This window comes from Schistocerca nitens, chromosome 1 (assembly GCF_023898315.1).
Source record: "Schistocerca nitens isolate TAMUIC-IGC-003100 chromosome 1, iqSchNite1.1, whole genome shotgun sequence".
Lineage (NCBI taxonomy): Eukaryota > Metazoa > Arthropoda > Insecta > Orthoptera > Acrididae > Schistocerca > Schistocerca nitens.
The window spans coordinates 427,825,695-427,886,642 of NC_064614.1; the positions used below are offsets into that span (position 1 = coordinate 427,825,695).

At 39.7% G+C, this 60,948-nt stretch overlaps 1 protein-coding gene across 1 annotated transcript; it reads right to left on the minus strand.

Annotated features, from left to right (window-relative positions):
* Positions 1–41,332: 41,332 nt before the first annotated feature.
* Positions 41,333–45,895, minus strand: LOC126250746 (charged multivesicular body protein 6-A). The gene is made up of 2 exons (XM_049951585.1): positions 44,977–45,895; positions 41,333–43,808 (listed from the first exon to the last, which is right to left on the minus strand). Exon 1 carries the CDS (start codon positions 45,613–45,615, stop codon positions 44,986–44,988), a length of 630 nt encoding a protein of 209 aa, XP_049807542.1. The 5' UTR covers positions 45,616–45,895; the 3' UTR covers positions 41,333–43,808; positions 44,977–44,985.
* Positions 45,896–60,948: the final 15,053 nt, after the last annotated feature.

Genomic DNA, 60,948 nt, shown 5'->3' on the forward strand with positions numbered 1-60,948 from the left:
TAGTATAGGGTCGTCAATTTCGCACACTAAAAAAGTCCACTCGAGTTTGCAGTTTGCGGAGAGTGAGACGACTTGTGAAGTTGAACCCAAGCATTGTAGTTTTGTTGAATTCATGGCTTGCAGTGAAGTATGATGAGGGCAGGTGTTCGATGACGCTAAGGACGTGGGCAGCAGTGAAACATCAGCGCCTGTATCCACTAGGAAAAGGTATCCCGACGAAATGTCTTTAATGTAAAGTTGTCCACAATTATCCGGTCATTTATGGACAGAATGTAGCACTGAGGGGTGCCTGTCATGTTGTGCGCAGGAGGCATTTGGGAAGCAGCAGGGTGCTCTGTAGTTCCGTGCTCCCTCACCAAACTGTGTGTGGAAGTAAAAGTATGGGTGGTGCAGTTGCATTTCCTGCAGAACGATCCTTGCCAGTGGTGGTGGCTGAGGTTCGGTGGCCGCAGCAGGTTCGGTTGCACGAGGGGGCGTGACTATGGGTGGAGCCGGTGATGTCCCAGTAGCTTGTTTACTGCTTTCCGGAGTGGAACGGTCGGCACAGTATGGCCCCGGCCACGTCCGGCTGCAGGGCGATGGGCCTGAACCAGAGACTTGTCAGGTAGGCAGTGGATGGCGAAATAGAGCAGTGATGCATCATGTAGCTTGTCAGCAATTGTCACCGTTTGCTCGACACGTTCGGGAGGCCTCTGAGCCAGAGCAAAGCAGATGAGAGGAGAGTTTTTTCTGACCAGATGGCGAGGAGAGCTGTGTCAGAGAGCAGATCGGCGCTGACCAGGGCGCGTAGCCGTCTACAGAGCTGGGATGGTTTGTCTTTGCCTAGTTGCTCGACATGGAGCACTTGCCCTATTGCTGCCTCAGTTGAGCGTGCAAGCAGACGTAGAACTGTTTCTTTGGCTAGAGTGTACCAGGTAGATGAGTCTCAGGTGTCGACCAGGTCAGCAATCAAGACCTCCTGGTCGTGCAGGTGGGAGATGAGGCACAGAAACCTGGTTGACTCGTCAAGTTTGTAATGGTTGAACACTTCGTCCATAATTTTGAACCAGGTTGCTGCTCTGTCGGGATTAAATGGCGGCAGCATCAGTAAGGGTTGTAGAATGTTCGGAAGAACAGGTTGAGTTGAGTTTATCGGAGCACTGCCTGAATCAAGCTGGTGTTGCTGTAGTATTCCAGGAGAGTGTGCCTCCAGGCAGTGTGGCGATGACAGCTGGTCGGGTGGCAGTGTGAAGGTGACGTGTTGTGGTTGAGCGCCATACGTCGCGATGTGGAAGGCCGAGCCGGGTGAGACACCGTAATGTGTCGATTGCGGTTGTGGAAGCTGAACACGTTGCAGTTGTGTTCAGATTGATGTGTTGCAGAAGACCGACGCGGCTGAGGCACCGGGATGTGAAAGAACAGTAGAGGAAGCTCTACTGGTGCCAGTTGTCCAGAAGCACAGTGTGGAAAATGATGTCGAACGTCAGATGGAATGCGTGAATGTTCACTGTTCGTAGTCACTCCACTCTAACAGTGTGCGGATAAGGTGAATGTCGTGGCACAGAACACTGAGGCATAGCAGTGGGACAGAGATGGAGGTCAGGCACAGATAACAAGTTATTGTTCCTGTTGCAGGCCTAGGTATCAAAGCAGGAAGGCATGTGCTGATGCTTAACCGAGGCAGGCGTGAGCGTGGTCGGATGCTGAGCAGGTTGACCTGTGAACAAAGCAGTTCCGGCCACGCGGCAGGAACCCACGTGGTACTGCACGGATTGCGGCGTGACAAATCTTGTCCTGGCGGTGGTAGGTTGTCCAACAAAGCATTTGCAGAAATCGGCATTGGTCCCGCACTGCACGGAGATCCGTAAGAGGTAATTGCACCGTCGATGAGGGAGGGCGCATGTGTTGGAACAAAGGTGTCAGATAGCCGGAGTCATGCACACTCCTAACCTCACTTATTGTTGCAGGCTCGAAAACGTCTGGCGAAATCGGTGTAATCGTCGAGTGAGAGGCATCGTGTTGCAGTCCTGGTGGGTGTACATAGCCCACAACACAATGCATGTCGATCACAAAATTCAGCATTAGGCGTTTGGCAAAAGTCATTGTTAGAATGCTGAGTTGAAATAATAGACGCGAATATAACCGACGCAGAGGCCGCGGACACAGTAAAACGGCAAAAACGGAAGATGTTACAACTCGGGGTCACGAGGGTGGGAATCGAGATGTTACGTATGGTAATATTGAACCCAACATTAAGTATTCGCTCGTTTATAATGAATTAACTTTATTTTGATCATGTCGGTACAAACACATCCGCTCGAATACAGCATTCGGAACACACTGCGATCAACAATTTTCAAAGAAGTTCGTTCTCAAAGATGAGGCGGTCGACTCTTGCAGTCGAGAACCGCCACAGAGCCCCCACCGGTAGTGCGGAGCATGATAAGGATTATGAGAGGCGCAGGTGCGCGTGACCGATCGTGTCGTGGCAGGCGCTAGTGCGAGGCGCGATCGGATCGTTTCTCGATGTCTTGGTAGGCACGACCAGCGGAGGGAAGGAGGCGCAGAAGGCATCCACAGGTTGACCGTGCCATGCTGCTGATGACACGGTGGAAGCAGAAGGCGGCGGCGTGTTGGTGGAGAGAAACTCGACGTGCCGAGGCCGTGCGGCACAGCGAGGTTTTGATCCGATCAAAGCCGTGGACTGTGTCGAAGATGCGATGCGATGTATTGGCAAAGTATTTGCCGGCGAGCGCCGCAGTAAGTTCAATGTGTCCAGTAACAGTTTGTTATTGGCCATATAACATATAGGAGCAAGCATGCTGTGGCTTAACAGGTTGCGTAAGAGATGCCGAATGAGCAACACTCACGGTAATGACGGAGTTATAGAGGTGCTTGATGATGCAGTAGGAGAGAAAGCAAACTGCACATGACTGACCTTGGCGGTGGATGACTTTGGTGTAAACAGAAGCGTCACCTCAGAGTCCGTGGACGGTGAGTGTGTTACAGCAGAGTTGACAGTGTCGGTGTTTTGATGTGCAAAACAGCCGTGATCGAAAGTTGGGGGGCGTGGCCGTGAGCTCTGTGCATGAGGCATGGCGATGACGAGAGGTGGTGGAAGGCGGACGTGGTCGGCAAAACCGTGGTCGGAGCAGGAAGGCGATGAGATGTAATGTGAACGTGAAGACGTCGAAACGGCGGATGAACTACTGGTCCATGGTGGAGAGGCAATACAGTTCAATGTAACTGGAGCTGCGTGTGTGCTGTCACTGTTGGCGCTGTGGTCGAGTCGTAAGGGTGCAAGCTGCTCATGCAAAACTGCTGCACGGTCGTGTGTCGGAGTAGAAAGATGCTCACTTGTCGAAGCAGAGACAGCAGATGTGTTGGTCGTACATTGGGGAGGTAGTGAAGAGGGTGGCAAAGCAAGCGGCACTGGAATGCGGCTGGTTATGCCGTGGTACAGAAACAAAGTGTCTGGAACTACCAAGGAAAGGTAGCAGCAGCATAAATAAGTTGCTTGTACCACATCAGTCACGTAGAATTTCCACTTGAGGCGGCGTGATGATGACCATTGTGACATCTTGGACATAGATCCATGTAGCGTGATCATCAGGGTATTAGTTGTAGCTGGTAGTAACGGCAAAGGATCATCAGCAGTCAGAGGCAGAACAATGACAGCAGCATCTCGTTGCATGTCGTGTTCGGTCGGTGTCGGCTGCAGCATGTGTAACTGATCTTGTACCAACAAGTTGTATGTCGCAATTTGCTCACGTAGCTGTCACAGTTGTTCAGGCGAAAATGTATGTCATGAAGCAGTCTGCTGTCTATCACTGAGTAAGATGCGGTCGAAATCAGAATGTGTCTCTGTCAAAGGGTAATCTGGCGTACAAGACCAGGTCGGCAGCACAGAATTGACATAATAGTTCGAGTAGAAGAGATTGTGTGTGTGATCGCGAATGTGAAACTCAGTACTCGGCGGCGGCAGTGTGAGGACACGTTCACTGCTGTATGAAGCATTGATACGGCTGAAATCGTCTTCTAGGGTGGGTGAACAAATTGTGGGCATGATCGAGTAGTGAACAGCCAGGCGGTAAGCATGTATAGTGTCAGCGAGTTGTTGACAAGATGCAGGTGCGGTAGCTGTGGTGGGATCACATGTTGTGCAGTTGTTTGTTTTAACTGGGTCGAGGTCAGTGAGCCAGCAGTTGGCAGCCGTGACGTCGCTGCCAGTAGTGGTCGGGCAGAGTCGGTGCGGCGCGGGTGCTGCGTAGAGGGAGGCATGGAACGTTCAGTGTTGGACTGAGAAACAGCCAGCATTATCTTCGGTGTAATTGGTGCATTGTCGTTGGTCGGTAGGATGTCCTTGATGAAATTGTTCCAGTGAGTTCGACCAGGCATGTGATTTAGCCGTAGTTGGGAGTTTGTGTGAATTGGGATTAGCAATATAGTCCCCGTTTGTTGCAGTCCATTGTCTGGCATGATTGACCAGTATCGAAGCACTGCACAAAGTTAATTCATTACACAAAAGCAAGTCAAAATAGTCCAAATTAATCAGTGAAGGAGCACTGCACTGTCTGGAAGTGAAATTACTGATGCATTGAGTGGGTTTCGACGGATGACGTGTGCACCTCGGTCGCATTGTCGATGCGTGAGGAGGTGACGAAAATTACCAAAAAGCACGATTCACACAAGAGTTGGGAATTTACACACTAATTACACTTCCTGTACACTGCACCCAGATGCGGCGCGATGAGAAGTCGATGGATGTAGAAATCCAACAAAGGGTTGCTGCATTGTTTGTCCATGGTGATATTCCAGTACACATTTCTGGCATCGTATGCGGCGTTCGTGAGCATTGGGGTCATCAGTGTGGTAATCAAGTCGGGGTCACCAGTAAGGGGGAAGTTCGGGTCGGTTACACCAAACTATACTCCCATTTTACAGTAGTTCATTATTCACATCTTTACACAAGCAAGGTTTACACAGAACTAACATGGCAGCACTGCACAAAGATAATGTTTAGCTTAGTTCAAAGACGATGCTCAGATCGATTCTGGTGTCGACCTCATCGGCGCCACAAGTGAAAGAGCGGTATTTTGATGAAGTAGTAGCTATATAATGCTGCATATTTGGTTTTAAATGCTACTGGAAATTGGTATATGTGCTCTGGGTAGTGATGGTCTTAAGGTAATGATGATACATTAAAGAAAAAATTTTTTGCTGATTAACTGATAATAGTAACCTGAAAATAATGTGAATATTCTGAGAAGGCTGGATGATTTGGAGACATTATGGGGCATTACTTGAGGATTTAATTTTCAGGTTGAGTGAAGGTAGTAATCTAAAATGAGTGAAGTAATGTAACGATTTGAAACAGCTTCCATCCCCTTAATTTGATTTCGCTAGTAATTATGTAATCATATTGTGATCATAATTTTGTTATCTTTGTAATAAGTGAAATATGTGACTGGTCATTTTGCAAAAGTAATTGGGTAATCGAATTTTGAGCTCAGTGAGGTAATATAATGATGAAAGTACTATAGTACATGGAGCAGATTCCATTCTCTTTAATATTATCTTTATTTTGAAGAATATGTTCTATGTGTATAGCAGGTTATGTAATGAATATGTCTTTGTAAAACAAAACTTTTCTTATAGGTTTTGTTATGGTAATTATTTGTATGCTAAAGTAGTATGTTTCGTTTTGCTTTCCATGTACAGTGGCAGAGGATAACCAACTCCCAGGACACCAGTGAAACTGGAGGACATGGGGAAATTCAACTAAATGGAACAGTGACAAGTGAAATGGTGTAAGGGTAATCAGTGAACAGACTGAAAGATGAGGAATTCCTTCCTCTTTGTAAAATGAGACATGTCTTTCTTTGCAGTACATGATTTTGTATTTCAGTATGGTTTGTATAATTTGAAAAGTTTATAATTTTCTCTATTAGAAATTTGTGGTTAGTTTAGGTAATAAGAACAATTTTGAATCTGTATATGTAATTATTTTACACAAATTTTTAGGTTGTTGTTTGGACCTTGGATTATATAGTGAGCTATTTGGTTAACATTTATTTATTTATTTATTTATTTATTTATTTATTTACTTAGCATCCTTGTATACCATCATTATAAAAATGATACAGGATTTGTCATACATTGCCTTACATAGAAAATAGGACACGAAAAGATTTACAATTATATGTCCATAAATAAAATATTATTACATATAACATGAAACCATATGCATAACAACATTCATAATATGCTAAATTATAATAATAAATGAATACAATTTAGTTTTCAATGAGCATTTTGGGTCATTATGATGAAGGAAATAAGCTACTGTATATTGAATACTGAAGATTTAAGTATTCCTTGGCACTATAAAAACTCTTGCTAATTAACTTTTTAAGTTCTTTTTTGAATATGTGGAATTTTGGTATACTTTTAATTTCCTTTGGTAGTGCACTGTATACAACCCGCTGTGGGGGTGTGTAAGAAAGCAGGTGCGTTTTTCCTTGTGATCTGTTTTTTTATTCCCCCCAAAATTTTATTTCATGTATTTATTTATTTTTTTGCAAATATTTTTGAGATTATCACTTTGGTGATATGTGCACAGTACCAAAAATCTTTGATACTAACTTAGGTCTAAAGCAACTTGACTTTATTATCCAGTACATTCATTTTGTTAATCAGAATCTGTTGGTGTAATTAGTTTACCTAAACGCTGTGCTAGTTACAGATACTAGTGATTGCAAAATTTGTTATCATTGCCAGAATGTAAACATATACTGTTTTCCTAACTTTCAGATAAGGTAGATCAAAAGTACTTATAGATAAGTGAAGTATTTACTCAGTTAATGCTTGAAACATGTTAATACTTTTGCCCTCATTTAAGTTCACAGTAATTAGAATTCTAATCAGAAACATTGTTACTGAAATAGAATACCATAGTTTGGCAAACCAGAAAGCATAATTTAGCATAATTGTTTTTGTATCTAAAAGTTTTCATTCAGAAGAAACTTTCTCTCCACTATTCAGTTAATCAGGAATGTAAAAGTTTAATCGTAACTTGTAAAACTTCAGCAAACAACAATAGATAAATAATTAATGTAAACTTATAAAAGGAAAATTTCAGGAGCCAATTTAGTCAGACTGTGGATGGTTATTAAGATTTGTGCTCAAAATTAATGGATGGTGTACTGCAGACAATTTAGTACAAAACACAAGTCAAAAACGCATCAAGAGTTATCTAAATTTTGTGTTTGAGAGTTTATTCAGTGACTGTTTTTAATAATTGACAGGGAACATGTAATTAACTTTGTGGACTGTATTAATCTTCAGAAGTGTTTATTGTGACGATAGGATTGGACTGTGAACTGTGTTATTTCTAAATGGTATTTGCTGTCCACATTGTTTATCTTTTGATATGACTAACTTCTTGAACGGACAGCATAATTGGTGGGTGTGTTAATGGTTCAGTCACTTAATGGTTGAGTCACTTCTAGGTTAGGTTAGGTTACTTCTCTTCATCATCATCATCATCATCATCATCATCATCATAGGACATCAGTTGAGTGTATTATATGGCTTATCCTTTGTCTGTGCAAAAATGGTAGTGAATGAGAATTTATCTGGCCATAAACAGTAGGTTATCTAGTAACGAGGTGCAGTTAAAGTGGTTTGGAGAGCAAATCTGTTGTGGACAGCATTATTTGAATAGCCTAATTGTCACAATCACTTTTAAGCCAGATTCGATGGAGGCACTGCTACCATAGGCATATTTGCATGGGTAAATAGGGTAATTGTACAACATCAACTAAAGAATGATGTCAAAACTGAAAAAGAACATCCAGAAACTGAACAGAGTTCTTAACCACATGCAATCAAAAGGGGCAGAAGACAAAAGAGATATGGTACTAAGTTCAATATAAAGTATTTGAAAAATCATTATATGGTACAAAAGTTGTTTCTCATATTTTCAAATGTTTCAGATGTGCACTTAATAAACAAATGTAAACCAGCAACAAGTGGTTTGATGGCTAAATTTCACCTTTATCTCACAAGATACATTTTGGACACCTGCTGGAAAAAGAATGAGAACTGGTTTAAAAAAAGAAAAAAAAAGTGCTTCTAGCCATATCACTTAACACAATTAAACTTTTAACATTCAATCTTAAATCCTACAAGAAGGCAAAAACAACAATGCATAGGGTAGGTGCAGATAAAGTACGTTTTTGGTTTTACTAAATATTTAAAAAAAAACTTGCAGTAAGGTTATATCAGTTAGATATTTCAGAACAATGCTATCGTAACTAGCATCTCCTAAACTTTACAGTATAACAAATTAAACATTCCCTTATTTCCCAGAAGTCATCCTGGAAACATACACTTGTGAATGCTGCTTAGAACGTCCTGTTATTCCATTGTATTAAGTACTTTGTAGCAAAAAATGTTGCAGAAGTTATTTTCGAGATGGAAGCATTAATAAACATATTGATATCTGACATTAATATCACTTACGATCACATTTCGCTGAAATTTTACATATCCATCCACATGGATAGATGTGTGTGTGTGTGTGTGTGTGCGAGTGTATACCTGTCCTTTTTTCCCCCTAAGGTAAGTCTTTCCGCTCCCGGGATTGGAATGACTCCTTACCCTCTCCCTTAAAACCCACATCCTTTCGTCTTTCCCTCTCCTTCCCTCTTTCCTGACGTACTGCACTGTTTGAAACCGAGCCAATGTTGCGTGCAACATCCTTTACTACCAAGCTAGTGTCCTCAGCAAACAGAAATATTTTAGAGTTGCCTGTAATACTAGAGGGCATATCATTTATATAAATAAGGAACAGGAGTGGCCCCAACACTGAACCCTGGGACACCCCACACTTGACAGTACCCCACTCAGACCCCACATCACAACCGTTATAAACATTGTGAATAATGACCTTTTGCTGCTTGTTGCTGAAGTAAGAGGTGAACCAATTGTGAGCTACTCCCCATATTCCGTAATGGTCCAGTTTCTGGAGCAATATTTTGTGATCAACACAATCAAATGCCTTAGTTAAATCAAAAAATATGCCAAGCGTTTGAAACTTTTTGTTTAGCCCATCCAGTAGCGCACAGAGAAAAGAGAATATAGCATTTTCAGTTGTTAAATGACTTCTAAAGCTGAACTGTACATTTGATAGCAAATTGTGTGACATAAAATGATCAATTATCTTTACATACGCAGCTTTTTCAATAACTTTTGCAAACACTGATGGCATAGAAATATGTCTAAAATTATCTACAATATTCCTTTCTCCCTTTTTATAAAGTGGCTTTACTACTGAGTACTTTAATCACTCAGGAAACTGACCATTCCTAAAGGAAAAATTACAAATAAGGCTAAATACAGGGCTAACATGTGCAGCATAGTACTTGAATATTCTGCTAGACACTCCATCATAACCATGAGAGTCCTTAGTCTTCAGTGATTCAATTATTGACTCGATCTCCCTCTTGTCTGTATCACAGAGGAGTACTTCAGGCATCAATCTCGGGAAGGCATTTGCCAAGAAACTTATAATTTCCTTTAGAAACTAAATTTTTATTTAATTGAAGACCAATGCTCAGAAAATGATTGTTAAATACTGTACATATATCTGATTTATCAGTAACACAAATATTTTTACTGCGAACTGACTTTATATCGTCAAGCTTGTGCTGCTGACCAGACATTTCCTTCACAACTGACCATATGGTTTTAATTTTATCCTGTGAATTAGCTATTCTGTTTACATACCACATACTCTTTGCCTTCCTAATAACATTTTTAAGCACCTTAAAATACTGTTTGTAATGGGCTACTGCTTGAATGTGACTACTTCTAACATTTTGATATAATTCCCGCTTTGTCCTACAAGATATCCTTATCCCACTAGTCAGTTACCCAGACTGCCTATTATTGCTAGTACCCTGTTTAGAATGTTCTAATGGAAAGCAACTCTCAAAAAGCATGAGAAATGTGTTAAGGAAAGCATTGTATTTATCATCTATGTTATTGGCACTATAAACATCTTGCCACTCTTGTTCCTTGACAAGGTTTAAAAAACTCTCTATTGATGTTGAATTAACTTGCCTACATAGTTTGTAATTAAATATGACATTGATTTGAGTATAAAAGCCTGTTAGTGTTAAAATTTGTGCATCATGGTCTGAAAGGTCATTCACGCTTTTACTAACAGAATGCCCATCTAGAAATGAATAAAAATATTGTCTATGGCTGTGATACTGTTCCCCTGCACATTAGTTGGAAAAACATCGTCTGCATCAGATCATATCCATTTAGGAGATCTACCAACATCCTTTTTCTTGCACCATCATATAAGATATTGTTATTGAAATCACCACTTATAACCAGTTTCTGGAACTTCCTACAAAATGACTCAAGAACCCTCTCTAGCTTGAGCAGAAATGCTCTGAAGTCAGAGTTAGGGGACCTATAAACAACAACAATTAAAAGTTTAGTTTCACTAAATTCAATTGCCCCTGCACAACTTTCAAATATCTGTTCTGTGCAGTGTCGTGATACATCTATGGACTCAAACGGAATACTGTTTTTTACGTACGTAGCCACTCCCCACCCCACAAGGAACTCCTTGAGAAACACCCAGCAAATCTGTATCTTGGTGAAGGAAGCCTCTGAATTGTCAAATTATTTAAGTGGTGCTCTGACATACCAATAATTTCAGAGTCAACATCTATAAGCAGTTCACTAACTTTATCTCTAATACCTCTTATATTTTGATGAAATACGCTAATTCCTTCTCTACTTGAAAACAATACAACCTCGGAAAGTGAGCCCTTAGTTAGAGGGACTTCCTTTAAACAGGTATACATATCAGCTGACTTCAGTCTAAGAAAGGTGCAGCTGTAACACCAACTACTACAGGAATTTTTCCATGAGAGACCCCACCACCACCACCACCCACTACACTGTCACCTATAAGTTTAGCCAGCCTCCCCTTCCCATACCTATTGAGGTGCAGGCCATGCCTAGCAAAATCCGATCTACTGATAGACCCAACTGGCACCACTGAGATGTCACCCATGCCCTCTGCCATCAGCACCCTCCACAGCCCCACGTTAAAGCACCTAATAGTCGCATTAAGGTGAGGCCAATCATGATGCTAAAACAGTTGTATGAAATGCACATTAGTGCCACCAGTTTGAGTAGCTATCTTTACTAGGTCACCACCTACATCATATTCCCCGTCCCTATCAAGACTGTTCCCTGCTCCACAAACTATCACTACCTGATCCTCCTCCATAAAATTCCTACATAACTCCCCTATGCTGTCAGTCACTTGAGCCAACCCTGCACTAGGCTTCACAATGCTGGTGACCTGGTACTCACTCCCCAACACTTCCTGCAACTGCTGGCCTACACCTCTACCGTAAGAACTACCTAGCAACAGAACCTTCTTCTTTCTGCTAGACTTTGCAACTAACCTAGGCCTCCTAATTGCTGAGAACTGCTGCATGTTCCCTACATCTACAGCTGCACGAGGCTCTTCTCCAATCAACTCTAACAGCTGGTCAAATCTATTGCATATACGCACAGTAAAATTGTCTCAATACCTCCTTTTCCTAGCTGCCTTCTTGCCTACTGCCAGTTCACATTCCCCACCACCCTTCACCCTCATCAACCTATCTAGTTCTTCCTTTGTGCATTGTAACTGCACCTGAAGGGCACAGATCTTATGCTCCTGCTCTTCTATCAACTTATTTCTACTACAGATTCTGCATTCCCAGGAGAGGGTCTCACTAAAATGACTACTGGATTCCCCACTGCATTCCAACCCAATGAAAATACTTGGAACAAATTCCACACCATAACCCACTACTCACAAACCTATGACAGAGCCCACACTTCTCACTCATGGTAAAATTTTACAGTTACTGAAAAAAACTATACGTCCACATTACCAAAGTTCAGTTACACTGGTAGAACTATTCATAGAACTAACAATAATGGTCTCAAAATTCCCTGCCTACTAAGAAAGAAACTACTTGTAATAACACTACTACACCACAGCTAATATCAATACCAACAAAACTTCAAAAAATTATTAGCTAAAACCAAAAAATTCAAACGGCCACTGGAACACTAAACAAAGTTAAAACACTGAATAAAAATTTTACTGAAATATTTCAGGTCTTTGGAATGAAAGAAATTCTTCTCTGACATCTCATGTACATTATACCTTTTTCCATTTTGCTTGGCTGTGGCTGCTGGAGGGTAACAGTGCTGCGGGTTCACATCCTTTCTTGCCCTCTCGATAACACTGCCCATGCTATCTCCTTCATTCTGGATGTGTTTTTTCTCAAGAAACTTATGGGTAAGTGAATCAATTTATAGAGAATTCATACTGTACAGATACATGAAAAATATAAATCCGCTTTAGTTCTGTCCACTGCAGTTGTCAAAAAAGAAACATTTTTGTAGCCGGCTGCTGGAGGATAACAGTGCTGCGGGTTCACATCCTTTTTTGTCCTCTCGATAACACTGCCCATGCTATCTCCTTCATTCTGGATGTGTTTTTTCTCAATAAACTTACGGGTAACTGAATCAATTTGTAGAGTATTCATACTGTACAGATACATGAAAAATATAAATCCGTTTTAGTTCTGTCCACTGCAGTTGTCAAAAAAGAAACATTTTTGTAGCCATTCTCACTTTGCTGCTTTAGAAATTTGTAGATACAGCTAGCTATGTCGACACTTCCTCTACATCCAGTTCCCTCATTCCACATGAAGTGCATTTCCTTTCATATCTCATGTTGTAGGTAATCAAATTGTAGGTACTGAGAATTCTTTTCTAATAGGGCAAGGATACTTCACAATGTGAAGTGTTGAGTACCTGCTGTAAATCAAAACATGCACAAGTGTACTGTCAGTTTGCACCTTCAACTTCTCAGCATCTTTCTTTGCTTGAGCCATGTCATTGTTTTTCTGATGGTTTTGTATTTTTCACTCTAAAGCTATTTTATTTTCTGGTTCAGCATTCTTGTAGACCTCACACTGGTAACCTGCATCCTTTGTAGGTTTGAAAAACCCAATAATGTATTAAGTATTGAAAACCCTTTCATACATCCAAGTTGATGTGTGTTCCTTCCCCTCCCCTTGGCACTTCTGAGCATACAACCTACACATTTTTCAACCACTGAGGGTGGTAACTAGGTATTGCCATGAACTATCCTTTTTTAATTTAGTTTGATAGTACTTTATCAAATGAGTCTATATGATTTATTATCCCTTCCATATTGTCTTCTGATATTTGTTGATGACAAACATGCTTCTGTGCACCTTTTCTGCTTGATTTTCAAGTATAAATGAAAGAAGTAGCTTACAAAACGCTTGTTCGTCCGATTCTTGAGTATTGCTCATCAGTATGGGACCCTTACCAGGTTGGATTAATAGAAGAGATAGACATGATCCAGCGAAAAGCAGCGCGATTCGTCATGGGGACATTTAGTCAGCGCGAGAGCGTTACGGAGATGCTGAACAAGCTCCAGTGGCGGACACTTCAAGAAAGGCGTTACGCAATACGGAGAGGTTTATTATCGAAATTACGAGAGAGCACATTCCGGGAAGAGATGGGCAACATATTACTACCGCCCACATATATCTCGCGTAATGATCACAACGAAAAGATCCGAGAAATTAGAGCAAATACGGAGACTTACAAGCAGTCGTTCTTCCCACGCACAATTCGTGAATGGAACAGGGAAGGGGGGATCAGATAGTGGTACAATAAGTACCCTCCGCCACACACCGTAAGGTGGCTCGCGGAGTATAGATGTAGATGTAGATACTATAATGGGAAAGTACACTTGGACAAAATACTGTCTTCCAATCTGTTACAAATTCTCTTTCTTGGAATTTGCATGATCAGTTCACTCAGATAATCAAGTTTTCTATCAATGCTTTCTAAGCCATAAAATGTCTCAGACAGTTTCTGACTTTGATCTAATGATACTAACTTTGCAATTGCACCTTGTAGTTGTTCCATAATCTGGACCCATCAGCTTTTCTTTTACTCCCTCTTCCTTTTGAATTAATGTATGTTTTTCCCTTCTAATAAGTTTCTATTTTAAAGTTTCTCCTCAATTTTCACTCCTCAGTTGTTTTTTATCTTGTGAAACAAAATCATTAAGGCAGTTACCCTAAAAGGCCACACATGCTGCTGAAGATATGAGTGCAAAAGAATAGTAAAAGCAGTTGCAATGGTATTTAATTGATCATTGCTTTTAAGTCTGACAGAGTACCTAGAAACCAAACAACAAAAATAAATATGCATTATGAGTATTCTACTTTGCATGTTGTCTCTAATGTTTGTTGTATATACGATTCTTTGCTAAATTACTTAAATATATATATATTCTATACATGTAAGGTTAGGAAGACTAAATAAATAAATAATTTACACTGAAAATTATGGAGTTTGTAGTTACAATGTTTGGACATCTTCTTTGTGTGACGGATCAGTTAGCGGAGAAGTTAAGTTTTATCTCACAGACAAAACATTATCTTGGTCAATGCAGTGGCATTGTAATTTCATTTTCTGCCAAAGAGTAGTTACAGTAGTATTGATCTGAACCATAAAATTACACATGCAACACCTAATTTGACATCTTGATAACATTTGTAAAAGTTACATTGTCATCCAGTTATTATTAGAGGAGTGATAAAAGTTTTCCTAAAAATAATTCTGCATATTGTTAACCTGTGCTAAGGGTATGTAGGCCTCAGGCAAGAGTACGTAATATATATTTTAACCTTCAACTGAAGAAAATGAAAAGGATTGCAAAAAATGCATGGAAAAATAAATCAAGAACTTATTTTTCGGCAAATTCAAAAAGTAAATATTGTAGCAATCTGAGGAAAAAAAAAAGAAAAAAAAAAAAATACCAAAATGTTTATCCAGCGAAACCCAGTTCTGCACTATAGTTCATTCTTCCTCCAATGAAAGAGTTTTTGTCAGTTGGTCAAGGTGCTTGCTACCTTTGCCAGGTTTAAGATATTTTCGTAAGACAGTCTCTGAAAATCTGATAGCTTTGGATACTTGCCATATCGAGCTCCCATTTTCACAATGGTCAAGAGCTTATTCGTAAAGTGACTCTGTTAATGGCTGTCAACTTAATGTTCTCCAGAAAAAAAATGCAACTATGGAAGATGTGATTATATTTGAAGTGTGTGTGAGAGGTAGGTATGTTTGAAAAAACCAGTACTCAACAAAAGAAAAACTACAAAAAAGAAAAATTAAGTTCTCCAAGATGCATACAGAGGCATCTAAGGTAAATAAGCACCAACAAAGAATGTTTGAATACACTAGAAGGGGCTAGAGTTTGCAGCTAGTGTCTTGATGGAGTAAATGTATACCCTGTGAACTTCTACCCCAATAGGCTTGCATACTCTCACCCCATTCTGCTATTTTCTTTTTCGGCAATCTACAGATAACTAATAACTAAATCTGTGGAGATCAAGGAGGATATTCGAAGCTAAAGATGTATTTACCTAACACTGAAAACTATACAGATTGTACACTGAAAATGTAAAGAAGTAACTTACCACATTTTCTCACCCTGTAATCACCTGACTGCTTCAAGGTTCCAAAATAAAATAGAACTGAGGAGATGATGACGTATGTGCTGCCTGGTGGGAGAACGGTGAACTTCTCCTTTAGGAACCTGAAATCTTGATGTGTATTCTTGTCCCATGCATACTTTTACCCCCCCCCCCCCCCCCCAACCCCCCTATGTCTTATGTGTGCAAATCAGAAAATAATTAGGAAAGATACTAGTTTCATGTGTGAAACATGATTTGGGATTGTGCACTGAATTCTGCTTCAAAATATACCACACAAAACAAAATTTGAAGTTATTCCGTATGATTAACACAAATTGTACAATGTCTCAGCAGTCAGACTCAGTTAAAAGAGAGAGAGAGAGAGAGAGAGAGAGAGAGAGAGCTAGTAATTTCTACCACCACGTTTTGCACATTGCAATAAAAGAAATTCTTCTCTGTGATAGGAGAACTTTACCAATAAATAATTTATTCAGTTTTTTGCTGTATGTCAGGCCTTTCATGTCACTGGGTAAGTGATCAATAATTTTTATTGCAGCATTATGCACCACTCTTTGTGCCAAAGACAGTAATGGGGAGTAATGAATGCCATTTTTACTTCTCCTGTCATGTTAATTTTCTTCTATTTCTGGAGTGCCAATTAATGAAGATACTGCTAGGAAAAAAGTTCATCCCAATAAGAATACTGGCCAAAAAATTGTTTTCTGTTATAAGAAGAGTATACACTTTTTCTGGAAGGTAATTCACACCTGAATCCAGACTTACTTTCAAAATTTCTGTACTGGCCCCAGTTTTTATACAATAATGGTTTTTGTAAAGAAATACGGCAGCATCATACCAAAAGTACATTCTAACTAATTGTTAATTATTTTGTTTCAAGAACATGGCAAGAAGGATCACCAGTAGTCAGACAGTATCATAGTAGCCCATGTCTTGATAATACTTTCCTATTTGGGAAATGACCTTTTGGACACATTCTCTTTTTACTTCACTTAAGGTGCCACAGTTATTTGGAAAGAAATCCAAATGATCATTCCAGAAATACTGTTTAAGTGACAAATTACATCCTATAAGGTGATGTAACCTCAGTAATTCTTGTATAATATTGTGATAGTTCCTTACCCTATTGTTGCCTGTGTTGCATGCCGTAGACTTCTTTGGCTACTGATTTGCATTAGTGATAGTTGCAGTGCTGGCTGCATTACTAGAGGGCATCTGAGGTCGTGAGGACAGGGTTTTAAGGAGGAGATTGGCGGATGATAGAGAGAAGAGGAAGCACAGTCAACAATGGATAAGTCAGTACACAACATGTGATAAGCTGCATCAGGGACAGGTTTGGAGGGTGCTAGTGAACCAACATCAAGAGCAGCAGAGCCTGGCCCAGTGCTGTTTAGCGAAGACCAAACAAGCCATTGCAGCTGCCATCCCAAACGTTTGGGACTGTGTATTAGGAACTATTACTCTTGGATTCATGGTAATGTCATAGTCAGGTATCAGTTCCTTGAAGATGGATATCAAGAAACTTAAAGAAGAAAAAAGTGAATGGAACATGACAAAAATGCCATGAAAGTACGAATATGTTGGAGAATTGGATGGAAGTGAAGTACAAAAGATGCAAACAGATAATACAAGATATAGAAAATGGTGAAAGAAACATAAATGTAGTGAATGAAAATTACTTTAAAGCTCTTTCGACTACGGATTGTGACAGTGTTGTTAACAGTTCGAGTGTACCATGTGGAAAACCAAACGACATTGTGAATGAGGTAAAACATGGAATATTTCAGCAGCAGTTAAGTAAAAGATAATATGCAAAAGTGCTCACAAAAAATCTTCCACCATTAAGCTGTTCTTCTGAGACAATATCGACATGTGTTAACAAAAAGGACATAATAAATAGTGCCAAACAAGACTTCGCTTACTGCATAGGTAGGTAGAAAACAGGTAATCTCGGAACAGCAAGTACCGGTAAAATAGAACTGTATGCCGACAGCCAAGGATGAAATATAGTCACTGAATTTTGGTGAACAAGCAGTCAGAATTTTAATCTTAATTGTACAATAAAACCAGGAGCAAAATTTAGTGTTGCTACGTCAATGAGTCAAGAAAAAATTTCCTCATTGAGCAAAAAGGACTTTTTCCATCTTCCTGGTGGGATCAAATGATGTTGCTAGGAACAAAAAAAAAAAAAGAAAATGATCTCTTAATCTCGCTAAAAAGAAAACTGTATGAGCTGAGAGGAACAAATGTTATTGTTTTTTCAGTGCCACACCATAACTACTTGATAGAATGGTCCTGCGTAAATAAGGAAATTGAAACTGCAAATAAAGAGGTGCAAAATATTTGCAAGCGGTTTGAAAATGTAGCATTTGTGAATATCAGCAATTTAGGGAAAAGATTTCACACAGCATACGGTTCTCATCTAAATGTAATTGGAAAAAATGTAAAGGTAACAAAAATTTTAGAACTAGTAAATAAAATCTCAAATGTGCAGTGTGATGATAGAAAAGTCATACCCCTCATGTGCAGGAAGTGTGTGTTCCCTGGAGACTCAAATGTGAAATCTGCTGTCAGTGAAGCTACACCTCTCCAAGACAAATGTGAAATTTTATTAATGCAAGTGAACACCCCAACTGTTAACAATTCACAGAAAGGCACAACAGTTGTGGAACAACAAACACCAGAAATAAGTGAAACAGCAGCAGCGCCACCATTATCATCAGAAGCAGCAACAGCAGCAGCAACAACAGCAGCAGCAACAACAGCAACAGCATCAAGAACAGCAGCAGCAGTATCAGAACCAACAACAACTGGAGCAGCAACACAGCAATGCTTAAGGAGGAGCCAAAGGAAAAATACATCTGTGTCATTCAGTGATAATTTTTTATGGTTTCAAGCCAATAAGAAAATAAAGAGGTGAAAAACCAGCCTGCTAACTCACAGATAAGTCACAGCAACATCTTATTTTTAAACATTCAGGTTCTTGAAACAAAAGTTGAAGTTGCCACAGAATAAGTATTCTTTCTTATGTCTATCTGAACACTGGCTTAAACCAAAACAAATACAATACTATGTACCAGAAGGTTATAAACATGGAAACAGTTTTTGCAGATCTCAGTACCATAATGGTGGTACCTAGGTTTCAAATTAAATAGAGTGTAAAACACTATATCTTAGTTGGGCATGTATAGAAAAACACTTTGAAATCTACCATTCCACTGACTCAGATGATAAAACTTTTTTAGATGATTTAGATAGTGTACTCTGCTACATGATGAAGTGAAAACAATATGTAACTGTAATTGGGGGAGACTTTAATTCAAGCTTTGATGTAACATGTAACAAACCCAGTGTAAATAAGTTACTGAATACGCTAAGGCAGCACAACTTCCATCATGTAAATTCAGAACCAACAAGACTAAAAGCGTGCTTGGATAATGCCTTTGTCAACTGTGCTCATGATATGTACTCCACCAAGGTAAAGGAATTTGTTTTCTCAGACCACTCCATGTTAACAGCAGAGTTTAGACATTTTATAAAAGGGAATGAGAGCAAGGTTGCACAAAAGTTAACACAATCTAATACCTTAATATTAACAAAACACAATCTCAGAAAACTAACATGCCAGCTGAGCATAACTAACTGGGACAAATTATTAAACTGTGATTCCAGTGCACAAACAGTTATGAAACATTCCACTATTACATAATAGGTACTTTAAAAGCCCATCTTGTTCAAAAGATATATCATAAAACAAGAAAGGGTAAATTGTGGTATACCAAAGAACTGGAGAATCTAAAAAATAAGCTACTGCTGTTGAGGTGCCTTGGCAAAGTAAATAATTCTAATGAAATTAAGGATATCGAAAAAACCACTAAGAAACTGTATAAGAAAGTATTACAATTGGCGAAATAAAGATACAACACAAATCTCATAAAAAATAGTAAAAATCAATGCAAAACAGCCTGGTCAGTAATTGATACTGTCAAAGGTGAAGTCAGAAACTTTGACAAGACTGTCCCAATACCAGCAGATACATTCAACAAATATTTCATAAGCTGTGCTGATGATATCAAAAAGTTGATCAGTAATCCCAGTGTAACATATATAGATTATCTTAAGAGCGCCAACCTAAATCATAATAGGGCCAGATCATCATTGAAACACTTTAAAGAGTTACGCCAACATGAAGCTCTTAAAATAGTCAAAGAAATGAAAAATTCATACAGTACAGATATATTTAATATGTCAAACAATCTATTGAAAGAAATCATACATTACATTGCAGCACCATTAACATATTCTATAAACCTGTGTCTCATAGAAGGGGTTTTTCCTGATTCTCTCAAACTATCCAAGGTGACTCCAGTCTTTAAGAAGGGCATCAAATCAGATCCTGCAAACTACAGACCAATTTCACTAATTCCAGTACTAGGAAAAGTCTTTGAAGGCATAATATATGAGCAGATGTATGAGTACCTAGAACTAAATGATATATTAAGTGCATCACAGTTTGGTTACAGAAAAGGAAGGTCATCTATACATGCCATAGAGCTCTTAGTCAGAGACATTTTAGCAGCATTTGTGGAGCATGCTCACACACAGGTAACCTTATGTGATCTGAGCAAAACCTTTGACTGTGTTGACCACTCACTTTTGCTCTCTAAACTTGAGTACTATGGAATATGTGATAAAAGTTGAAATCTCATCAAATCATACCTCAATAAAAGGAAACAGGTGGTGAGTTCAGGAAGTCAACTGTCAAACGCAATCGAGGTTCAACACAGAGTGCCGCAGGGATCCAAATTGGGACCATTCTCTTCCTTGTACACATAAATGACTTACCAGGAAATATAGATGTAAAGACGTATATGTATGTAGATGATACAACTTTTCTATCTGTAAACCATGTATCTGATAACCTTGCAAGTGGTATGAAATTGGCAAAATAAAATGCAACATCATGGTTTAATGCAAATGGTCTACTATTAAATGGGGAAAAGACCCAGAATATGTGGTTCAGTCTATCAAACACTACCAAAATAGAAAAACGAAAGGCAAAGTTTTTAGGTATCATACTTGACAACAGTCTAACATGGAACTCTCATGTTGATCACATAGTGGTTAGGTTGTCAAGAGTTATACATTTGTTGAAGAGACTGATGTGTTGTGTGACATTTGAGTACAGAAGGACAGCATACTTTGCCTTTTTTCAATCTGTTTTAAGGTATGGGTTAATATTCTTGGGGAAACAGAAGAAAAATAAATGAAATTATGGTGATCCAGAAGAAAGCAATCAGAGTAATGGCTAAGGTAGATAATAGGACACATTGTAAATGGTTGTTCATTAAATATAGAATTTTAACAATAATTAATTTATATATTCTTGACAGTGTTAACTACATACTTGCTGAACTACCAAACTTAAGTGTAACAAATCAAAGGCATGACTACTATACAAGAACCTGTACTTCTCTGCTGTTGCCACAGAATAGATTAACTAAAACTAACAATAGTCATAAGTATATGCCAATTAAAATATATAACAAATTGTCTAAGAATGCGTCAATCAAGCCTGACAAATTATTTAAAGAAAATGCACACAACTTCTTGTTAACTAATCCATTCTATTCATTAGAAGAATTTTTAGAAATGCCCAATATCACTTTAAATATGTAAAAATTTATTTTGTAAAATTAATAGGTTAAGTGAACTGATGAAGTCTATTGCACAGAATAATGCTGAATGAGCAATAAAGAATCTGAATTCCTGGAGAATTTATCAGCTATTTTTCATAAAACTTACATTCTCATGTGCTGAAGGGCTCAGGTTATGTGGAATCTTGCACATGTTTGGTTATAAATGTGGCGGCAGTCTTGGGGTATGATCCTGAGTTGTGTCTTAGTGGGCACATGTAAAGCATTGTGACTAAAATTAACAGGGGTTGTACATCTGGGCAATTACTATTTTATACTGAGTAGCCATTTCCTATATACTTAAACTTACTATGCGCCTAAAAACATCTAAACTGCAGAGTGGCCAAAGGCCCGTTAAAATGTCTGTTATGTAGCTGTAGTGGTAGCACAGTTGTTGTTTCTGATATTTTTCAAGTTAAATTTTGGGACTGACACAGGCCAGTGAACTATTTTAGAAATTTTTTATATGAGCTGTTGGTTGATCTGTGAATAGCTGGAGCCGCCTACTTGAAATATTCTCTGTTGTTATTATTCTTACAACCATCTTTAACATTTCCTGGTAGTACTGGCGTATGCATTATTTTAGAGTAATTTATGACAGTAAAATGATTTATGTCTAGCCTCCAACCACATCTCTTTGTTTAAATCATTGTCACTGAATACTTTTAAAACCTTTCACCTGTTATGTTGCAGGATTTAAGGGCTCATCCATTGACAAGTCATAACCTTACGTATGACAAAGTTTCAGGCAGCCAGCGCCCACATCATTTCATGTAACAGGCCAGACTTAAGTGTAACCAGTTAATGCAAGTATAGTTTTCATGTGCTGTGTTGATTAAGGTCTGTGACTGAGGATGGCCTGTTAGCTGATTAACTTCACTAGTGCTTTGAATTGACACTCCTAAGCAACTGTCATTGCTCAGGTATATTGTTAACTAGCTTAGTTTAGTGGTCGCTAGGCCATGAAGTTGTTTTAAAAATACTTTTTAGTGTTATGTGTGGCCAAGGGTTGAATTTAAAAAAAGTTGGTATATTCCTGAAGTTAAAATGGCTAGTGCTGATTCAAATTGGTAAATTCATTTGATTATTTAAAGACAGCTAAGTGCTGAGTCAGACTTTAAATTTAATCTGTCTGTGTAAGCTGTTAAAATGGTTAGCACCGTGGGCATTTCATTATTTAACTGCTTGTGTAGTTTGAAAATTTAAATGGCTAGTGCCGATTCAATTGTGGATTCAAAGGGGGCTAAGTGGTGACTTAAACTCCTTGTTTTGCATGTTTGTGCTATCTTTAGACCATTGGTAAATTTATCTTATTTTATACTACATGTATAAGGGGCGTTCAAAAAGAAATGAGCCAGAGTCTGGAATGTGCAAACCGGTTACAGGAGGGTAATATCATGGCATTTGTAATGAGGTGTGGTTCTGATCAGAGTATGGAAGTTTACAGCTGGTCGCTACAGGACACGCGTGCATGTCACGTGACTATACAGAGCTAGCAGCAGCATGCATCAATCGTCTAATGCTGTCAGTCGCATTGCAAACAGTGACATGGTGGTGTCAAAAGAAGAGCAAAGAGATGTTGTTCATTTTCTGACAGCGGAAGGAGTAGGAGGAACAGACATTCATCGACGAATGTCACAAGTGTACGGTGAACACTGCATGTCCCTTGCATGGGTGAAGGTGTGGCACAAGCGCTTCAGGGAAGGACGGGTGTCATTAGCCAATGATGCATAGTCTGGAGCACCACACTGCATTACCGATGACATCATCCAGCTGGTAGATGCACCCATTACCCAGGACCGCTGAGTGACAGTGAAAGCCATAGCCACCATGGTCAGATTGAGCATCAGAAGTGCTCACACCATCATGAAGGAACGACAGCACATGCACAAAGTGTGTGCCCAATGGGTGCCCCACAGTCTTCAACCACACCAGGAAGCATGTCGAATGGCCCACTGTCTTGCTTATCTGCAGCGCTATGCTCTGGAAGGAAATGCATTCCTGGCACGAGTGGTGGCTGGAAATGAGTCATGGTGTCATCACTTTGAACCAGAATCAAAATGACAAAGTCTCCAGTGGAAGCATCCAGGGTCACTACCACCAAAAAAAGCCAAGGCCATCCACATGAGTGCAGGAAATGTTATGCTGACATTCTTCTTTAACCAAGATGGCCACCTTCTGATTCACTTCCTGCAGCACAGGACTACAGTGAATGCCCGGCGTTACTTGCAAACCTTGACCACCATTCGCCAGGCGATCAAATCAAAATGACCAGGCAATCTCACCCATGGGGTCATTCTGCTCCACAACAATGCAAAGCCTTATACAGCCAATACAGTCAAGGCACTCCTGCAGAAATGCAAATGAGAGGTTCTCAGCCACCCTCCATATGGTCCGGACCTCTCTCCCTGTGATTACACCAATTTTGGTCCCCTTAAAATGGCTCTGAGGGGCAAACGATTCACTTCGGATGATGACATACAGCTGTACGTGCAGAACTGGTTAACATTGCAGTCCCAGGAATTTTATGAGACAGCCTTTCACCACCTTGTGTCACAGTGGGACAAGTGTCTCAACGGCCGGAGTCAGTAGTTTTAATATACAGGTACTGTATTGGTTTCTGTAATTATGCCTCCAAATCACGTCTTTTTGAGCGTCCCTTATAGTTTGCAATTTAAGAGACTCCTGCTGATTCAGGTAGGGAAGTCAAGTTAAGTGTTTTAAGTATTTTGAGTGTTATGTAATCATATGTAGATGGTTAGAGCTATTACTGATCTGAATGATTCTATGGGTTATGTGGTTATTCCATTAGAACAGCTATTGCCACCAAAAATTGTAAATGATCCTTTTAGGTGAGACTGCTGAGAACTGTGGGGAACATTAAGGTGTTGCTGTCTTGTAATTATTTAATAGCAAAAGGCCAGTTGACTTTGAATTCTTGTTACCTTGTATCATTTGTTTTAAAGGTGGCTTGGGCTGGTTGACACTTAAGAGCCCTGATTGATCAGCTCTTGTTGACTAAATTAAAAACTGGAATGTCTTATTTGCAATATGGCTAGTGCCAGTTGTATGTTGTTTTTCTCAATAACTGTGGGCATTGTTCAAGTACTGAAGTACAATTTTGTCAATAAAGCAAATTTCATTTTTTGCACCTAGTACCTTTCAGTCCAGGACCCTTGTGTCCTAGCTACCCCTTCTCCAAAAGATATCCTCATACCTTGTTTCCACTGTAGGGCAAAAGGAGGGGGATATTTCAGCATAAAAGGTTCTTGCAAATGACAGCAATGCCAGTTTTTTATTGTACAAAAAATCAAGCAAACCTTTATTAGATATTAATTCCACAATTTTCAGCTGTATAAATATTCGTTACTTTATTTTTTCTTCACTGATCCTTGGAAACATCTGTTACAAGAACATGATCCAAGCGAAGTTTTGTCGTTGGCTTTCATAAAGTTTTTAAGTGATCCAATCTAATGAGTAGGAGACGTAAATAAGCATTTTAGTTGGCAACATGGGGTATGTTTGCCATGTTGTTCTTTCCAGGTAATAGTTTATTTTAAATAGACCATTTTTCCATAATAGTGCTTTTTTTCTGTCTCTGCTGCTGCACTCACACAAAAAGCATCATTTCTTTTTTACTCAACATACATGCTGAGAAGAACTGGATTCCCACTGAGATATCCACATATATGCCATTTGTATTTCTCATACTGGAAGTGAATAGCAATTTCAAGTTCTCAGGGGTCTTCTTTCGATTAAGTGCATGAGCAATCAGAACAGAACAAAATTTGTTCTTGCAGTGGAGAAGTTCTGCTTTCAGATAAACTTTGCTGGAATCTATGAACAAGTCCTACTCATTTATACTGGAATCATGGCCAAGAGTCTCCATAATGGACTTTGTCATTACAAATGCCACCTTCCTTAGAGAAATGTTCATAAAAATGATGGCCACAATAAACACATTTACATTACTAATAAGATGATTTGATCCTTTTAATTGTGAAGCCAAATCTCTGTCTGCTGCTTTGACAAACTTAAATCACAAACAATATGTTGAGATACCCTTGAGACAAAAAGTGGCATACTTGATTCACAAAGACCTGGAAATGTTAGGTCAGCATGCATATTTCCTTCATCATTTCTTGCCTGTTGCTCAAGTATTTGTCTTCAATCACAGCCTCATACTTAGGAGGCACTGGTGTTTGCATTTCTTCACTATAACATACATGCCTCATAGCAGATGGTAAACAAGAATTTGCACTCGCTATACAAGTAAGTGTCATTTTTCCTTCTGATTTGACACAAAATGAAACCCACAAACATTCACAAAATTCAAACAATAGTCACTTCTAACAGTTGTCAGAACTGTCAATGCTGGGATGCAAGTGGCAGCAAACAGTCTGATTCTATGTGTTCAAGCAAGACTCATTGACAGCCAAACCATTTTCATTTTCTGGAGATATATTTCTAAATTGGTAGTCATGTGTGATATTTCCTAGTACACATTTTGATTATTTTTTGACAGTTAAATCTGGAGAATAATGAAGAATAACCAGTATGCACCATTTTTTGATGATTTCAATAGACAGAGGAAAGGTGTCACAAGGAAACTGCTGCTGATGGCAAAAACTGATCTCATTTTGAGCTTCCGCACCTACAACTTAGCAAAGAATGCCACTCAGTCTTTGTAACTGAAATTTGTTTTTCAACTGCTGTTATTGTGCAGGAAAAATTGTGACAGTCACCTGTTACTAAATACAGAAAGGTGTAAATCAGTTAATCATTTCAGTAAGCGTGTTTATTTTTCCTTCCAGAACAGAGTTTTAGTAACACAATGGTCTTCATTGCATAGAATTAATTCTATATTTCATATAAAAAAAATAATATTATGTGAAAGTTTCATTTGTAAACATAACACTTTATCAATAAAAATATATATTTCTAATGTTGCTCGATTCCAACCACAAGTTCATGAAGAAAATATGTTCTTCATTTCATCACAACCATTCACTCTTACTGTATTTCCATGTACAGTGTAGTTCTCCCTTTCAGTATTAATGCAAGCGATTTATTGCTGGATTTAAAGGGGTAAAATACATAGTCCAGTCACAGTAATGTATTCATCTGTTAAAAGCCTTTCGCAGAGTGGACTGCTGTGAAAGGTGCAGGAAGATAGTGAATGAGGTTCTGGAAGGTAGTGAGAGGGACATGGAGCCATGCTGACTCCAGTGCCACGCCAATCTGCACTAGGTTCTTCAGCTGAGGATCCATGCTGCAAACAGATCGATCAAGGTGGTGTCAAAGATTCTTGGCTAGGTTTAAATCTGGGGAGGTTGATGGCCAGAGGAGTAAGCTAAACTCTTCTTGATGCTCTTTGAACTATGCACGTACACTGTGAGCTCCGTGACATGTATTGTCCTGTTGGTGGACACCAAAGTGCCAAGGTAAAAGCAAACTTGTATGTTGGAGTGGACTTGGTCCTCAGGGACAGATGCATACTTGTGTTGTGCATTCCAGAATGACAAGAATCACCCAGGGAACGCTACGAAAACATCCCCTAGGCCATAATGCTGCCTCCTCCGACCTGAACCTTTCCAGTGATTGTTGCAGGGTGTTTTCTTTTAAGAATCATGTCATACATGCCAACAGCCATCTGTTATGTGGAAAGACCACCTGTCACCACTTAAGGGACATCCAGTTGCGATGTTGGTGTGCAAAATTCCAACCTTCATTGGTGACGAAAAGCAATCAGTGTGGGTGTGTGAACCAGGCAGCTGCTGTGAAGGTCCATACGCAGCAACATTCACTCAACAGTAATTGAGGATACACTGTTGGTAAACCCTTGTGTCATCTGGGCAATCGGTTGATCTACAGTTGCATGTACACATCTCCACAGCTGCTCTTCTCCCCTGTCATCTACGGTCTGTGGTGCACCACAGTTACCTTGGCACTGGTCTTGAATAGTGCCATTTTACCATGCACAGTATACTTTAACCAGTTCACTAACTTAGCTGTTTCAGAAATGCTTCCACCCTTGTCCCAAAAGCCAAGGATCATGTCCTTTTGGATGGCAGATAAATCTCTCCATTTTTGCATTACAACTGTTTCCTGTGTCACTCCGACATGCTTTACATACTCTCTACTGCTGGTGGTGCCACCTCTCATCTGTGAGTAGTTATAGCACACAGATGTTAAAACACTGACAATGGTCACATTAATGTGACTAGACTGTGTATACTGGTCCCTCAAAAGATTGCATCAATTGTTTCCTTTACTACTTCTACATTTTCCTAAAACCTTTTACTTAAATGTCTATGTACAACTTGCACGGAACTGAGGCTATGAATTAAGTGATTCTCACAGGCGGGAGACATCTAAGATCTTAATATGTATCAGCCTTATTTTCTTGCACTGCCTACTTTTGGATATGCCCATACAGTCTGATAAAAATGATGGATGCCTGAACTGATCAGCAATGTGACAGTACATTTAACAGCTCAAGTGCACTTACAGTGTATGCATGTCTTCCATTGTGTACTGATGTTAGTAACCCAGTGAGTGAGGTTTGTCACAGCCAGTTGGGTGTTAGTATATGGAAGCCAGTGAGAAATTATCTTTAAAACATTGCTTGGCACAAAAACTTCACTGTCTGTTCCATGTATATCAATTCCCGAGGTTAGGGTCCAGATGGGACCTAATAGCACAGCTTAAATTGCTGTGAGTGAAATGAAGAGCTACACTACTGGCCATTAAAATTGCTACACCATGAAGATGATGTGCTACAGATGCGAAATTTAACCGACCAAAAGAAGATGATGTGACATGCAAATGATTAGCTTTTCAGAGCATTCACACAAGGTTGGCACTGTTGGCTACACCTACAATGTGCTGATATGAGGAAAGTTTCCAACCGATTTCTCATACACAAACAGCAGTTGACAGGTGTTGCCTGGTGAAACGTTGTTGGGATGCCTAGTTTAAGGAGGAGAAATGCATACCATCACATTTCCGACTTTGATAAAGGTCGGATTGTAGCCTATCGCGATTGTGGTTTATCGTATCACGACATTGCTGCTTGCGTTGGTCGAGATCCAATGACTATTAGCAGAACATGGAATCGGTAGGTTCAGGAGGGTAATACGGAACACCGTGCTGGATCCCAATGGCCTCGTATCACTAGTAGTCGAGATGACAGGCATCTTATCCGCATGGCTGTAACGGATCGTGCAGCCATGTCTCAATCCCTGAGTCAACAGGTGGGGACATTTGCAAGACGACAACCATCTGCACAAACAGTTCTATGACATTTGCAGCGGCAGGGACTATCAGCTCGGAGACCATGGCTGCGGTTATCCTTGACACTGTATCACAGACAGGAGCACCTGCAATGGTGTACTCAACGATGAACCTGGGTGCACGAATGGCAAAACGTCATTTTTTCAGATGAATCCAGGTTCTGTTTACAGCATCATGATGGTCACATCCGTATTTGGCGACATTGCAGTGGACGCACATTGGAAGTGTGTATTCGTCATCGCCATACTGGCGTATCACTCAGTGTGATGGTATGGGGTGCCATTGGTTACACAACTCGATCACCTCTTGTTCGCATTGACGGCACTTTGAACAGTGGACGTTACATTTCAGATGTGTTACGACCCATGACTCTACCCTTCATTCGATCCCTGCAAAACCCTACATTTCAGTAGGATAATGCACGACCGCATGTTGCAGGTCCTGTACAGACCTTTCTGGATACATAAAATGTTCAACTGCTGCCCTGGCCAGCACATTCTCCAGATCTCTCACCAACCGAAAACGTCTGGTCAATGGTGGCCGAGCAACTGGCTTGTCACAATACACGAGTCACTACTCTTGACGAACTTTGGTATCGTGTTGAAGCAGCATGGGCAGCTGTACCTGTACAAACCACCCAAGCTCTGTTTGAGTCAATGCCCAGGCGTATCAACCGTTATTACGGCCAGAGGTGATTGTTCTGGGTACTGATTTCTCAGGATCTATGCAACCAAATCGCGTGAAAATGTTATCACATGTCAGTTCTAGTATAATATATTTGTCCAATGAATACCTGTTTATCATCTGCATTTCTTCTTGGTGTAGCAAATTTAATGGCCAGCAGTGTATATATTTATAACCTTGCTTGTCATAAAGATTCGGCTATTTCTGCTAAATATGATCAATTTCTGAGATTGTGGTTAGGTTGAGGTTTAATAATACAGATTAAAAGATCTTTACAATCACTCTTATCATAAACAATTCACTTTATTTTTACACAACATGAGGGAAATTCAGAAAGTATCCTTTTTTTAGTTGTAAATAGAAAACCTACATGGAAAAAAATTATTATATACATCTTGAAACTACAACTTTTTGTCGTTTTTCAACATAGTCCCCATTTAAATTTAAACATTTGTCACATTGTTTCATTAACAAACAAATTCCTTTTCCATTAAATTCTGCCACCTAGGCACATAGCCAATTTTTCACAGCATACTGAAGTTCAATGTTGTCATTGAAGTTCTGCTACACAAGCCACTACTGTATGTGTGCAAAGAGATAAAAATCGCTTGGTGCCAAGTCTGGGTTATATAGGGAATGCTCAGAAATGCCCCATTTGAACTGCTGCAAAATCTCTAGTTTTTCGGGCATTGTTAGGAGAAGTGTTACGATGCAAAACCACAACACTGGATGTCAGCATATTGCAACATTCATTTTGAATGGTTAACTTAAGGTCTTCAAAGTTTTCTGCTTGTTATCTGAAGTGATTATTGTTTGACACTCTATAAATTCAACCAGAAAAACTCCTTCAGCATCCCTAAACACCATAGCCCTGACATTCCTTGATGACCAAGTTTGGCAGGCTCTCTTCAGCTTGCTTGGAGAATTGGTACGGCCACAAGATGTCAACTGTTGTTTCATTTCAACATTTATATATGCCATCCAAGTTTCATCACCAGTAACAATTGTCTTCGAAAAACCTTCTCCTTCTGCATTGTAGCATGAAAGGAAGTCCCAGGAAGAGACCATTCATTTGGTTTTGTGGACCTCTGCAAGCAATTTCGATATGCACTGGGCACAGAATTTTAGGTAGTCAAAGTTATCAGTGACAACCTTGTACAAAGCTTTTGCAGGAATTTTTCAGAAAGTTAAGAAATGGTAAATCTTCAATTTTCACAAACTGTTTCATCAATTTTCTTTACAAGATTGTTACTCACAACATAAGGCCTAGCACTCCTCTTTTCTTCATGAATGCTTGTCCTAACACTTTTCAAAAAATCACACCCATTTCCACACACCTCCAGTCATAATGCCTGGACTGTACAAAGCACACAAGTGAAGATAAACATCTACATTGAAATGACTTGTGCCAAAAGAGTTCTTGTTAGTACTTGCATTTTACATTTCGCAGGATTTTTTATTACAGTGCTCATGATTTAAGGTTATAACATGTGAATACACAAAAGAATAAGATTCATACTTTCACAGAGAGATGCTTTCTGAATCAAAAAACATGCAGATGTGACAAAGACGGCACTCAAAACACTTGCACAAATGGTGGTTACATTCCAAACCACCCTTGTACAGTGTGAATTTGGGAATGGTGGGTAGAGTGGGGAATTGTTAGTTGAATTTAAATTTCTGCGAGTGAAACAAAATACCAGCTAACTTCATTTATAAAGCAAAGGAAATTATGAACGAGTAATGCCACTGGGTACCCATCTCTGACTCATAATTTGTCATGTTCACTTCCCATCATTCAGCACACAGTTACCAGCTGTAGCACATAACGGAAAGCCACATACACCGAAAGTGCACTATTACCCAGTATGATACTTCTAAGGCAAGTATTATTCTCATGCTATCAACACTGTAGACTGTGGCAGTTCGTAGAGGAAGTTCTCCATTGTCTAAGCATCCCTTTACCACATGTGCTTATGGGCATAGTGGACAATGGGAGTCCAGTGTTTCAGGTCAGTTGCTCCAATGCTAATGTCTGTGTTTAATCAATTTGCAATCAATTTATTCCACTTTCAGACAGCATACTAATAGCAGTTCTGTAGAAAAATATATTTTCAACTGAGTGCTTGTGATCCAGAGGTCCTGGGGCTGCCTTCCAAATAAACATCATCCAGATGTTTTCATATTGTAGCAACCACCAGTTGTCACCAGTACCAGCTCCTGTTATTCACATGGCAAGTATATGGTGCTTTAATACGGCTGTGTCATTTTCCAAAGGAAAGCCTATGATAAGCTGAATGATAAGTGTGCACTGCACATCCAATTGATTGCACACTGACCATTTGGTTCTGAGATCCATGAATGCATCCACACAGAAGTTAAGATAAACCAAGTTGTATTATAGATTTAAAATTTTTATCTAGAATCTTCTACTGGTGAAGCTACCGAGCACAGAATGTTGCAGCAACTTGGTGGCTACTAATACTATTGGGAGAAAATTTCAACACAAGAATGGCAAAATTATCAGTGAGATAATTCCTCACCAAGGATATGACATGATGAACACTAAAGTTAAATTTTATGTGAAAAATCAAATCTACTACAGTGAGTTAGATATAAAGGTGTTCGTAATTTTGCACCACAGATAAATGATACTATTCAGTTACTTACATTATGTTAAAGGAAACACTAATTTATGCCATTGTCAGTCCATATCTTTTCTTTATTTTCCTTACTTATCCTTTTAAGTAGTGAGGCTTCGTATTCATTTGAAGATACCTATGTCTACAATGAACTCAATCAAAAACTGTTATAAGATTTTCTAATTGCATTCAAAATCTTTGTCACAGGAGAAACTTGCAATCAATCATTCTCAGATTTCATGCATAAATTCAAAGCAAGGGATTTTTATTTTTTTTATTTATTTTTTGTCCTTTGTGAATGTGTTAGAAAGGTACTGAGATCAGCTGCAATCTTCTTTCATGTAAACACTGGAGTGAGCAGCTTAGCAAACAGTAAACCATTCTAGGACTTTCATGGCTACCCATTCTTAATTCTTAGGTACAAGAGCGTAGCACACATCTCTCATTCAATACATGGGAATTATATGACAACATACGAGGTGTGTTCAATAAGTAATGCAACACATTTTTTTCTCGGCCAATTTCACTTGAAAAATGCAGAATTTGCTGTGAAAATCGTGAAATATTCCCACTTCAGCCTCTATAGTTTCCTGAAGTTCTGATATGTGGCAACACTATACACAGCCTTCAAAATTGCATGGCATCTGTGACCCCACACACAGCAAACTAGAGCATCGCAGATGTTCATAGGTGCTTCCAGAATATCTACAGAGACCTGGCAGTGAACAAAAGCATGTTGATCATTGGGAAAGGCATCTGTCATCATTGCAACAAGGTTGTGCAAACCTGTCCGATCTCCTGCGTGCAGGCCAGCCACACACAGCTGTGACTCCGACAATGTTGGAATATGTGGACACGTACATTCAAGGTATTCGTCTTTACAAGAATGCAAACGATCTCCTCCATCTCCATTACAATGCAAGGGCTCGCACAAGGCACACCAGACTGTTCTTCTTTATCCACCCTACAGCCTGGATCTTGCACCTTCCATCTATTTGCCCCAATGAAGGTTGCACACCATGGGAAGCAGAACATAGATGATGAGAAGGTTATTAATGCAGCAAGACATTAACTCCAATGTTGACCAGTAGAGTGGTACCATGTGGGCATACAGGGCCTCGCAGTAAGGTGGCAAAAGGCCCCCATTAAGTGGAGATTATGTTGAAAAATAGGGCTTTGTAGCAAAAAGAGTGGGGCGCAACATGGTGATTGGAATCCTGGATAAAACCAAGGGGAAAAAAAGGAGAGAGAGAGAGAGAGAGAGTTGCTGCCTCTTGTAAATTTGCCATCACTAGGAAATCAGCAGGAATGTCTGCATCATCTGCTTCCATTGATAATAAGGCTTTGTAATTGAAATCTCTCTTCTTGCTCCAAAAATGACATGAATGACTAAAAGTATTCTTTGGAATCCACCAGTCAAGAGTACTTCTCCTTCTTCTACTTCTTCTTTTGCTTTGGCATTTCCCCCTGGGAGTTAACCATTTTCTATCTCCACAGGCCTCTCTTGTTCCTGTCATATGGTCCTAGATTTGTGTCTTCCACAGCTTCCTGTATGTATTTTTACAATCTTAGCACTGACTTTCCTCTCCTTCCAGGCGACTCCAAAGTTTAAAAATGTCCTTGGCCATCTATTGTTAGGCATTCTCTGTAGATGCCCATAGCAGTGAAGCACTCTATTCTCGAAAGCTTTTGTTATGGAGCATATAATCTCCATTTCCCTCCATATCTCCTCTTTTGTATCCTGTCTTGTTAACTTCCACTTTGCTGATCTGAAACTAATAACCTTGTCACATGTACTGGAGTTATCTACTACTGCTCCCAAATATTTGTAGCTTTTGCAGGGAAAAGTAATTCTTTTTTTTTAAAAAAAAAGGAAGAAGTGCATGCATGGAAATAAATTGTAGGGTGAAAACTTTGAGGTCTTGTCCCTCTTTACATTCAAGCAGAGATCAAAGCTGCCATAAATACGTAAACAACAAAATTTGTCTTCTGGTAACCCACCATTACTTCTGACTAGCAGCAGACAGTTTGTCCAGTGGCACTAAATTACCCATAGAGAGTTGGCAACTGTCCAAAATACTCCAAGTATTTTCCTCAAAATGCTGGTTTTTGCACATATCTGCTACTTCTTCTTGGGTGGCATTTAAAAAAGTAACTGTGATTTACTGATCTTCAGATATTATTTCTCATAATTAAGGTAAATTCCACCATGAAGTTCTTTTCGTAATAGTATAAAAAAACTGCAATATTTGGGTTATGTGAGTGAAGGAGAATGATATTTATTGAAGAAGTTACTTTCACTGTAAGGAGGAAATAATTATTACATTCAAAATTTTCTTACATTTAAGCTAATGATATCAGGTAACGACATAGTACATTGACAGAGTGAATTAGAAAATTTTACTTCTTGTAATCCATTATTTATCATCATATATTACTAATTCCAACGAATACACATTTTTTTCTTTCTGAAATAGTAATTATTGAGTGCTTTCATTACACTGTTGACTTTTCCTGGCTCCATATGTGTTGTTACAGAATACGAAAATCTTAAGCACTTTTTGGCACAGGTCCTGTAAGGAATTTCTGGCGCAGAGGAGGACAGTGCAATGCACTTACAGCTTTGTCAAAATACAAGCTCATGACTGACTCACCAATTAAGGCACTAAATTCATTCTTTTCTTAAGTTATGGGACAAAAACATATTTTGTACAGGTTTTTTATGAAAAATGATTCATAACTAAATACGGATATGGTGTATATGTTATCAGCAAACTGAAACCTGACATTTCATGGAATGCCTAGGCAATATATAGAATACCAAAAATCATTAAGCAACGTATGAAGTGCATCTTATTTAATACTTTGTCCAGGCATTTAATAGAATGCCAGTTACGTTTCAGGCAAAGTGTGAAAAAAAGATAATTTAAAGATCCACAGATATCATGCCAGAGCCTCAGTTGTTTGTTTGTACAACAGTAAATAAAGTATACAAGTAGTACAACTTCAAAGGATACAAAAATTGAAAGTTTAGATTCTGTTATTGACTTATTATTCATTTTTGTTAATTGTTTAAAATTTTTTGTAATTTTTTATTGTACATCAGTAACTGTTAAAACATCTATTTCAGGATAAGCCAGTAGTCAAACACAATCATTACACTTTCTATGTTTTATTTTAACTTTCATTAGCTATATAAATGTTTAATTTGAACATGTTATTTGATAGTAATTTCATACTTTGCCTGTGTTCATTTTGCATTTTATAGATTTCCTAGGATAAGTATTAAATTAAACATTTTGCCAAAAAGTCCTAGGCGATCTACACAATTCCTTGATTTGACACTTCACTGATAACATATACAGAATATCTATGAGGCAGAATTAATAATAAATGGAAGAACAAAAATGTTTACAGTTACAATGTTTATTCAAGAATGTCCTTTCCTTAATCATCTTCTAAGACAGTTCCCTCAGATAGCAAGCAATATCAAATGACTGGCAGAGAGCATATGCTGCACCAATAAACTGGTTAAGTACAGTAAACCATGTCAAGAAAACTACATGTTATCACCTATGTCTGCATCCAGCTAATCACATTTCATGTCCAGGGACTTTGGTACCTAAATACCAGCTTGCCTTCAGAAAATTTTATGGCAGAACTGCTATTAACATGTTTCACTGTACAAAAGCAATCCAAGTATTTTCCTCAAATTCCTGGTTTTGCACATATCTGCTACATTTTAACATATCTTGCTGTGACTCAGTTTCAAGGGTTTTGACTGCTCACACACACACACAACTGCAATTTTTGGGGGTATCAGTAGTTTACTGTACTAATTTTATGTATTTATCCTTTCAATCATTCCTGTAGAAGACATTCACATGGTGATGGACAAAACATACATTTGCTACTGGACAATTCAAAGTACGGTGTAATGGTTGGATTAGATGAGGTGATTTGATGAGAATTTACAAAACATGAATTTTATGTATTTTTTACAATTTATGTTCGTTTTGTGTCACTCTCGCACATATACAAAACAAGTATTTGGTTGGCTTTCTCTCCCTCTCATATTTGCTGAATTTCACAACATTGCTTTTTACAAATTTATACATTTCTCATATGTAGAGACTACCAAGAGGCAGAATGAGTGATTTTTAGAAGAGAGGTCTGCAGCTGTCAGCTGGGATTTGCCCTTTTTATTACTCTCACAGCTCTCTTTTGTGGAGTCTCCCCAGAGTACGGTACCATTTACTGCATTACGCTATGAAACTGTGCACAGTAAGCTGTGTGAACAATATCTGGGCTGTGCAGTATACAAAGATGTGTAAGGTGTAGCGCAAGTGTTCAGCGTACTATTATTTTTGCTGATACGTGTTTGTCATTTTAAGTTGTCCTGGATCCACAGGCCTAAAAATATCTTGGTTCTGAGTGGGGGATATTTCAGAGCCATTTAATTTCATATCAAACATAAATTACTTGGTTATCATTAGAAAGCTTAGGATGGTGGTTTTCTTTGTATCAAGTATCAGGTTACTTCTATCAAATCAATCACCCAAATCATCTGCACTTCTGTTATTGCCTCTTGGAGTTCATGGCCATTACTACTGGTACTGAGGATACTAGTATCATGCGCAGAATGTGTGCTGGTAGTGGCACTGTTGTTCAACAGTAAATCATTTATGTGAACAAGGAACAGAATTAGCCCAGGTATTGAACCTTGGGGGCATGCCTTGTACAATATCACCATAGTTGGAGTAGTAGAGATATTAACTGAACCAGTTTAGAGGGAAGCCTCTGATGCTCTATGACCACAATTACTCTAGCAGAATTTTGTCAAATAACTTTGACAGATCTAGGAAGATCCTGACTGCTTTCTGTTTTTTTGTCTACAGAGGAGTGTATGTACTCATATACAGGTATAGCAGTCGTGGGTTAATTTTTACTGAAGCCATGCTGAGCATCAGAGAGGATTTAGTTCATTTCCAGAAAATTAATTAATCTTCAGTAAAATAATCCCTCCAGAAGTTTACCAAATAGGAGCCCTGTAATTTTCCAAATTTTTTTAGCCCTCTTAAAGATTGGGGTAAGTTTTGCCACTTTGATACAATCAGGAAATGTGCTTGTCATCAAAGATGTACACAGAAAGAGAGACAGCTAAATTTAGTTTATGCAGTTCTGATAAAATCTGGACTGCCGTCAATTGCATACGGTAGTTTATATTTAAGGCTCTTTGTGCTTAATGTAATTTTGTCAGCAGTAGTTCCCCAGGAGAATATGGTCTACAGAAGTTTTTACTTTGTTGTCTCTCGTGTATTGATTTGTTGATACTTTTTATTACTTCCTTTACAATAGTTTCATACTAATTGTTGAATATATTTCCAACTTTTCGTGGATTAGTGACTCAAGTTATTGTGGATCAAAGTTGTTTTCCATTTTTATGGGGCAGTTGATTGATTTTTTTTTTTCCCCTCCACATTGCCTTTGCTTTGAAAATGTTGCCACATAGTTGTCATTTGCCATTCACTTGGATTGTGTTACATAACTGTTAGAGATTTTGACATATTTCTTAATATATTTTTCTGTAGAGGGGTGGGATTATTATTTTTTGAATGCTTCAACAGATCTGTCTACCTTCTCCACAAAATCTTTATACCAGTTGTTATCCATTGCTTCCCCTTGTATTCTTTTGATTTAATGTGTTTCAGTTTGTGAGGAAAAGTGATACTGAAGTAGTACAGAAATGTATTTAAGAAGGAGCCATTTTAGTGGTTTATAATGTACTCTGCAAAATTTGCTTGTATTAATTCCTGTAACATCTGTATCACCTGCTTCATTCCATTCTGCTGCTGCTAGGCAACCATTGAAAATTTTCAATTTCACTGGTGTAACTTCTTACATTAGTTGTGCATTTTTTCTCACAGCCTAAAGTGAGGAACTTTGGAAGGCAGAGCACTTGGGTACACCAATCACTATAGCTGATATCCAACAATTCCGAGGTCAGGTAGAAATGGTTTATAAATATCTGTAGCTTTCAGACTGAATGAGCCTGTAAGGCTCAACAGAGATCCTCTCACGTGTTCTGGAGACCAGAAAAAAATATTAAAGCTACCAAAAAATTTGTATGTGTATGCAGTTTTATTTCCACAAATATGGCAGCATCTCTACCTTTTTCTGCAATAGTGAAAGCCAGGTATGCTAGGTGAGAAAATTTGGCCCGATTTTAAGCCAAGGTTCTGCAATACATACATTTACATATTTGTTGTGAACAATAAATCTCAAGTCTGTTGTGAACAGGAGTTCGACGTTCACAAGCTTGTTTGTTACTGACTGCACATTTTGGTGATATTCAAAAAAGTTGTTTCTCTTACTTTTCTGGGAAGGTGGCATACTATATTAGTGCCTATGGTACCATAGGTATTGGCTGCCTGTCGTGTCTATGTATCTCTTCTGAGATGTGTCTGTACTCACGTAGGCACCGATTGCTCAGTTACTATTGCCTCTCCTGAGGTACCAGGATTGGCCATAATAATAATAATAATAATAATAATAATAATAATAAATTTAATATGCTACACTCATTTACATTATCTTAAGTTTTAAACTGTTTCTGTCTTTGGGTACAAAGTTTTCTTTAGTGACTTATTCCCTGTAACTGAGTGGTATTATGGGACCACTTAGTACTTTTTATTTATTCACAGTTTCTACTACGAAATTAGCAATTTCTTCTCTGCCAAGGCTGTTAAAGTGAAACGCACTTCAGGTACAATGTACTCTGCAAAATTTGCTTGTGTTAATTCCTGTAACAACTGCAAATTAATCTTGTTTTTTCTGTGTTTATGCATGACCAATTTGGAAGATCACGTCTAAATGGCATGTCCACTAAAAACACTTTCTCTGATGCAAAGCAAGGTAGTTCATTTCTTAAAGTTGTTATTAAACGTTGACTGCTGTTGTAAGCAACATCATTTGTTCATGTTGTAATCAATATCAGAACTGCATTTTTCAGGAAGAAAATTGTATTGCACATTCATTTCAAAATACGGATACAATGCGGCATTAGCCGTCACCCGAGATGATTTTTGCTTGCCATGAAATTTCATACATACTTCCACTTTGTTTTGGGATTTAATGATACGTAACAGAGTTTGTGACCTCCTCTTGCATCTTTTTGAAGTGATAATGGGTTTCAGCTGATAGACATGGTTCACTTTATCTTCTGTGTTGCTGGTGATAAGCACATTATTCCTGGACGTCTTGTTTGAAGCAATAGAATCGTGATCCTTTTTCTTAATAGTGGACTTATTACCAGCATTCCTAACTGCACTTAATCACAAGAACACAAACAGGTTATGTGTTTATCATTTTCTGCTGTAGTCAGTTATCTGTTTACTACTAAATATTTCTTCATATGGTCCTCTTATTTCAAATTTTCTTTTAGTACATTAAATGCCTATTCCTGAAACACCAGAACTTTGAGATTGTTTTGAACTAAGCACTCGGCAGATAATTTTTCTGTCTGCTTTGTGCTTCAAGAGCGTGTTCAGAATGTACTTTTACTAGATCTTTTACTGTATTAATTTCTTTTTCCTAGTGTTAAGGAGTCCTCTAAATTGACATTTTGGATATTCGGGAATCCAGCCGGTTGTTCGCGTCATTCTCGCACGATATTTCAACAGCGTGCCTCGCTGTCTTCTTCAGGTGCTACCTGAGACTGTTCCTTGGGTCGTTCGAGTCCAGTATTTATGCCTGGGAGGAGCTGGGCGTTCCCTAATCGGTTCGCGCCCAGTCGAGTGTTCCATCTGTGGTCCGCGCCCGCCAGACTCGGCTTCAACGGACCCCTTCAGTCGCGGTTGTTCCGACTGCCGTCGGCGCCCTTTTTGGCCGTCCTCAACGGTTGTGGTTGTCATCTGAGGTGTGTCAGACCCCATCTGATATGTTGGGTACTCTATCTCATTTCCATAGTAACAGTCATGAGATAGAGTACCCAACATATCAGATCGGGTCGGACACACCTCAGATGACAACCACAACCGTTGAGGACGGCCAAAACGGGCACCGACGGCAGTCGGAACATCTGCAACTGGAGGGGTCCGTTGAAGCCGAGTCTGGCGGGCGCGGACGACAGATGGAACACTCGACTCGGCGCGGACCGATTAGGGAATGCCCAGCTCCTCCCAGGCATAAATACTGGACTCGATCGACCCAAGGACCAGTCTCAGGTAGCACCTGAAGGAGACAGCGAGGCACGCTGTTGAAATATCGCGCGAGAATGACGCAAACATCCAGCTGGATTCCCAAATATCCAAGATGTCAACAGATCACCGGGAAAGCATGAAGAATTACAGTCCTCTAAATTGTTTTCTACGAAACACTCAACACAAGTAAGGCACTACCTCTGATCTCTATAATTTATGAATCAGATTTATTTTCACACATTTATCAGGATACCAAAACTTTCATTATGTGCATAAAATATCCCTTACTACCTTTTAGAGCATATTACATGTGGAACAAACACATAATAATGACACCGACAGACTTTTTCACTGCCTTTACTTGACACTACCACAATGGTTCGCCGAGTATGTGTGCAGATATAGAATCATAACAGGATTGAAGCTGCCTAACAAATAGTTCGTCAATGCTATGCACCTAAAAAGATTACTACTGCCAGAAAAATTGAAACAGTATCTTATAAATTAGATAGACTATTTCGATTTAGAGTAACAAGTAGCCACCCACTCCAAATGCACAACAGTAAGACTAATAATTTGATCACTTTGACGGGCAATATGTCTTCGAGTGCTATCATGCAGAAGTATTAAAAAATAGTGCTGTCAAGTGAAACAAAATTAACACACAATTGTGGAGAAAACAAACTGATCAAAACACAACTACAGCACAACATTTTGGAAGCTGTTCAACTATCACAAGTTAGTTAAACATATTAATTTAAGATTAAAATTGTAAATCTTCAGTCTTCTAAACTTTTCCATACTTGTGGGAAGCTCCCATTTTTATATCAAATGGATATTTATTATCCAGAATACCGTTATCCTTCTTGGTGAGTGCTTAACACTTCATTTATATAAATTCCAAGAAACAGCTCAAATTGATAAAACTTTATGAGGAGCCAGCCATGCTCTAACTTCTGTTTGTTGGAAATGATTACCACACTATAAAAGCAAGTTATGACTGTAAAACAGCAATCTGTACAGTCATTGATATAATGGTATGTTTTTGTTTCAACAGCAGGAGAAATATGTATTTATATGCAACAAGAAAACAACAGAGTATCAGGTGAGTTATTCTGTCAGAACATCTATCTTCAAAAAATATGAAATGGGAAATTGGTATGGTACTGACTGCACAAAATAAAGGAATAGCGAACTGTAACTGTAAAGCCGTTAGTGTATTTCCTAACGTCTCAGTTCCAAGTAATCCAGCAGATCTTCTGACAGACTGCAATAGATTTTAACCTTTTTTACCAGTATATTTTCATAAATGTAAATTGATGTTGGATTTTTTGATTGCTTCTTCATTTTTCTATAGCTGCTGCTGGATAGATTCATCTCAGTAGCTAAATAATCCACTGCAACATTTGGACATACATTTAGTGATGAGCCAGCAACTTACGTTAAATAAACATAATGACATTAACTATATTCTTGATCACATTTACTCACCAAACAGTATCATCAAATATTTATACCAAAACTTAAATCTGCAAACAAATAGCATTTGCCTGGCAAATAGGGTGAAGACAATGAAAGAAACTGAAACACATTGCACACACTATTGCTTCACAGCCATGCTAGAAGGAAGGAAATGTACAAGAAAGTGTATCACAGGTATGTTTCCCCATGAAAATAGTTTCAAAAGACACTTCTGAAGTTAGCTGTTCAGACTGTGAGAAGGAATTAACATCAAACTTCACAATTAAAAAAAAAAATTAAAATATCACATGGTATATTTTTATTAAAAATTGAATACTTGTGTATTATTTTTTCTATTTTACACACTGGATAAAAAGGAAGCAATAAAATAAATAAGCAAATATCCAACAAGGGAAAAAAATCTGAATAAATTACATTTGCTGTTATTAAGTAGTAATAATGATGCAGAATGAAAGTTTTAAATTTGCTTGCTTGTACATTTTAAGAAACTTTTCACTATCAAATAGACATACAAAAATAATGTTGACACCTTATTTGTCTAAGCTGCAACAAACTCTTCAAAATAATACAACCTTTGATTAACAGAGTTAAAACAGTATTTTATCCTTATTCACAAATGGCTTCGAATAAACATTGTAGGGAAGGTCTGGCAGAATGTAGACACTTTTGGATTAAATGAGACCACTCACCGAAAAGCAGAGATGTTGACAGTCACGACAAAAAGAATGAGTACTTGCTAGCTTTCAGAGTACCCTCCCCCCTCCCCCCCCCCCCCCCACACACACACAGAGACAAATGACAAACTGTTGGGTGAGGGGTGTGGGAACTGAACCTTAACCTTCACCTTCACCAGGGCTTTGAGTATCACTCATCATGTCCGGAAATGAGGAATATTGTATGAGGAATATCGTACCCAACATCCCTCCCATCCTAAAATGCTGTTCCATTATCTTAATGCATCCTATGCCACTTGCACTGTGCAGGATCTGCCTAATCAACCCACCCAGCACCTCCCATTTCAGCCAGTCAGATTTCTCCCACCACATCAGAGGACAAGCCACCTGTGAAAGCAGCTACGTCATATACCAACTCTGCTGAAAACACTGCAAAGCTTTTTATTTCGATATGACTACCAACCAGTTATCTATGAGGCTGAATGGCCACCACCAAACTGTTCCCAAGAACAAAGTTTACCACTTGGCGGCACAACATGCAGCTGAAACAAAATGCTCATGACTGCTTCATAACCCGGGCCACGGAGGATCCTTCCTTCCACCACCAGCTTCTCTGAACTTAGGAGTTTTCTTTACAACACAGCTTTCACTCCCATAATCATTCTGGCCTCGATCTCTGGTAACCCACTACCCCTGTACCCTCCACCCTCCCTTTCTCTGTCCTGTCAACCCCTAACCCCTCCCAATTTATGTCCCCACATCATCTTCAGCGTGCGCCACTACCCACCGGCTCCAACAACAATGCACCACATGCCTTGTATGTATATACGTCACTCCTTGCTCCCACATTTCTTGTTCGCTCATCGGCTGTCTCCCTCTAGCTGCTAGCCACCCACACCCCATCCTCTCCCTGCCTCCAGCTGGCCTCTACCCACCCTACCTGACACTACCCCTATTCCAAAAGCCAGCAAGTTTTTGTTCCTTTTGTGTGTGCCTACCAACAACTAACACTTCTGCTTTTCAGTGAGTGGTCTCTAATCCAAAAGAATTTCCACTGGTTTAAATAAATATAGTAACCAGATGCCTTCACAAGAATGTGTCACAGAGGCACTTTGTGATGAATAAAATCTTTTTATGCTGACAGGGCTGCAGTTTAAATATTACAGTGTTAAAACTTTGAGAACCATCCTGCATACATAGGGGGAAAATGGATGAGAAAGCAGCAATAACATTCAACAAATGGACACAGGCCATTATTATAGAAACCTACATTATCACCTTATGTTATTATCACAGCACATGCCAGAATAAACTCTGGAACAAACACGTGGCACTGTACGTGCTAGGCCTATACACACTGTATGATGAAGCTTATGGACAATGGTAAAGACAAAACTCCTGTCTGTCACGTTAGCTTTACTATTCTCTTCCAACAGAACAGAAATGTGTATAAAAGTTCGCAAGTAACATAACGACAATCTTATTAATCACACTGGTCTTGCAGTTGTTGCACAGTCTGGAACAAAGAGAGAAAATAGTTCAGCATCAACATTATGATACTGGAAAGGAAAATTATCATCTAATTACAAAGGTGGAAACAATGCCCAGTATTTATATTAAGGAAGCACAATTCTAAATAGTCTACTGTTGACAAGTAGGAAATATTACCAGCAGCTTTAGTAGGTAAATACTGTTCACTGAATAAAAGCAGACCTGAAGCCTGCGAGTTTTGTTCCTTACTATAATCATTTCCATTTTTCTCCATAATTTGAACAACTTTCTTAACTGAAATTTATACTACACTAATGCACTAAATATTACAAATCTAAACTAACATACACCCCTCATCTGCACTGATGAATAAAGATTTTGAGTGATGAAACATCGACGGCACTTATTCTATATTCTAGCCCCCACTGCATCTAATATCTTCTTCAAGGAATAGAGCAAAAGTAAAATTGAAAATGACTTCAAAATGCTTCTCACGTCAGTTACTTCTACAGGCTAGCTGAATTACATACATGTGGTAACTAATAACATTACTTGCCACTGTCAGTACTGCATATAATATAATAAGTTTACGTGCAACGTGCCAATATATAAATGATGTTAAACAACAATTATGGTGATCCACATATGTTACGCACGTGATCCAGCTCATAGTCTACAACGCCCAAATACGTAAATCTTTACGACGGCCAATTATTTTATCTGAAATACAATACAAATGACAGACGAGCTGTATAGTGACGATTTTACAACGTCTACTACATGAAACAATTATAAATTGCGCCTTATTGGATTACCTAAAAGACCTGAGCCTAAAGGAATGTTAATGGAATTTACATTATTATGGGATTAATAACTGGCAACTAACGAAAAAATGAGTACGACTGTATTTTGTTACTGATTGCGAAACACACACACTATAAGCTACTTTTCAAATTAACTACATCGTAAAGTAATGCTGTTGTAATGTGAATAAAACAACTTAAAACTTTTAGACGCCTCTAGTTTCATACTGCCTACAACAAATCGCCGTCAAAACTTGGAAGACATATCGAATCTGTAGCTAAAGAATCATCATACAATGATAAAGTTGCAAATCATTAGTTTCACTTACATACTATTAAACTCCACATAACAGAAAATGTTAATTCTACAGTACAATAAATTTTACTAACTTCATGATATTACTGTGCCACTTCGATGGCTACCTTCTGGGCTCTTGCTTTCTCCTTCCTTCTTTCTACTTCATCTGTAGGAACCTCAGGCAATTCTAGCTCTTCATCATCCGCTTCGAGGACATCTGGAAGAGCTTCCTTTATTATTTCTTCTAGTTCTGCTTCTACAGACTCTTCATCGTCAGCAGACAATGCGCCACTCAACAGTTCGTCAATCTCTCGCTGCTTTTCGACACCTTCACGAGTTTCTTCAAGAATTCGTTCAACCTCATCAACACTGATAACATCGTGTACTTTTTTCAGCGCCACGTTGCCGGCTCTAAGTCCATCTAATACCTGTATCTCTATCTGTGCGAATTCCAAATCATGGACAAGCCTCTGAAGGTTTTCCAATTGCCCGTCTGTTTTTTCGAGAAGCTGTTCTTGAAACTTTTTCTTCCGTAATATGAGCTTAGCACGTTCCTTTTTACCATCTTGCAACAGTTTCCGTGCAAGCAGTCTATCTTTCTCCAACATGGACTCTACTCTCTTCTGATACTGTTTCAGTTTATCTCGTTGTTGTTTTAACTGCAATATAGCTTTGTCCTGCTCCGTTACCCGACTCGCATGTCTTTTACTTTTACCAAACAAAGCACCCATTATTTACGTTCACTTTTTCACCAGGACTACAACACAGACACTTTTAAATATACTAGAGATCATGATATGCACAGTTTTTGACAACAGCAAAAATGTAGTCTACGTGTCTGACACTGACACACCCACGTAAGTTGTTCTGTACACATCTGAATAAAATCAGATGGTCACAACATATTATCATAATATTCCCCTGGGTCATGTGTCACACTACTCTCGCCTAAGAGTATCATCTCTTACGGCTGTAGAGATATCACAAGAGACCGATTAGGGAGGCTACCATAGGCATGAATCTGTAGGGAAACCAAAGAAACATATGTGTCGGGAGCAGACATGGAGGTAAGAATACCTCCATGGGAGCAGAGTATATAATAGAAAATCTTTGAAGTGACAATGCAGGGACAACTACACACTAACATTTCATGTTTAAAAAACCTTTTCATTTCCCCCGTTTGCATGGGGTTCCCGAAACCTGATTTAGTAAACTGACTTCCTAACACCCCTTCTGGGTGATAATGTAAACGCTTCGTAACAGATTCTAGAAATAAGCTTCTACTTACCAGTTTTCCAATGCTGCAATCAGTTTTCGCTTGCGTGTAAACAGAACCGGTTTTTGAAACGTACTTAGGCTATCAGGTTAGGTCTTGTTTTTAAAAAATTTCGGCTAATATGCACGGAGACAGTTTTTGTACAGTGAATGATAAATAAAAATATTAGAATGAACCTGTTTATATCTCGTCAAATTGAAGAGAAATAGCGATTTTGCTGACTAAATCTTAAACAATAAAAACTGTTTCCCAGGTGCCATATTTAAGAGAGGTAGCAAATCTAGTTCATACCTCAAGTAAATAAGACAGCGTAAAACGGTTTCTGAAATCCAGTTTTCGTCTTTCGGAAGAGGTGTCGCATGTAAACGTAGTGATTGGTGATTTCGAAGAACGATTGCACGCGATATATATCGAACTCGTGACTGTCGCAGAGCAGGATCCCGATTTTGTTCATAGCGATGACAATGGCTCTGAGCACTATGGGACTTAACATCTGTGGTCATCAGTTCCCTAGAACTTAGAACTACTTAAACCTAACTAACCTAAGGACATCACACACATCCATGCCCGAGGCAGGATTCGAACCTGCGACCGGAGCGGTCACGCGGTTCCAGACTGAAGCGCCTAGACCGCACGGCCACACCGGCCGGCATATAGCGATGACACACTGAACGGTATACTACCTGGATGTTGAACATCAGCTGTCTGGTCGTACCAGCCATAGATGCTCATATTTCGTTTCTTGCCAAACTGCAAACACAGTCTAATATAACAGTCGCGACACTTCGCCTCGATTTTGTTGCCTTCAGCGCCAGCAGCGCTCCAAGCGGCCGGTAGGTTGAACTGTGAGTTCGGCGCGATCGCGAAATCGAATAGTGATTGTTTATTTTGATTTATACAATGGTTTTTACCATCTGGAGCGTTTGTAGCGCAATATATTGCAGCAGCAATAGGAAGAAGACACCACAGCTGTCTTTTTTAGGTTTCCTAAGGATCCTGAGAGGTATATACCATCATGTTACTAAACTGTATCGTCAGGATTCATTTGCAAATGTATGTGTATAAATCATGAATGTTCCGTTTTAGGAGCAAAAAAATGGCTAGTTAATAGCAGACGAGAAGACCTTATGAACAAAGACCCGGTTTACCTGTATAATAATATTAGGTTTTGTTCGCTACATTTCGAACAAAACCAGTTCATGTACGCAGACAATAACAAACTCGTGTGGAATGCAGGACCCACACTGTTTGACATTCCAAATAAGCCACATCAACTGACGATGAAGAAGAAACTGCCACAAAGATACGACAGTCAATCTAAAGCTGTAAAACAGTCCTATGACACAGAAGCAGCCAGTTCAACTCTCTATGTATTGGTGCCAGATTCGTGAGAATCATTAACACAAGACCTGCTTTGACGATGAAGTGGTTAGATTAAGTGCAGCTGTTCGTGTCTTACAAAAACATGTGAAGTGTCAGAATTGCAGATCGCTAGACTTCGAGCGAAACTATTATGGGACAAGGAAAGTGAATACAGACAGATTGTTTGAAAATTATTCAAATATTTGGTTTTTCGTGAAATGTAATGTAATCAGTTCATTATGTTTTCAGCATATTTCTCCCACTGTTTGTCAGTTGCTTGTCCCACTTAGAATAATATAAAGATGAAGGTCGTGGCAACAAGTGACAATGACAAACACAGCACGCCTACAGAACGGTAAACGAGCTGTCCATCGCTTTTGCATGTAGAGGTACATGTCTGTGCTTCTTACATGTGAATCTGTATGTTTATATTCTTTTGATATCAACGTGGTAAGCTGTAATTCTGTCCAATGTCACAAGTGTTTCTTCACGAATGTGTTATAGTTTGCCACTCTATTCATGGTTTTTGTCCATACTTGCGCTTATATTAGAATTATTTTTAGAAACTTTTATGCCTTCTGATACTACACAAACTCTTGGAGGCAAGAAACTAACTCGAATAATTCGGAAATTACGTACGAAATGGATGCAAACAAACATTATGCTTACGACGCGTCTGACGTTCACCTTACCTGCCGCTCCGAGCGCTAGTGTCGCTCCATCTGTCAAACGGCAACAACTTTTACAGCAGTGAGTGTCGCGACTGTTATGTTAGACTGTGACTGCAAACATGGCTGCTAGGAAATATTAGAACAGGAAAAGAAAATACGTTTCGATTCAGTTCCCACACCAAGACTGCTCACATGTTGACATATAGTTCAAAACAAGAAATCAGTCTGCAATTCTTTGTTATGTACACACCGATGAAAATTTGTTTGCCAAACTTCAGCATGGTGGACGAAGCAAAGCACATGAATCTGCAGACACCCTGCAGTCTATTCTCAGAGACCACACTTCTATATCGAGGTTGTTATAGAGGTCACTGGCGACCAACAGTGCAGTTAATCAATGGCAACGAAGTTACCATGTACCAATGAAAACATCTGGCGCGAAACGACTGGAAATTAATTTCTGATGTTTAGAAAACATTTGTGTGCCAGTTAATGAATCGAGAAACAAAAGAAATATTCGCCCCAAAACGGCTGGGGGTTGCAAAAGCCACAAATCGTACGAGTTTGGCAAACCATGAAACTTTGGGTGTCACCTCCTTTCATCCCCACAGAGCCATTATTCACCTTGACATTTATTATTTCATGTTTGTTAATGCTGTAAAGTGGAATTCACTGAATCTGAGAATTAGAATTCTATGGCAGCATAAACATGGTTCACCAGTGACATAAGAAACGAATATTCATACCCACACAAAACCAAGATTCACGATTAAATTTTATACTGGTACTTCATGTATGTAGATTTAGTTTGATATTGTATTGTGGAAGTCATTAAAACCTTGTCTATAGATTGACTGCAGTGTAGCATGTATTTTATTGCTAATCTTGAATTTGTGCCCTCTGTGTGGCTTTGGTGAATATTTTAAAAACCTGATGATAAACAAAACATGCATTGATACTAAGTTTATCATAACTGATAGTGACATACGTGTTGTTAATGCTACAAATCACCAGGTACTTAGGTAAGTAATAGCAGTCCATTACTCAACAAAATTCCAATCACAATACAACCATTATTTGATGTGATCTATTGATCCATGTTTAAGCATTTCATGCAAATGGCTCTGAGCACTATGGGACTTAACTTCTGACGTCATCAGTCCCCTAGAACGTAGAACTACTTAAACCTAACTAACCTAAGAACATCACACACAGCCATGCTCGAGGCAGGATTCGAACCTGCGTCCGTAGCGGTCGCGCGGTTCCAGACTGTAGCGCTTAGAACCGCTCGGCCACTCCGGCCGGCTCATGCAAATGATGTCGTCATTATACATGCATTTTACATAGCTACATAATAAGCCACACATTTTTAATTTGTTCAAGGAATATATATGGCTTGTACTGGACACATTCAGTAATCATTAAATATACAAGTGTTGGAACTTTAATAGTGGCAACTATTTATTTACAACTCGTACAAAATATATACGTGTTTCAAAGTCTTACTGACCTTCAAAGTAGTCACCAGCATTATGTATAACCTGTTGCCAGCGATGTGGAAGTCATAAGATACGCTTAGCAGTGCCAGTTGTGTTGACAGTTCGAGCGGCGCGGTCTACTGCCCGACGAATTTGTAGCAGTTCTGAAGTGAATGCCGTGAAGTGTTTCCTTCTGTTTAGAAATCGAGTTAAACAGACGAGGGTTGAAGTCAGGGGAGTACAGTAGGTGGTAGAGCACAGCAGTCCCACCAGTCAAATAAATCAGTAACAGCTTGCACTGTACGTGCTTGAGCATTGTCCTGCAAATGATGGTCAGGTCCTATAGAAAGTGCCAACACTTCTGTCTCTTTGCTGTTCATTTTTGGAACGCAACCTATGACCACAAGTGCTTTGGTAGGTGCCACAGATTTTAGAGTTTTGTACTGCCACAAGGCTTAAATTCAAATCTCCATGGCAGCTGGTGATATACCTAAGACAGCAATGATTACACCCTTTGCACTGTTCAAATTCGTGTTTATTCAATCAGACTTAAAAACGTGACTCAAAGGACAAAGTTCTGAAGGAGCTGCTCTTCCATTTTGCCTACCTATACAATACAGTAGAATTTTCACAAGGGTGCATGAGCAACATGTCACTGTGGTGTGGCTGAGGTTATACAGTTATGGCATACTGTTGAATGAAGAGAAGTGCTTGGTCAATAAACCTGAGGGGACTTTCTTTGGTCATAAAGTATCAGCACATGCCATCTGGCTATTATCGGAGAGGATTTTCATTTTGCATGATCTAAATCCTTAAGATTACCATCAACTAAGATGTTTCTTAGGGATGGTGAATTTTTACAGACACGATCTTCCTGGGTTGCTGCCATTCAATCACACCTTACTAATACCCTATCTGATGAAAACATCATGGTCATATGGGTACTCCAGTGGATGTCAGAAATGGTCGACACTTTCCAGGAGCTACTGAAGAGCCTCAACCAGACAGTGTTGCTCGCTCATCCTATAGTGTGCACTCCTTTGGCTGTCATAGTAGATGCCAGCCAAAGTGCTGTAGGTACAGCTCTACATCAAAAATAAATATTAATTGTCAACCATTAAGATTTTTTCCTAAAAAAACTACAGCAAGAATAAATATATTGGAATGTGTATGATACAGGACTTCTTGCTATTTACGAGAGTGTGGACATTTCCTCAACCAGTGACAATCTATACTGATCACAACCCTGTTGTCTCAGTATTTCAGAAAGTGAGTGACATTCGTTGCTTACTTCAGTTCAAGCACACTGAATATGTCAGCCAATTCACCATGGTCATTCATGACATTACCAGTGCAGATAATATGGTCCCTGACTACCTATCTCACATCAGCAGCATGGTGAACGTTTCTGACGACACCACCCTTGCAAAAGCTCAAGTAGCTGATCATTAACTACAACTATTATTCAACAATCCCTCAATAGGAGTACGCCTACAGCAGCGGGAGGGGATGTTGAGTTGGGGAGTGGTACCAGGTAGCAACTCAAAAATAGTGTGACATTTCACAACAGAGACCAAGAATGCAAATTGCAGCATCATTCTGAATGACAGTTCTTGACAAAGTATAAAATGTGGCACACCCAGGGGTCAATGTCATGGTAAAATTACTTACTAACCTGTTTGTTTTACCACCAATAAAGAATGATGCATAAGCTCAGCCAAGTGCATGCCTTCAGAATCAGTGCTGCAAAGTGGGATGCCATATACACATGGAACTCGGTGAATTTCCTGATTCACCAGTGAGGTTTGGTCACATTAATACTGACCATGGTACTCCCATGCTATCCTCTAAAGGTTACAGAAACCTATTCATTGTAGTGGGTAGGTGCACATGATGAGACGAAATGGTAAAAGTTGCTGACATCTCTGCTGAAACGACTGCTGAAATGTTCATTGAGAATTGGTTGGCCAATTTAAGAAGCCCCGATCTCATACCAACGGATCAGGCACGACAATTAGAGTTGATTCTGTTTCACAGATTGTCCAAAATGTGCAGCTTTCAGTGCCATTGTACCATGAGTTACCACCTGGCCAGCAATTGACTAGTCAAGTGGTGACATGGAATGCTGAAGGCTGCTTTCATACTTCACAGCAAGAAGTGCCTGTACCCCAGCAGGAGCAGAGGGAGTGCTTATGTCCACAAGCACTCCCTCTGCTCCTGCTATAGTTAGAGGCATTGTATAAACTGACATTGGTACCTAGGACATGGAGATGGTTTATAGCGAGCGTTTAAGGATTCCAGCCGACTGCTTCACTCTGGCACCACTACGGAACCATCTGCAGCTACCTCAATTGGTGCAGCAATTTAGGCAACATACTCCAACACCCATGGCCCCCAGCTTCACGCCATGGCTCACAACCAACTTTCGTGCATGAAGCATTCACTGATTGCACCCACTTCTACATATTGGTCAGGGGGCCTAAGGATAGAGTAGTGAAATGCCAAAACTAGTTGCATGAATAAATTACATTCAAAATATAGATGGCTGAAGGTATTTCTAATTTTACATTTTACACTGAACAGTTGAAACCCTTCAACTATCTTGTGCTAAGATGGACTCACAGAGATTGCACTCATGTCATGCTGTGAAATGGTTTCATGCAAAACACTCTGTAACCTCCATACACCGGCTCTTTTCTGGTTTTGCATTGAGGGGACCATAGATTGATGTAATACAGATCAGTAAAGGCAACAGAATATCTACTGAGAGGGTTAAGTCTGCGTGGTTATATAGGCAACTTCGGAAGACAGCACAACTATACCCACCGATGCACAGTGTACTGCCACAGCTACACTGTTTGCACCTGCTTTGCCAACGGACATACCTGTGTCACCTACTGCAGCTACATGCCCTACATGACTACATGTGGTGAAGTTCAAAAGATCGACAGTTGTTACCGTTTGACAGCTGGTGTGACACTAGCGCTCCAAGTGGTGAGAAAGCAGATTGTCACATGTGTCGTAAGGATAATATTTGTTTTTAATTATTTTATGCTTAATTAACGAAATAGTTGTTATATTTTTCTTATCCATGTGTTAGTCAATTACCTGTAAATTCAATAACATAAGCTACAACTTATTCATGAAGAATTACTTTCGAATATGTGCATTTTTATAGCTGAAAGCAAGAGAATATCAACACATATTTCATGCATGAAAAGCAGGTACTTCAGTAGTTGTCTGTTCTTATTATCATAGGCGCCTTCCATAACACTTAAAATTTTCTGTGGAGTCTACTGATTCGCCTATTCCTACACCTCATTCGACTTCTTAACATTCACATATTTTTGTAAGTGTAACTGCTTCTGTTTCAAAAACGAATATTAAAGATCTTTGCCGTTTGTGGCTCAGATTAAGCAACAATTGTGGAATTGGTTTCTCCTGTATTGGGAAACAGTTTTATTGCTTTTGACGATTTATTTATCACGTCTCCTATAAGCCACCGTTGTGGTGACTTATTTGATTCGTTAAATAACGTAGCTATTACGTTCCATATAGGTTTCCTACGATGTCTTTCTACAAAAGGTCAGGTCTACTGGTGTTTAGTAGCAATTTTTGTTATTACAGAAAAACGACACTGTTCAATAAATATATGTACATTACAAGATAATCTTAAATAAACTATCGTGTAATGTACATCTACATCTACATCTACATTTATACTCCGCAAGCCACCCAACGGTGTGTGGCAGAGGGCACTTTACGTGCCACTGTCATTACCTCCCTTTCCTGTTCCAGTCGCGTATGGTTCGCGGGAAGAACGACTGTCTGAAAGCCTCCGTGCGCGCTCTAATCTCTCTAATTTTACATTCGTGATCTCCTCGGGAGGTATAAGTAGGGGGAAGCAATATATTCGATACCTCATCCAGAAACGCACCCTCTCGAAACCTGGCGAGCAAGCTACACCGCGATGCAGAGAGCCTCTCCTGCAGAGTCTGCCACTTGAGTTTATTAAACATCTCCGTAACACTATCACGGTTACCAAATAACCCTGTGACGAAACGCGCTGCTCTTCTTTGGATCTTCTCTATCTCCTCCGTCAACCTGATCTGGTACGGATCCCACACTGATGAGCAATACTCAAGTATAGGTCGAACGAGTATTTTGTAAGCCACCTCCTTTGTTGATGGACTACATTTTCTAAGCACTCTCCCAATGAATCTCAACCTGATACCCGCCTTACCAACAATTAATTTTATATGATCATTCCACTTCAAATCGTTCCGCACTCATACTCCCAGATATTTTACAGAAGTAACTGTTACCAGTGTTTGTTCCGCTATCATATAATCATACAATAAAGGATCCTTCTTTCTATGTATTCGCAATACATTACATTTGTCTATGTTAAGGGACAGTTGCCACTCCCTGCACCAAGTGCCTATCCGCTGCAGATCTTCCTGCATTTCGCTAAAATTTTCTAATGCTGCAACTTCTCGGTATACTACAGCATCATCCGCGAAACCCGCATGGAACTTCCGACAATATCTACTAGGTCATTTATATACACTCCTGGAAATTGAAATAAGAACACTGTGAATTCATTGTCCCAGGAAGGGGAAACTTTATTGACACATTCCTGGGGTCAGATACATCACATGATCACACTGACAGAACCACAGGCATATAGACACAGGCAACAGAGCATGCACAATGTCGGCACTAGTACAGTGTATATCCACCTTTCGCAGCAATGCAGGCTGCTATTCTCCCATGGAGACGATCGTAGAGATGCTGGATGTAGTCCTGTGGAACGGCTTGCCATGCCATTTCCACCTGCCGCCTCAGTTGGACCAGCGTTCGTGCTGGACGTGCAGACCGCGTGATACGACGCTTCATCCAGTCCCAAACATGCTCAATGGGGGACAGATCTGGAGATCTTGCTGACCAGGGTAGTTGACTTACACCTTCTAGAGCACGTTGGGTGGCACGGGATACATGCGGACGTGCATTGTCCTGTTGGAACAGCAAGTTCCCTTGCCGGTCTAGGAATGGTAGAATGATGGGTTCGATGACGGTTTGGATGTACCGTGCACTATTCAGTGTCCCCTCGACGATCACCAGTGGTGTACGGCCAGTGTAGGAGATCGCTCCCCACACCATGATGCCGGGTGTTGGCCCTGTGTGCCTCGGTCGTATGCAGTCCTGATTGTGACGCTCACCTGCACGGCACCAAACACGCATACGACCATCATTGGCACCAAGGCAGAAGCGACTCTCATCGCTGAAGACGACACGTCTCCATTCGTCCCTCCATTCACGCCTGTCGCGACACCACTGGAGGCGGGCTGCACGATGTTGGGGCGTGAGCGGAAGACGGCCTAACGGTGTGCGGGACCGTAGCCCAGCTTCATGGAGACGGTTGCGAATGGTCCTCGCCGATACCCCAGGAGCAACAGTGTCCCTAATTTACTGGGAAGTGGCGGTGCGGTCCCCTACGGCACTGCGTAGGATCCTACGGTCTTGGCGTGCATCCGTGCGTCGCTGCGGTCCGGTCCCAGGTCGACAGGCACGTGCACCTTCCGCCGACCACTGGCGACAACATCGATGTACTGTGGAGACCTCACGCCCCACGTGTTGAGCAATTCGGCGGTACGTCCACCCGGCCTCCCGCATGCCCACTATACGCCCTCGCTCAAAGTCCGTCAACTGCACATACGGTTCACGTCCACGCTGTCGCGGCATGCTACCAGTGTGAAAGACTGCGATGGAGCTCCGTATGCCACGGCAAAACTGGCAGACACTGACGGCGGCGGTGCACAAATGCTGCGCAGCTAACGCCATTCGACAGCCAACACCGCGGTTCCTGGTGTGTCCGCTGTGCCGTGCGTGTGATCATTGCTTGTACAGCCCTCTCGCAGTGTCCGGAGCAAGTATGGTGGGTCTGACACACCGGTGTTAATGTGTTCTTTTTTCCATTTCCAGGAGTGTATATTGTGAAAAGCAATGGTCCCATAACACTCCCCTGTGGCACGCCAGAGGTTACTTTAACGTCTGTAGACGTCTCTCCATTGATAACGACATGCTGTGTTCTGTTTGCTAAAAACTCTTCAATCCAGCCACACAGCTGGTCTGATATTCCATAGGCTCTTACTTTGTTTATCAGGCGACAGTGCGGAACTGTATCGAACGCCTTCCGGAAGTCAAGAAAAATAACATCTACCTGGGAGCCTGTATCTAATATTTTCTGGGTCTCATGAACAAATAAAGCGAGTTGGGTCTCACACGATCGCTGTTTCCGGAATCCATGTTGATTCCTACAGAGTAGATTCTGGGTTTCCAAAAACGACATGATACTCGAGCAAAAAACATGTTCTAAAATTCTACAACAGATCGACGTCAGAGATATAGGTCTATAGTTTTGCGCATCTGCTCGACGACCCTTCTTGAAGACTGGGACTACCTGTGCTCTTTTCCAATCATATAGAACCCTCCGTTCCTCCAGAGACTTGCGGTACACGGCTGTTAGAAGGGGGGCAAGTTCTTTCGCGTACTCTGTGTAGAATCGAATTGGTATCCCGTCAGGTCCAGTGGACTTTCCTCTGTTGAGTGATTCCAGTTGCTTTTCTATTCCTTGGACAGTTATTTCGATGTCAACCATTTTTTCGTTTGTGTGAGGATTTAGAGAAGGAACTGCAGTGCGGTCTTCCTCTGTGAAACAGCTTTGGAATAAGGTGTTTAGTATTTCAGCTTTACGCGTGTCATCCTCTGTTTCAATGCCATCATCATCCCGGAGTGTCTGGATATGCTGTTTCGAGCCACTTACTGATTTAATGTAAGACCAGAACTTCCTAGGATTTTCTGTCAAGTCGGTACATAGAATTTTACTTTCGAATTCACTGAACGCGTCATGCATAGCCCTCCTTACGCTAACTTTGAGATCGTTCAGCTTCTGTTTGTCTGAGAGGTTTTGGCTGCGTTTAAACTTGGAGTGAAGCTCTCTTTGCTTTCGCAGTAGTTTCCTACCTTTGTTGTTGTACCACGGTGGGTTTTTCCCATCCCTCACAGTTTTACTCGGCACGTACCTGTCTAAAACGCATTTTACGATTGCCTTGAACTTAATCCATAAACACTCAACATTGTCAGTGTCGCAACAGAAATTTTCGTTTTGATCTGTTAGGTAGTCTGAAATCTGCCTTCTATTACTCTTGCTAAACAGATAAACCTTCCTCCCTTTTTTTATATTCCTATTAACTTCCATATTCAGGGATGCTGCAACGGCCTTATGATCACTGATTCCCTGTTCTGCACATGCAGAGTCGAAAAGTTCGGGTCTGTTTGTTATCAGTAGGTCCAAGATGTTAGCTCCACGAGTCGGTTCTCTGTTTAATTGCTCGAGGTAATTTTCGGATAGTGCACTCAGTATAATGTCACTCGATGCTCTGTCCCTACCACCCGTCCTAAACATCTGAGTGTCCCAGTCTATATCTGGTAAATTGAAATCTCCACCAAAAACTATAACATGCTGAGAAAATTTATGTGAAATGTATTCCAAATTTTCTCTCAGTTGTTCTGCCACTAATGCTGCTGAGTCGGGAGGTCGGTAAAAGGAGCCAATTATTAACCAAGCTCGGTTGTTGAATATAACCTCCACCCATAATAATCCACAGTAACTATCCACTTAAACTTCACTACAGGATAAACTACTACTAACAGCGACGAACACTCCACCACCGGTTGCATGCAATCTATCCTTTCTAAACACCGTCTGTACCTTTGTAAAAAGCTCGGCAGAATTTATCTCTGGCTTCAGCCAGCTTTCTGTACCCATAACGATTTCAGCTTTGGTGCTTTCTATCAGCGCTTGAAGTTCCGGTACTTTACCAACGCAGCTTCGCCTGTTTCTTGTCTCCCAGGGTCCTTAGGAAACTGAGTGCTGCAAAATCAATATAAATGTTAGTATTTGCAGTCATCCAGTATCGTGCTTACAAGTGTCGCTTGCTGGCTGCTGGGGAAATGCTGTCACTGTGGATGACTACAATAAGACAGAGTGACGTGACTGTTATGTTAGACTGTGGCAGCAGTAAGACGATCTATTAATCGAGTGTGATCGGTGAAGTATTTTTTTATATGTACGAACTATCTTTCTTCAGTTATTGTCTGGTTTTTTGGAATGTTCGCATTGTGTATTTTGCATCTGATAAATAAAAGGGTAATTTCCAAGAACGCTTGGAAGAGATATAAGTATTTTTGGGTTGTCATGTGTGACTCATCTGTTTCCACAATATTGTTCAATTGTTAGTCACAATTGCGTAACGCACTTCTCATCAGAAACAATATTAGTCACAAACAGTATTAATCAACAGTCCAGTTTCCAAAGCTGTGTTTTCCAGTATGAAATCTTGGGTCTAGTGAATCAGGGGATACAACCCATCGGCTTTGAGCAATAACGTCACACATAACTCATAGATAATAATGTCTTCACTTTCAGCCATAGACAATAAAACAATTCTGTGTTCCGGATAAGTGCTATCATCGTACATAAAATAATTGAATGTGATTTTAAAAGATATCGCTACATATTGCTCAAAATATTCTTCGTGTGCATTTATTTAAATAATTGGTTGTTTGCAATTCATTCTGAACTTAATTTCATTCTTAGTGATATTGAGTTCATTTGGACTATTAGTTTCTTACTTTAGGACAATTTTTAGTATCTCATTTTCGTTTGTAGGTATGTATTTATCTGTTCGGATAAACCTGCATGATTTGAGAGAGGTTATGGGCGTAGACATGTTGGGCACGATTTGTTTTTTACAAATGTGTGGTCTCGTTGCCGAGTATGTTCGATGTCGTGAGTGTGAGTGCAGTGAACATATGCGCCTCACAAGTGTATCTCGTCGCCATACTCACGACTTATTTGTACAGCGCTGCAGAAAAAATCGGTTGTGGCGGTCCATTAGATGAAGGATGTGGTTCGAAAAATGTAAGCTCGCCTTGAGAGACATTATGAAAATCACGTACTGTTGGTGTTTGAGATATCCTGTATGGCTGTGTGTCCATAAATGTTGTATGAGTAAGAGTACAGTTGTGGATTGGTACTATTTTTGTAGTGAAGTTTGTGGGGATTACATGAAATATAGGGGCCTGTTGGGGGGCCGGGTGTTATGGTCGAAATTGAAGAGTCGCATTTTGGCAAAAGGAAGTACAAAAGGGGGGGGGGGGGGGGGGGGAATCTCCAGTGGGATTATGGGTATCGGGGAACTGTAGTTCCAGGTTCAGAGTGTGACGATGTAGTGGTTAAAGTAGTACCTAATCGAAGGAAGGAAGTGTTGGTCAGCTTAATTCAAGATCACATTGCAGAAGGTTCCATTGTAATTACAGATGATTTTTCTTCATATAGGGATTTAGGAGAAATGGGTTACTCATAACCAATCACAATATTGTGTGCAGATCATTATCCACAGGGGTTTGCACAAATAGCACAGAGGGTTATTGGTCAGCTGTGAAATCTCTTGTAGGGGAGGGGAAACGCCGGATTTCTACACTTCAAACTCTTTTAGACGAAAATTCATGGAGGTGTAGTATTCCCCAAACATACTGCCTGTATAAATCTTTTGTTAAACTTGTTGGGTCAATATATTAGCTAATTTCACATTAGGATGGGGGGTGGGGTGAAACTGTGTGTCTGTGCGTGTGCGTGTGTGTGTGTGTGTGTGTGTGTGTGTGTTTGTGTCTGTGAGTGTGTGTGTCTGTGTGTGTGTGTTTGTGTGTGAGGGTTTTAGTCATGTTTTTGTTGTGTATGTTCAGTTTTCCATTCAAGGAGCTCAAGAGGAGAATCAGATCATCATCAATAAATAGGACGAGGAATTTCGCCCTATGCAAGACACCTTTTCATTTTTGTTTTATTCAGACGTATTTCAGGACTTTTTGTGCTATCTTGACGTTAGTTTTTATTCTCTTACTGTAAAATTGTTGTTACATATTTAATATTTAGCGAAAATTTTGGCAAATAACATTTACAATGAATGAATAACTGTTGCAAGATATTATACATCATGTGTTAATAGTTCATAGTTGAGATATGTATTAACGACGTGATGCACTGTGTGTTGTTTATAACGTTATGTCTAAAGTTCTAGTTATAGCTTAATTGACGAAAGAGTGGATGTATGCATTAGTTTACATACGTTACATGATGCTATTGGACATTTGTGTTCGTAGCTAGTCTGCTACACAATCTACAACTTCTCATCTGCAAACAGTAAAACGTAATTTTTATTTTTCTGTTTATTATGCATTTATAAACGGTAATGAGTATACACCCCCTTTTTTGTGTAACTTACGGCTTTGAAGCTGTAGTACTTTCCCATGTGTTGTTGGCGAGGTTAATAGGCTGTCTTCGTGACTTATGGTCGCCTGACACTGCACTTTCTCCAGTTTTTCAAAACGTCAGAGAAAGTGTAGTGTCAGGTGACCATAGGTCATGAAATCAGCCTATACACCTCGCCAACAACACTTGAGAAAGCACTACAGCATCATAGCCGTAAGTTACACATAAAAACGTGATATATACTCATTTCCGTTTCTATTCACCTTGCCTCGCCGGCGCCAATCATCGAGATAGATGTTCGAAGCAAAATAAGATAATTGAATCAGGACCAATACACGTACGAATCGAATTTGAATCCTCATCAAATTTCCCAGAACACACTGCAGCGTAAGCTCTATTTATACATGACTGTGTGATTAACTATTGCCCACTTACTGGTGTTGTGCAGCGTGATGTATAAGTTACCAAGTACTGTGTCATACACAGAGCATTTCACAGTGGCAACTTGGAGTGTAAACATTGTTGCTGACACTCAAGGTTTCTATGATGATGATTGCAGACAATTCATATTTAAATATGTTGCACTCATAGCTTACACAGAAGATGGTGGTATAGTAGAGACATTCTCAGCAAGCATTGATTGCATCGCCGAAGCTTTTCAAGGATGTGAATTGTGTTACAACATGGAGGAGCACGAAGTGGCTAACACGTTTCTTCCATGGACCCCACTGGGACGATCCTGGTATACCTTATATGATGACGTCGCTTCGAATATTCGATCATCCTGATACCATCACCTACATCAAAGGCGAGGAGAATATCGAATCTTCAGTCTGCATTCAAGACCTGTAATTCTACAAGTGCCCTACTATCCATCAGCTCAAGAAGAAGAAGATGTGTGAAAATAGTGTTCTGCCTGCTTATGAAAATGTAAAATTACTATT

Excerpts from the sequence above, each read along its gene's own strand:
- LOC126250746 (XM_049951585.1), bottom strand. The coding sequence starts at position 45,615 with ATGGGTGCTTTGTTTGGTAAAAGTAAAAGACATGCGAGTCGGGTAACG.